We start from the raw sequence: 72,089 nt of genomic DNA, 5'->3' as shown, positions 1-72,089 counted from the left end.
AACGGTTAATACACGATACTATAAATAAGTATGGCAAAGGTCTAATGAAAGAAGAAAAAGACTATTTATTAAATTTTGAATACTCAACTAGTTATTTCTACGGCTTACGAAAGATCCATAAAAGTAAGATAATAGCGGATGAACTGAAGAAACAAAACTCAGAATACATAAAAGTGCCAATCCCTGATGACGTTCCTTTCAGACCAATAGTCGGGGGACCTAATAGTGTTACCCAGAGACTCAGCCATTTTCTTGATATTATACTAAAACTATTTTGTAAAGAGGTCCCCAGTTTCATTAGAGACGACTTAGACGTTTTTAACTATTTACCAGAACAGGTCGAAGAGAATTCAACACTCGTAACCTTTGATGTAATAAGCGTATACACAAATATCCCACATGACCTTGGATTGGAAGCGGTTCGTTTTTGGATAGAAAAAATACCAGGAAAAATAGAGACACGTTTTAAAATAGCTTTCATTCTTAAATCTCTTCAGATTATACTACAGAACAACGTTTTTTTTTATTTTGACGCTAGATTCTACGTCCAGAAAATGGGCACAGCAAAGGGTACGAATGTCGCTCCAACTTACGCAACATTAGTACTTGGATACTTAGAGGAAATACTTTACAACAATATAAAACATAGATACAGTTCTGAATTTTCCAGTTACTTACGCCTTAACTGGACGCGATTTCTGGATGATTGTTTCTTAATTCTGAACAAGAAAATTAACGCATTAGAATTCTTACAAGAACTTAATAAGTTGCATCCAAGTATACAGTTCACATGCAGCGAGAATGATGTTATCATGCCGTTTTTAGATATTCTTGTTAAAAAATCTGGAAATAGTATAACGACGGACTTGTACCGTAAATCTACTGACACACATAACTACTTAAACTTTAATTCCTGCCACCCTAAACATACTAAGGTTAATATACCGTTTAACTTAGCTTCAAGAATAGTCACTATTGTGAAAGATAAACAGTTACAAGAAACACGACTTTCAGAACTAAAGTTACAATTGTTGAAATAAAACTATCCGGAAGAAGTACGGAATATCAAAGGCGAAATCAAAAGGACCTATAACAACGAATGATCGCGAAAATCAAACATCGGATTATAATGTCATTCCATTTGTAACAACTTTTAACCCACGTAATAAGAACATGTTACCGGCAATACAAACATGCAAAGCAATGCTACAGAACAATGACAGGATGAAAAGTGTTTTGCAACAGAAAATAATAATAAATAGTAAAAGGCAACCTAAAAGCTTAAAACGCATTCTATCGAAATCGAAATTTGATATGGTGGAAAATATCGCGACTGTAACAAAGTGCAACAGAAGCAGATGTAAGACGTGCCCAGATTTGCCAGAAGGAGACTCAGTTAAATTTTCAAATAATAATGTTTACTGTTTAACAGAATATGAATTGTATTTCAAAAAATGTTATTTATTCTATCATCTGCGCGAATTGCAAACAATTTTACATCGGTCAAACAAAGAAATTGAAGTGTGCCTACGAATGACACTACATAGACAACAAACTAATAACGATAACTACGTATTCTGAAAGTAAATAAACATATCCATGAATATTCTGGTGGGAAGTTTAAAATATTCCCTCTTTACAAAAATCTGACTAACAGTGACAGTTTCAGAGATGAGAAGGAACTACATTTTATAAATATTTTGAAACCAGAACTTAATAGCGTTTGTCAATAATTGTTAACTCCCCTCTTCTAAATGGTACAATATCTGTTTCTGCCAAGTTTTGTGTGCATGTACACAGGGTTTGCCGCAACGTCTGTTTACGACGTTTCCCGTAATTTTTGTTTTGATCATGACCTGACGTCATTGTATTATTTCAAAATGTAAACTGCCTGATGATATGTGTACAATTGAAAGCGCTTGCAGCGAAGAATTAAAATAATTGAAAAAAAAACAAAACACAGAAATCTTTGTATGTACTTATATAATGATACAAAGTACAACCGAGGGACGGGATAACTTAAATGGACCCGAACGCCAGTGAGCACAGAACCTTCAACACGGTATAAGCTACTCCTCAAATTTGAGCCGACAGTTCAGAAAGCATAACGATCCCTGAATGATACAAAATATATAACAATATTGATTGAATGTACGAAGATACTTTTACGACCACCACACGCCACAAACAACACCATTGTGAGCATAAAAACAAGAATAGGTATCAAACAGGGAAAGCCACGTTCCAAACATCCAGCCTACCCAAACATCAACCAAGCACACGCACGCGCAAACGACGACCAACACACACAAGCAACCCATGAATTGAACTGTGACGGTAGCGTATAATTGACGAAGAATTTTACATGACTGTTGTATACATTCATCTGTCTGTCTTAGATAGCGGTTTCGGCAGAAAGTATACCCCATAAAGTGACAGCGGAATATCTGTTATCTTAGTTTTAGTCGCTAAATAAATGACCTTAGTAACTGTTGCGTTTAATAAAAATCTATAAATCCAAGCGTTATCATGATTATCTGCATGAAGTAAAACAAAATGTAAAGGTTGCTACTTTCAAACATGAACATATTACAAAATTTATAAACGTACATAGTACAATGACAGCAATCTTACACGTTTTTAGTCAAATCTATAACAAGAACATGCAGGAAACATTCATAAAACTGAAAGAAGTACAAAGTTGTTGATATATGTACATCCTCATTGTTATAAAATGAATTCATCAATTATTTGTAGTTACTCATTAAAATTTAAACAAAGAGGTTCCAAAGAAAAAAAAATATGTTCCATTTGAATCAGCCTTTGTAACTGCATTATTGCTACATGTATCGTACGGAAAAATAACACCAAACATGACGATCTACATACTAGTAATGCGAATATTGCTAAAGCTCAGAGGGTGAAGACCTTTCACTCAGACTTTTCTATAATTGTTTTTACTTATTTAAGGCTTTATTGAATATTTATTTATGAAGGAATTAGAGAGGAGACAACCCATATTCAACTAAAACATCAAAAAAGGTTTAATGCGTCCGTTAAGTTACATTTTGACAATTCTCAAAACAGAAACAGAAACAAAAATAAAACCTATGTAATAAAAGGTATATAAGCTTTTCATTAGGGAATATGCCTTCGTTCCCTAGGGGAATACTACTGTACAATTTTTCCGCTGCAGAACTATTGACTATTTCTCGATACACATCTAATAACATATAAATCTCGCATGGTAACCTACCAAATCAGTGCAAAAACTGGTTAAGATTCAAGAAAATTTTGATGGCTACATTAGATTGTACCCGAGTAGAATTTTAGTGAAAAGTTATATAGATAGATAAAGTCAGCGTGTGACAGATTAAATAAATCAACTGTGATGTTGTGGTGATGCCTATCTGTTAGACTGTAGGGTTCATTTCGTTAAATGGGAAAACCAATTTTATCTTCAAATATTTTAACATTGTTATCATTGTAAACGAACACAGCCAGAAACAAGTTTTTCACTCCGTCCTTAACGTCATTATACTTCAACTTTATAGGCAGGCCCAACATTGAACGTAATTACACGTTTAGCATAAATCTAAACTACTAAATTAATCATTTTCCTACACACATTAGTCTGCAAAGACGCTTCGCTGTGTTCAGGTCCTGGCTTCTGCCGATGTTATGTGTTGTTAATTGGTGCCATAAATCAATGGTTGAGGGAAGTAATTATTCCTAGTAAAGCTCTATATAGCCTCTTTTTTTCATTTTGAACAATACATAATTTAAGCATAAAAAGAACTTGAATATTACAGATTTTTACCTTCACTGCCTTTTGAAAATAATAAACTTAAACTAAATATTTTCAAACCTACGACAGTGCTCAGCTTTAACAGCCGGATCCATGATATCAGCACACCGCTCAGTTCCTAAGACAGTAAATAAATTATTCTGCGGTGCGTCTTTAAGATAAGGTGAGTGCATTGTTTTCCTCTTTCAAACCCATTATTAGTCTTATTTCAATCATTAATGAATCTGAGTAGGAACGAGTGGAAAGGAAACAATATAAATTGGTTTGATGGAAAAGATTAAAAAAAATGTTTAAATAATTATTTTTTCCTATATGTTTTGATAAGCTAAGACATATATAGCAAAAAAGATATTATTCTCATTTTTGTGCTTAGGACATTCTTCAGCACAATACAAGATTTCAAAGGCTATAGTTTATTTCTTAGTTATTTACATCAATGTTGAAAATCTTCATCAAATATTTAACTTACGAAATAAACAAAAATCGTTTATGTAGATCTACCTTCATAAACAAAGGTCATGCAATAACAGTCAAGTAGGAGTGTGTCCTATATAGGAGATACTAAATACTAACTCCTACATTTGAGATTGTATGTCCTACATAGGAGATGCTATATCCTACATAGGAGCTACTATCTCCTACGTAGGAGAAGCTATTTCCTACGTATGAGATACTAACTTCTACGTAGGAGATACAAAGTCCTACGTATGAGATACTAACTTCTACGTAGGAGATACAAAGTCCTACGTAGGAGATATTAAGTCCTACGTAGAAGGAGATAATAACTATTAGAACTGAGTCTCGAGAGCGATTAATCTGTGTTGTAAGAACTGAATTCGCAATTGAGAATTAAGAAATTAATATTCAAGAATTTTTTCAACGATGATCATCACATCTGACAAAATTGCAGGGGCTTATTGTAGTTAACATATCATTTTTTAAAAAAAATGTACACACGTAACTTAATACTGTTATTATTTTTATACAAAAATGGGGATTTGTTTTAACTATTTAAACTGAAAATTGAATTATAGTTCTAGTTGTTGAATGGTAGAATCAAGGAATTGCATATTACAATCCCAATATTTTGAATATACAGTGATTCAGTATACCTGAGCACACCGCACTCAAATGATTATATCTTTACTTTGAATCTACCGATTTGTATCATTCTTATGGCATTTTGTTTCTAATAACTTGTTCTATAATGTCCTGAAAACCGCATTTAAAAATAACCAACGGTTATGGAACTACACACGGAATATCATTTTTTATTGAATGCCCCTCGTAAAATCAGAAAATGTTAAAAAATATGCTTTAAGCAACTTGTGATAAAATAAACTTCCTGTGTACAATTGCAAAAATGTCAATGGGAAATTAGTTGGATCTGCAGTGATTGAAAGTGTTTCTTTTCTATATACTTCTCTGATGCTAATTGCATCAAGATCAATTCCAGGAATGTTATATTCTGAATACTGAGCAAATTGACTACTTAGTGACCTGGCTGTTTCACTGCTGTTAGTAATCAATCCTTTCTGCAGATTGTCGTCTTTCAAGTAATAATCTTCATGCAGAGTCAGTTCCTTTATTATTTGAGTTCTTATTTCTTCACTTCTGTTAGGCGTACCAAAGGCATAAACACTTCCACAGGAAGGTAGACAATTTCCATCAGTGTTCACATCAACTGGGTACAAATCGTTGACTTCAGTTGGTATATGCATATCACCTGGGATATCTGCAATGGCAACAAAGTCAACATCAAGTTTATTGTCAAATAACGAGACTTCATCTGGTCTTAGTTTCACTTCTATTTCTGGAATGGTTAAAACTGCTTGCTTTAGTGCTTCAAATGTTTGGCAAGTGTTTAGTTTTTCTAATGTGTCTTTTTAATCTATAGCACATGTTTTTCCTTTATAGACATCTTGTTCTCTTTCATTTATCCCGTTTGCATCTTGACTATCAAGCACACATTGATTCTCTTTTGCAGTCTTCACTCTTCTTCCAATTTCAAAACTTTTATGTAGCACTGACTTTTGTTTCCTTTCTGTTTGAATTTTTCACGTTACTCTTTTTCTTTTTGTAAGTGGTCTTTCTATTTGTCAGTGTGTCCGTGTTGATAAAAAGTCGTTTTTTCCCGACTTCTTCTCCAATTGGGACATTTTATTTACGCTTCCCAAGGATAGCCTGGTTAGTTATTTTATATTTCTTGTCTATGGTAGACCTTTCTTTAGCATGTGTGTTTGGAATATGGTTTTTCAATTTGTCCATGGAATTTTCACTGTCTTTCTTTTCTAGAAGAAATGCTGGGTCAAATTTATGCCCTTCATGTTCATGATATTCTTTACAAATGCAGCTCAATTTTCTGAATGTTATCTTATCATCATCTTTAAGTTCACAGACAACTTGATGAATGCTTAATGTTCCTGTTATTGCTTTAAAGGAACTGCTTTCAAAAATTTTGACATTTCTTCAATACTACTTTCATTAACTTGACATATTTTTTACACTTGAACCTTGGGATACAATATTGCAGAATTTCTCAGCAGATGTTATGTCCTGTCCATATTTCAAAGCAGTATCAGCTCGCCACTTTACAGCACCTCCTATAGCATCAGGCATACCTTTACCATGACCTGCTTCAAAAAAAGACCATTTAGTGTTATCAAATCCTAATTCTTTTCCCTTAGTACATGCAAGATAAAAATTCCCTATTTAGCCTGTAAGTATGTGCTGCATATCGTCTTAACTGTACATCAAGGTTGTCAACTAACTGATCTGCAGTTCCTTTGGTCACTTCCTTTGACGTTACATATATTGCTTTCTTAAAACATTCTTTGCCTTTCTTTATGTCTCTACGTTCACGTGTAGTTCTCCACTCATACCATGTGATCTCTTTTTCACTATCTACCTTGTCAAGATTAATTCTTCTGTCTTTGCACACATTGCATTAAGTTTTGCCAAATATGCATTTTTCGTTATTCACACTACAGACTAATTGATGTAAGCATGAAGTTGGACTTTCTCTTTTATCAGTTCTTGGGCTATTCAATGCATCAACCATGAGATCAGTATTGTTGCATATTTTGCACATGCACGTGTTCCTATCACTATGTCTTGGAAAGACAACGAAGAATGGTCTCAATTTGCAGAAGGCAGAGTAAGAAAGTTTCGTTTTCCCTTCAGAATGAAACTTCTTATGAAGTGTCTTAAGGTCATATAGTAATATTCTTCTTTGCCTTTTAGATTTTTGTGAGTCTTTGTCTGCTTTATTCCTGTAACAAGCCTAGAATTATCATCACGTGTGTAGAAAGAGTGAACCTTTTCTGCAATTCTCTTGGTGAGAGTGTTATAGCCTGTCACGCTTTTTCTCTCTTTCATCCTGCATCGATTACCAAGAAGTTTGTACATTTCACTTTTAACTCTGTACTTCTTCAACGTTTGTTCACATATGATTTTGGAGAAGTCTTTTTTGTCTCTTTTTCGTTTTTCTTCATACATTTTTTAAGAGTCTGTATAAGAACAGTGCATTTCAACACAAACTTCTTCAACTCTCTAAACAGTTTTCTACTTGATTTTCTGGGTGTATTTGTTACATACTTTTCACGTTCATAACGTTGCTTATACATGGATACCTTCTTCTTCAACGAATCTATTTCAACTTGCAATCTTTTGTTCTCTCTATACACTTTAGCTTCTTCCTTTCTTTTGAACTTTTGTGACTGTTTCTTTTGTCGGCTTACATGATTTTCTGGTTGGAATTCAGGCGAGGTTGGTGGTGTTTGCAGATTATCAAACATAGACTTTGCTTCGGAGAGCCTTTTTCTATCTTTTCGTTTTTTCATTCGCCATTGCTTTCTGGCGGACCTCTTTTCTCTCTCAGTCATCATTGAAACTGATTTGCGTTTTCCATTCAGCTTTTCCTTTCTGTATCTTTCTTTACAATGTTCGAGAAATTTCTGTCTCTTTTCGGGATCGGCATCTCTTCTTTCTCTCCATCGTTTCTGTCTTTCTGCATTTGACAGTCCCATTTTCTGAAATGATATCAAAATATTGGTAAATAGTCCTGACAATCTTTAGTATTACGCATGTATAAAAAAGATAAGCTATAACTTCGATACTTTTAGGAAAGTTTTTTGACATTTTCAAAGGATATCAGCATTCCAAACCAAAGTGTTCTGCTTTGAATTACAGACATGAACAGTTACCTTTCTCTGACTGACAACTTTTGATTTACAGAAAAATTACTAATTTGTATTCATATTCAAACTTATCCTGCAGTGATATGTTTTGACACTGGTTTCTTTGAAAAACTTACAAAGTATATTTATCTCAGTGAGTATGCCTCCTTTCTCTAAATAATTTCATTTATCACAGCACCTGAGGTATACAAAAATACTAGTTGTCATAATGTCTTTGCAGTAACAGAATGTTGAAAAGAGGAAATCTAAATTAGTTTAAAGTGATGTAGTTTTATTTTAAAGATTTTCAATTGCTTAAACTGAACTATTTTACAAGGAGATGCTACTCACTGTCCAAACGGTTTATTTAATTAAGAATAAAAGAACACTTGGACAAACATCCTTGCAATAACAGTGTCACGTATTTGCAGTAACGGATAAAGAGATTTTCCCCATTTTCGGCTTTCTACTTTCACTCTTACGGGACATCGCATAATGAAGGGAAGTATTAGCGGGTTTCGTTAGTTTAGGTGGTATTCTACGACGAATAGGTTTATTTATTGCAAACGTTGGAATGTATTTTGAAAATGTATTTTGTTAATACATTACACGTTACCTGAAGTACATTTCCAAAAGTAGACGATCATTTAAACAAATGTATTGAATGACATATAAAAATATAAATACAAAACGATTTCAACCATCTTATACTTTTATCCAGTTGAAGACCACAATACATTTAAAAACACCATAAAAAGCATGAACGTATTGAAATTTTGAATCACTGCATCGCGCAAAATGTTACCGGGAAGTTGTGTTTTGCTTTAGTTAAGACATCGTTCTGAGATACAAAAAAATGTATATTGCATAGAGCTTAGAACTAGCAAGTCTTAATCTAACTGTACTCAAAACAGAAACTTCAGTTTGCAGTGGTCAAGACTTCGAGAGTCGCTATTCAAATGCGATGAAATTGTTTGACATAACTATTATGACGAAACTGTACTACCATAGAAATTTTAAAATCAACAAAATAATCTCGTCCTACAAGTGTTTCGTACGATGCCGGAATTTAAGTACTACAATATACATATTAAGTTGTAATTAACAATTTCTTCTCTAAATAATTTTTATGTACCCGTCTTCGGCTGTATCAGTTTTCCGTCTGCCGTGACGTTTCAAGCACCTGTCTGTAACGCCTTCCGCGTTTGCAGCCATAATGGCACCTCTTGCAACATACTATGTAAACCAACGTGAAAACCAGGTGCAATGGAATTGAGTGTTTACAATACATTCTCTAGCCCTACTTTAACACAATTTCTTATCTTTCTCTAGTAAACCCTTAACATTTACCCTGCTGGCCGCAGTGATACTGTCTTTGCTGTTCCTTGAACACCCCTTTAAATAGTAACTGGTATAAAGAATGAAACTGTCCGCGACCATGGACTCTATCTGTTGACCATGTAATACAACCCGCTTACAGGGCATTACCTGTCAACCTGTTAGAGGGCGCTCATTTGGACCGCCCTCTTCCGAGGACGACGATATCGCACCAACAGGAGTTTCTTTGGGTGTCGGTAACATACGATCTTTCGAGAACATTTTGTAAAGAAATCACCATTTCGACGAGTGATGCCAGGAATTTGACATTGACAAAAACTGGTTTCAAAATTGTCTTTTTTGAATCAGAAAAATCACAGGATTTATTGTAATTTCTAGCCGGTCTATTCGTTCCGTGAATATAAATAAATATTGCTTTTGAAATTAGATAGGTGCCCTAACCATGTTGCCAGCGGTGGTTCTGTGCTTTGACATAATCGGTTTCTCCGCCTATAGCGTCGTCTAAGAAGGAAACAAACTTAAACCTAAAAAGCACCAATAGTTTACAAGAACTCACTGAGTTTTACTGAATACATTGCCTGCTTTGGCGATATCAAATGAAAGCAAAAAGGAATCAATAATTATCAAACAAACTTTCTTCGACACTTCTGTCTTTAAACCATTTTGAATATTATGCAAATGAGGATCCATATGCCTACAATTTAGGACTAATCTTGGTTTGTTTGCTTATCCAATTGTTAGCTACCATCCGTGGATTTATCACTTTAGGTTTTTAAAAAAACTTCCGATATAATGCCCTTATCTAACAATCTGACTCATCATTCACTTTGGGCAGTACCGTTTATTATTTGAAGGCGTGTTCACTGAAAATCAACTGATTGAATAGCGAACAGTGCACGGTTGTTTAAGCTGATATTGTTTCCGAGCAATCATCTGACTGTTGAGTGTTCCCATCTCCTTCGGTAGGTCGGCAATGTTTGGTTTTATTTTCTTTACAAAAAACTGGCTCTATCCTTTCGTCCATTTTGAATTGAAGAAAATATGTTTGGCCGTAAGGAAGTAAAGCCTAGAACTGATCAACCTGGCCTGACCGTGCAATAGCCCGCGTAACATCACGTTACGTTCCACGTAACTGCATTACACAGAATGTCCCCGCTATGTTGCGCTTGGCATATGTTGAATTTTTTTTTTTTTTTTTTTTGCATAACACTCAGAAGTAGAAAGTAAATATATTTGTATTGATACTGCCACATTGATAGTAACTGTAAGTGTGTAGTTATTGTAACACAAAACGAATATTCTTCCCGTACTCAAGAAAGGGAAATGAATGTAAGAATAGCTTAAATGGACATTTTTTTCTGAAGTAATTTGTCCTCTTAATAAATTAAAGGCAGTGTATACATAATGAAAATCAGACGATTCAAAAGCAATTGCATATTCGTCTTAGGTATTTTCGTATTTTATAAGAAGTAATTTAAAAGTAGCTCAAGTCGCATTTTAATTTCCGTAAATACCGGAAAATGCCGATATGACAAATGAAAAATACGTAATTTACCGATAGTCATGTCGAGTTCGATTCAAGAGGAGACGTAGGAGATATTGGTACTTGTGGATATTCTGATACTGACAGAATAAAATACCATATTTGCATATCTAAAATGTTATATCCCTTGGTGAGGCTTTAAAACAGCTTTAATATTTTCAATATTCAACAAACACACGATATTTGATACTAAAAAATACAGAGAAATTAAAGATATATCTAAAAACAGGGTACTACAGCGAAAGCTGACTATAATAGCTTGTTATTTTACAAACTTCTTAAGACTCTGATTCATGGCAAGTCTCAAGGTTATGACCTAACTTTTTTCAGATAGCTCGCATGTTTTGTGTTTAGCCCATTTACAGTTGGATTCAGAATCTACACTTTTCATTTTAAATTTGTCTGATATAATAGAATGACAGGCATTTCTTACATTCCACTGGGACCGAGTTGTTTTGCTAATTATGGTCTGTCTGTTTTGTTGGACCCTTTACGGCGTGTCTCCTATTGTTCTGTCTCCAGCAAAGGCATTCAATACATACTTTTATTGTAGGTTAGATATTCTACAAAATTATCAAGACTGTTTTAATGTTTTGAATATCTTATCCTTGTTATTGCGTTTTTAAAATTGTATCCATTATTCAGGTATGTAGGTATGTTTACACCGTGGGAGAAAAAACCAACTAGTCAGTTTCTTCCCCCATCTACAATAACTTAAAAAGTAATTACCAGTGGTTGAAGAAAAATAGTCATTTTTTGCTCCCCTGTTGTATACAAAAGCTGAAAAAAGGGTTGTGGGATCAATTTGTTTGTTTTATTTCCATTTTGCGAAAAACATCAGGGGGTAAAAACTAATCACCCGGATGAAAACAAGTGTCAGTTATTTGTCTGGTTGTATGTACAGAACATAATAGCTATTAAACATACAGGTTTGTTTTTTTTTATCCCTTTTGTGAAATAAAAACAATAGGTCGAAACGTGTAACAAAGGTGGAGAAAAACAACTTCTTTCGTATTTTCTTTCCTGTTTTTGTAAAATGAAACAATACGGAAATAGAACTAAAAGGGGGAAAATCAACTAGTCAGTCTTTTCTCCCTTGTTTGTGCATGGAATCTAGGAGAAACCGACTAGCGGAGGTGAGTGATCAACAAGTCAACTTTTTCCCTGAGGAAAGAATAAACCTGATGGATTTTACCGCGAAAACGTTGTTGAACGTTATACAGGCGTTTTAATGTGCGAGGAGTGTTGCACATTTCATAACCTCCCTTAAACTAAGTCAAACACAGTCTGCTATTATTTTGCTAATTTGTAATCTATGCTTCCGTAGAATTTCTTTCAGATTGTATTAAACCCTACGATGTATTCTGCTGAAATATCAAAGGGCCATTACTCTTGCAAATTGGTTAGATGAATTTCATTTTCATCTATACAAATCTTCATATATTATGTTAAATGACTATCAGGAGCAGGTTTGAAAAAATCCTTTGAATAGGAATGTCGAGTTTAACGTGCAAATGTACACTCTACAGGCATTGCACACACCAAATTATTCTGTTTATAGTATTGACTGCATTATAGCTCGCATGTCATTAGATAATTATCAAATCTATCATGAAATGTAGCAGCTAAGCATACAAAATTGTTACAGACAGATCGAAGGGGAGTATCCAATCCGATATTAACAAACTTGAGTGGATCAGTTTGTCTGTTTTAGGTTTAGCACCATTTCTCAACAGTTTTCCGGTTACAGTAGGGCGTTAACCTAGCCTGTGTTCTTGTATTCTGTACCAATACTAGCTTGTTCTCCGCAAGTAACTGTCAGCTTCTTCAAGTGAAACAGAGGTGAAGGATGAAATGATGTCGGACACAATGTCCTCCATCATATCATCAAAGACAACTTATGCCTCATCAAGGGATCAAACTCATGACCATAGGATGGGTGTGTGGGGTGTCTTTGATAAGTCAGAGCAGGTATACAACTAGCGATAACCCCATATACCCGAAATTGTATATGCATTCTATATAATACGTTTGAAACTCAATATCTCGAACTGGTTTTTCTCAGAATATCGGCTATCTTGAACATAATTTCAAATTTCATTCCAAAAATACGTGCACAAAGTATCATTTCAAGTCGAATTTCGGTTAATTTGAAGTAGAACGTTCGAGCCTTTTGAATTTGCGATACTGAGTTTCAACTGTATTTAGGCGAAAAAGATCCATTTGTATCGGTATTGTTGAAACAGTACTCCATTTTCTAATATATAGACAGAAACAGTCACTTCATGATAATATTTGAGGTCTGCCTGTTAAACTTCTATTCACATACATATAACAAGCATACATAAATTCATTTAGGTAATTATACAAAAGTTAGGCCCAGAAGTTATAGCACTCACAACAGGGGTAAAATAAATAAGTATAAACTAACTTATAACAACACTGTCAGAAGCCTTCCTCTGAGAATCACAATGCATCAAACGTACACTAAAACTTCGTACGGCATATACAAACCAGCTTTTAAGTGATATTAAACCTATTGCGATTAGTTAAGTGTTAAATGTCTATTAAGTAATAACCATTACATTAAGACATCTTTGCGAAGCATAAGCTGATTTTATATTTCAACTGGACTTGATTATAATGCGCTGAAGTTGTATTTATCAAATAATGCAGCGACACTGTAGAACACTTTTGGCTATCTTACATGTTGGGAAATTAAGACTCGATAAAAGTTTGATCAAAATATCTGTATAAGTGTACTTTAGTTTTTTAGATACCGTAATTTTGACGATATAAGAAATAAAAACAAATATTGGACTATTCGGAATGCTTTTCAGTGTACAAAACACTCCCTGAAGATCACTGGAGGATATTCGGGTTTATGCAACGAATATATATGTATACTTATATGTACGAAATAAATCTTACGTCTCTTCTGTAATTGTTAATAATTATACATAAATTATTTTAGTTCGATTGTGAAAGAATTTCTACAACTTATATTAATCACTCTCGACACATCATTCCTGATAGAATCCATCGCCACGAGGATATGAGAGAAGAGGCCGGTTACCCTTATAATGCTGAGCGCCGAGCAAGGGAGCTGCTGGTACCATTTTTCACGTCTTTGGTATGACGCGGCCGGGGATCTAACCCACGACCTCCCGCCCTCGAAGCGGACGCTCTACCACTAGGCAATTGAGGCGGTTAAAGTATTAATAATTGTTATTATACATACTTTTGTACACATCTATGGAACATTTATCAAGTTATAACACGTTGCACTGGATGAAATGCAGGAATATTCAATTATTTTTCCGACGGCATGCATTTTTGAGTTCTAAAACAATGGATAAGTGCTGAAAGGATGTCTAATGGCATTTTATTCCTAAAACAATACAACATAAGAAAAAAAGCGTCACTGCTTCAATATATATGGTTATTTCTTTCATATGATGTTCTTATGATCCTAACACAAACAATGTTCTGTTGTTATTCTAAAATAATTGCCGATACGACAAACGGAGGATGCGTAATGTACCGATAGTCATGATTACAAAATCACTACTAGAAATACTAAAGTCATGTAATGTGTCTTAAAATAATACAAAAATAAATATTTAAAGATACTTCTTTAAAAAGGGTATACTGAAAGCTGACTATGATAACTTGTTATTATACAAACTTCGTAAGACTTTTTATGTCAGACAATATAATTATTCTAACTAATTTGGGCTACTATGTAATATCTTCTATAACCAATCTCAACGTCGAGTAGTATCTCCAGGAAGAGGATATGGAAATCATCAAATCTATTTTATGAGCCGTATTATATTTATCTTTTATGATGTTCCACTTCTTGTGGCGTATTTTGATTCCAGAGAAACATAAAAAATATTTAGAATATAATATGACCATAGGTCATATCAAAATACTGCATAAAGAATATTGTTTATGAGATACAATCATAAATATACCCAATTTTCGTTAGGAAGTATTTTTTTCTAAAATATCTGTGCGCAAAGATACATTATAACATAGCTCGGTAGCTGCTGGAAGAAATGATATAAAGGTACACTTGGAATAAATACTCTTTATCGAAATAAATGTCAAGTGTTACGGCTAGTCTAGTCCGTGATTCACTAGGTGTAAGTTCAGAGTCTGCAATATTCCACAGGGTCTCGTAACATTGTACTGGTGTTGTTGTCTATTATATATTCAATATTACAAATATTTCTCAAAGAAATTAATAATTCAATAATTAACGTATTTTGCTATATAATGCTACATAATCTTTTAATTTAACAAAATAAAAATATGCATTAAACCGAATTCTTTTAGGAAACGTACGCTTATCTGCTGGCACTCCGATAATAATTGAGCCGCACAACGAGAAAATCAACATAGTGGCTTTGCGACCAGCATGGATTCAGAGCAGCCTGCGCATCCACGTAGTCTGGTCAGGACCCATGCTGTTCGCTATCTGTTTTTTTGCAATAGGCTTGAAAGCGAACAGCATGGTTCCTGACCAGACTGCGCGGATGCGCAGGCTGCTCTGGATCCATGCTGGTCTCAAACGCTCTATGTTGACTTTCTCATGGCGTGGCTCAATTTAATTCCGTAAATGCATTTGTTACAAATGTACGAAGTTTTGCAAGGCATAACTTCTCACCAGTTACCTGAATACTGTTTAAAAATAGTCGTGTCAAAGTATTATTACCGAATGTCTGTAATTAATTCTTATTTGAATTTTATTTGTTACATTGACAAAAAAATATTTCACGCCTATATTGAAGACTGAAACGCTTTTTTGACAATACTTTATCGTTTATTGTAATAATCTAAATTATTCGTAATGAAATTTAATTTAATTTATATTATATCCTTCATAATAATTTTTGATATTTAAGTTACCTCAGTATTGTTTTAAGCAGTTTTTTAAAAAATACTTTAATTTGAATATGTTGAAATAATATTTAATTAATTTCCTCTTTTCTTTCACTGTATTAATTTCCATGTTTCAATCACACTATTGTTTTTAACCCAGAAAGCCACAAAATGCAGAACATGAAACAAATATAGTCCGTAAATAAAAAAATACGTAAATGAAACGAAAATGGCAGCTTGCCATTATAAAATTACAACAGAGGATTTACTATGGAACGCCACAGCTGTCTTAAGTCGGGACATTTCATGGTACTATTACTTGTAAAAATCGTGTTTACTATGTTAAAAACAATGTTATCATGCCAAGGCATGGTGTCTACTTGTCAAAACCAGAGTCCTATGTGAATAACTATTTTATCATATTTTATCATATCCAAGCACCGTGTCATTCCCAATTACGATAAAGGCGGTTGGTCAATACTTTAGTAAATGCAAGTGAGAAATAAAGAGATTTTGATTACCTTTTCGAACAACTAAATAATATTCAGAAGAATTCTTAATTTTATAGATAGAACTTACTTTTCTTAAAATATGAAAATGACAAAAAATAAAGTCTTTAAAATGATATCTTAGTCATTCAAATTTTTACATTTTGTTGCGTTTTTTTTTTTTTTTTTTGGGGGGGGGGGGCGAGTTTTTCATGTTATTTGGTTTTCTTTATATGTGTTACCTTTACTGAAACACTTCAGTGCAAACATTGTCGTCCAGATGTCAACTTCAAATCAACCATACTCAAAAGATGTCGACAAATTATGCGAAGGAAATGGAAAAAAACTTGAGTTTCGTGTTACATCAAGTGACTCGGCGACAGACACTGCCTCTGATGGTTGGTCTTCTTGTTCAGACACAGCCGATGAATGTACTGATCTTTTTTAACTGTTGTCAGATATTGTATTTTGATACTTGTACCATGTTAACCAGATTCGGACAATTTTACAGCCTTTTCAGCTGTCATATATTCATAGTTAATGCAAGATCCATAAAATGTTACCTAAATCAAGTTCAGTTCTTGGGTGTCACAAAAGGCGAATTTGTTTGTATAAAATATAAATTGAGCACATCAATGAGGCCTGAGAGTGGGTACGTAAATTTAATGTTTTTGGCGTGTTGCAAGACCCAGAAATCGGATAGTAGGAAAACGCTTATTATCGTTATTCTATCTCGCAGAATCACTTTTAGGTCGGTGTTAATGAAAAGAAAACATATTTACCTTGCTTACATTCAACTATTCATGTTTGATATAAGGCTGTCGAGTATTTAAAAATTCATGTTTTCCTTTTTCTGAATAGCTTAAGAAAATTTAAATAAATAATTGCCATTATCTTCTGGAAAATTTTATTCAAGCCTGGCAGTATCTACCCATTCTGATCATTTCAAAACACGCATTTTTCTCGTCTGCAATTAGCAGATTGCACATGAGTACCCATTGAATAATGTTTGGGCCTCAAAACAAGCGTGCGCATGCAACATGCAACATTCCCCAGTGAGAACTGTCATAACATTTCGTGAACAAATGTAAATATTCCAATTTTGTAAGTTTTACTTACTGATTTGCAATTGTTGCAGTGGATGTGGCACATAAAACAAGCGTCTGTGTACTTGTCAACAAATTATCAAAAGGATCGCCGAAATAAGCGTTTACGCGACTGTCCGAATTTTTGGGTCGTTCGAAATTCTGGGTCGCCAACCAGTAATACTACACGACTCATGAAATGCTCATTGTTATTGCAACTGATTACTTTAGAATGATGAAACAATAAATAAATATATCAAATAAAATAAACAAGAAAAATAACCAATAAATAAAGAAAAATGATAAAAACACACTAATTGAAAAAGAAAACCGTCGTCGACCAGGTTCGAACATATATCTGTCCATAACAGTAACTGTTACAAAAAAAAAAACCGGACGCGTTACCACTACACCACCATGCCATTCAGAATAAAAAAACATAAAAATACGTACTTATTACTTCACATACCATTATTTTTTTATAATAAACCTGACTACCCTATTATCAGTTATACCAAAATTTCCCGCGTTTCACATTATCCTGGGAGAATTATAACATTTAATTTAAAGCTGTGACCAAAAAGACTGAAAATTCTTGCATTATGCAAATACTTACTAGCAGTGATATCTATTAGACTTCCCTTGCAATTGAGGTTTTAGACACACTATCACAATATTTGTTACTACAAAGACAAGTAGGATATATTCATTTGAGCCGCGTCATAAGAAACCAACATAGTGCGTTTGCGACCAGCATGGATCCAGACCAGCCTGCGTATCCGCGCAGTCTTGTCAGGAGACATGCTGTTCGCTAATGATTTCTCTAAGTGCAATAGGCATTGAAAACGAACAGCATGGATCCTGCAGGGCGTGGCTCATTAGTTTTCGATTTAAGCTAAAAAGCTTAGATATTTTTGTAAGCTTAATTATCGTAAAATGTTAACTTTTAAGAAGCCGATTATAAAACGAAATATCAAAGAATTTGACATATCAAGGCCATTGATGGAAATCTACCTAACATTATAAGATATGTAAAATATTTTAGACGCTTCTCTTATAAAGTAAGGCAAATTTCCACCATGTTTTGATTAAATGATTTTCAGCGGACACATGACCTTGGTATGTCAAATTGTTTTATCTGTACTACTTATCCTAAACCACTGGTTGGAGTGACACCAAAGTTCACAAAAATTGTTACTTCCAAGCCTAGTTGTATACATTGCAGGATTTTATGGTTCAGTGATTTTCCCCGGATGCTCCTAATTTATGGTGTTTGTGCTTTTCTCTAGTTTTTTTTATAAAAGGGCAATACATTACACTACCTCTACCACTACCACTACTATTACTACTACTACTACTATTAATAATAATAATGACGATAATTATGATAAAAAAAATAATTTAAAGAGGATAGTTAATTTGACTAGACCTGCCTAACATATTGTCCTTTAACAAAATGATTAAACAATTTGTTCTTTCGAATGAGACATAGACATTAAAGTTAAAAACATGAAATAAAACAACGTATTATGACAAAAACAAATTAATCCTTAGTGGTATAAACAATATATTGTATTGTAGTAGGGTAGAACATTAGGGTATACTTATACTTTCTTGCTAATGAGCTTGCTTAATTGCGACGTGGAAGAGTAGTTAACACACATTTTATTGCTCCTATTTTGTAACATGTACAATGATATATATATATATATACATATACAATTAATGATATAAAGGTAGCAAAAGGGTTGAACCACGAGTTCTAACAACATCAGTAAGCGGTTTTCTCCGACAGTATTTCACAATAGTTGTTTAGCAGCTAGAAGGTTACATACCAAAAAGAGGAAGAATATAATAAATCGACCAATTGTCAATATTGTTTAAAACAAACAAAAAGAATTTAAGAGAAGGAAAAAGAAAAGTTTGTTGATGAGAGTTTAGCATCCTACGGTCATCTGGAGTGGGTACAAGTAATATAGGTATAGTCGTATAGTCGGCAGACAATGGGGTTTGAAACAATATAATTATATATTAAGTTAATTTACACATATATATGCATTTTATCTACTTTCAAAGCGTTGAAAGTACTTTATGTATTTCTGAACATCGCTTAAGATTACTGAGTTTTCTTCATCAGAAAGTGTTTCAGGAGAGTATCTAGACTTAATGGATGAAACGTACGTGGTAGAGTGTCCGCCTTAGGTATGAAAGGTCCCTGGTTCCATTCCCTGTCACGGCTATTTTCAGTTACATTAGCACCCAATGTAAATATCTCACCAGTTGATAAATGAACACATTGAAACGAATGTCCCACAAAGGTTCAAATTTCTGAAATTCGAGTAAATGTATTTATATGGTGCATATATACTTCCTTGCTACTGGATTAGCTTTTGTAGCGAGTGTCAATCTTAGGTGTGAGAGGTCCCGGGTTCATTTCAAAGTCAGGGCTGAAACATTTTAAGTCCTTGACAGTGGTGTACTAAAGCGTTTTAAATCTAGGCAAATTAAGGTTATGTTCAAGGGGTGAACGAATAAATGTTATTAGTATTAGACTATCGCGAGCACGGAAACTAACATACGGAAAATAATTAAGTAAATAATATTGTACAATAGAAACTGAAACTAAATAAAGTATCTTTAATTTCCCTAAACATTTTCAATAAGTAAAATACTTCAAAATGACGGCGGAAAAAGAACAACTTCTGACTCACATTTTGCTTTGTGTTAGTTAAGCGTGCTTTTCTATTTAATGATTTGAATATTTTGAGAAGAACTACAATGCACAAATATTCAAAACCAACCGTAGATTCTGAGGGCAGTTTATAACTTTGTAAAAATTCCTGACACGTGTCCACTGATAATGATTGATATACATATTAACTCTTATCGTGCTAATTTTTTATAATGAACTTGTCCATCTTCCAATTTTGACAGTCCCATTAACTGTTAAAAGAGGTGCTTACAAAAAAAATACTTGCTAAATAGCAAACAGTGCAGAACACGATCAGCACGAATGTGCAGACTGATCATGATCTACACTAGTCACAAAGGCAAAACCAATCGTGTCCAGCATGGTGAGGGTTAAAGCGACATATAACATTTTATGAAACTATTCGACAGTTACTACAACGGTTTGTACCAGATGTTTAAGTCAATACTGCCTAATGTCGTGTCAAATCTATGACGAACTGTCAAATTTCCTCATGTTACAATTATTTAATGTGTACCTTTAGCTTATATGGCTTTAAACATGTCGATTATCTTGCTTAGATCTTACGAAGATATTGATGTTTGCTACATTAAGTTAAACCGCGGTATCTTAAATATTGACTTTTAACACGGTGTTTCTTCTAATCTGTTTTTTTATATAAAAAACAAACTAAGGGATATAACACGAGAAAGGTAATGATCAATAACACTCTTTATTTTGATGTTATTATCATTGATGAGCCTTAAAGGCAAATTTCCGCTGCCTGGCAAACAGACGTCGAAAAGCCTGTGTGAAATATTTTCATATATACTGATAATTTTCGAATGATTTTGTAAATCGAAACGTGTTTGGTAAGAAGAAATGTAGTACGCAAATGTTTAACACAAATTTGGCGAAAATATAAAACATTCATTTTTAGATACGTAAACATGGGAAATAAATTCTGAAAAATGCAGCTTCTGCAACATTTTGGGTATTTTCATCAGCTGTAGCGGGAAAATCCATTTTCCGTTTTGAAAACAATTGCAAAACGAGGAAATCCTTCAAACTTAACAGAATACTCATATGATTTAAAGGAATTTCTCTGAGTTACTTCGTGATACTGCTTGACGGAAATTCGAAGTTATACAGATAACACTGTAATATGCACCGGTATTTAATTACCACTGCATGTAAAACGATCTTCTTTAAAGGGAACCTCCTTATTGATTTCTAATCACTTGCCCCTCGCCAATGTGGTTTGGAATTCTACTTTGGGCGTAGAATTTGTCCAGCGAGGAAGCCATCCAGCAGGCTTACGGTAGGTCGATTGTTCTAGCCAGCAGTCTGCCCGTGTAGAAATAATACCCGAAGGGGCAGCTCCGGTCTTCTTAAACCACAAAAAGCTAGAAAGTCGCCATATGACGTTAAACCTAACAAAATCATTAGGATCGTCCTAAACATTTTATCCTCGTTGTGCAATTCAAAATGAAAACAAAAACGTCATTGCGTAATTTGATATTCTTGAAATTTTAATGCTTCAGCTTAAATAACCCTTGCATTGGTTAAAATCAGATTTTAAGAATACCTCTTACCAAAAGTTTCAAACAAAAGCCATAGTGTGGCTAAAATCTGATTAACAACCTTTAAAGGTGACTGTGCTAAATTGCAAAGATATGATTTCAGTAATTTTCAGTATGATATTGTGGGTTTCGTTTTGAGGAGGCTGCGTTTTTGGTGCGTGGCATTCCCTGTTTGATATTTGTCTTTGTTTTTAGCCAGATGGAGGATAAGCTGTTTTTGAATAGTATTCTGTTTAGTATTTCTTAGTAATACATAATTAGGCTTGAGTAATGCCTTTCATATTTACATTTTGACAGGGCACAGCACAAGTAGTGCAACACTGCATTATTGACAGACATAGCAATTTAGACAATTCGACGTATTTTATTCTAAACTTCGGTACATGACGATAGACACGACATTATTAATACAATGGATACTTAATTAGAGTAACTTTACATAGCTGATAAACTTTGATCGTTGAATATTTGTTTAACAATTTTGATATTAATCAAAGCTACTTGTTAACTACCGGTATAAAACAAAAAGGGAATATTTTGACAGACCTCCAAGACATTTCTCTGCCAAATCTAGTCTTCTATTGAGAGATATAATAGTAAAAGGTGCAGTAAAGCATCTGACTAGTCGGATTCGTTTGTTTACAGGACTTGTATAAATGAGAGTTCGAGAAGTATTTAAATATCTCTGTGTATAACGATTTTTTTCAGCAGTTGGTGACCTGCGTTATAAAACTTTTGTGGTAAAAGTCAGAAAAAATCGAGGACACTAAAGAAACTGTGTATGTTTATGAGTTGTCAAAATATTCATAGTTAAACCACTAACGCAAAGCATATATTGTAAACATTTTACACGTTACCTTAAGTACATTTCCAAAAGTAGGCGAACATTTAAACAAATGTATTTTGAATGACATAGAAATATAAATACAAAATGATTTCAACCATCTTATACTTTAACCAATTTAAGACCTTACTACATTTTAAAACATCATAAAAAGCATGAACGTACTGAATATGTAAACAAGAAAATTTGGTTTTGTGCAAAAATATTTCATAAAACACTGTTTAGTCAAATTTAAGAAGAAAGGTGAGGGTAGTTTTGAAAAAACGTAAGTGTCTATACCTTTGTGTTCTTTTTTTTAATTTGTAAACGTTAATATCACGGTAACTGCAGAGGAGGATAGGGCGTGCAACATACAATGGCGATAATTCTTAATACTTCTAACTTTTCTTTTAGGCCTGAATGATGCCGTGAACGTGAATCGGTGGGTTCCACTTCGAGACAGCAGTTTTCAAATCTTACATAATTCTTAAGCTACATTACGTTCCGTGTCTCAACCTATTGTAAGATGGAAACAGAAGAGTTGGTAACTAGATATGAATTATTAAATGGAAAGAAATGGTTACCTAATTCCTTTTATAACGAGGCCCTCGACAAACTCGGGTATACAAAGGCGATTGTGGAGAAAAGGGTCAAAATATATGAAAATGCAGCCGATTGTTTGGCCAGGGCAGGTAATAGAAACTGGCCGGAAAGCATAAATATTATTGTTGCTGGAAGTCGTGGTGAAGGGATGGCAGTTTCATGCAAAAGTGATATGGATACGATGTTTGTTCAGCCAGCAGTCAAATGTTTTGAAATTTACCCAACGACTGATTTCAAAGCAGTTGAAAACTGTGTTGCAGCCTTTGAACTTGATTTAGATGATGTTCCTGAAGGATATACTAAATTACGTTTAAAACATATTGAATGGTCCTGGGAATATAGAAAACTCACATCTAGAATTATGGTGTCATCGAAGGACAACAATTATTTGAAAAATGGCCAAAGACTGATTGAAGCGGTAGAGTATGGTGGCAAAAATGTTAAAGAAGAAAGCTGGATCAGCAGAAATAACCTATTCGGTGAAGTAACCGGACCTGCACAGCCACACCAATTTCCACTTCCATTCTCTAACAATCATGTGTCTTTTGACCATGTTCAAGCATTTCCCTGTGCTTACCCATCGGTATTAGACGACTGGTTTATACGAGAGAGACAAAATGCCTGGCCTAGTTCAGATGTCCTGAAAGCAGTAAAGGAAACAGATGTATTTGTTGTATCTGTTGGACTGTCCGGTAGTAAAGATGAGATATTGCAATGGAGAATTTCATTAACACTTGCAGAGAGAGCTCTGGTACGCTCATTCAATGACACGCAAATAAAAGTGTATGCTGCAATGAAAATGCTGGTGAAACATGAACTGAAACCAATATGCGCTAATATTACTTCTTACATAGTGAAAAATGTGATCTTTTGGGTGTTTGAAAAGAGACCAGGCACATATCAGAGAGACGAATTCGTTGAGATATTATTGCATCCACTGATATACATGAAAGATTGTGTAACTGTGGGAAGCCTTCCAAATTACATGATTCCGTCAAGGAATTTACTACAAGGAAAGTTATCACAAGAGGAAGCATATGCTTTGAAAGTTCATCTAGATATTTTTATTACAGAATGTTCAACTGTTCTACTTCGTTGCCCTTTGGTATACAAAATGGCTGAACATTCATTTCATCTGGCACAGAACGCCGATGAATTTTAAACAGTTATTACCAATAATAAGAGAGGCAAATCCCTTCGGTGCATTCAGTCTTTTGAAAACAATGGCGCATGAAGAAATCATAAGTCGGATAATCATAGGATTCGGGCTTGATTATGATAAAATGTGGATGGATTAAGAATTATAATGGACAAATAAGACAACTCATACAGTTCTGAAAAGTTTTAGACCCAGTCGAAAAAACACTTTGTCGTTTACTCAAAAGCCACCATATCACTATAACAGTTAAAGAGCACTGAATTGCACATATATAAACGAGTTCATGCACATGTGACATATTCTTTAACTAATCAAAAACAGAACACAAACTCCAGTTTGCAGTGGACTGCTATTTATTGGACAAAATGCAGACGCATAAAATATATACATGCATATATATGTACATAAATACGGTAACAAATAATGACAATTGTGTTAACATAATAACTTGCTTTAGAATAATTCTGAAAATCGTATCTGTTATGCTATCAGTATAGCTTCAAATATGTACATTTTAAGTTAAATTCTGGTTCTGTAGTAATAAATAAACCTTTAATATGACAAAATACGATCTAAACAGAAATGAATCAGGTACGCACGTACGACTGGAGGTGAAATTGTAATCTGTATCGACAAAGCTGCAACTTTTTGAAATGTCTTTGTTAATATGCTCATAATAATTAAACGTTACAACTGATGTGCGTCGACTGTCAAACCACAAGATGTAGGGTCTTATCCCTGTAGGAACTTCCATACATTTAGATAGTATTATTATAATTTCTTTAAATAAAATATCCAAATCTGAATAGCGAAAATACGTCTAGCCGTATGGCAGTAAAGCCTTAAACTGACTTAAACGCCTCTTACCGTGAAATAGCCCGCCAAACAGCAGGTGACGTTCTTCGTCACCGCATCGTACAAAATGTTACCGCAATGTTGTGTTTCGCTTTATAAATGTCGTTCTGAAATTTATTGCGTAACGCTCTTAACCTAACTGTACACGAACTTCTGTTTGCAGTGGTCAAGACTTTCAATAGAACGGATACATATGTTGGAGAGAGTCGCTATTCAAATTCGATCAAATTGTTTGACGGAACTATTATTATAATAAAGAAACTGTATTATCTTAGAAAACTTAAGCAACAAAATAATTTTGTTTTATAAAAGTGATTCGCACGTTGCTGGAATTAAGTAATAAAAGATGCAAGTTAAATTGTAATTTAAAATTTCTTCACTAAATAAAATTTTTATGTACCCGTCTTTGGCTGTATCAGTTTTCCTTCTCCCTTGACGTTACAATAACTTGTCTGTAACGCAAGAAGATAAAAATCACACATGATTTTCACTGTTTAGTTTATGCTTATTTGTAAGAAATTCATGTTACATAATATATTGTCAATATCTCCTAATTAATACTAGAACTAGGAACGTCAGCACTTCCTGTATTGACATGCAAATTTTAAAGTCGGGTGCGTGACGTCATTTGTGAGGTCGTTTTGATGTGTCGCTGTATTACAATAAGATTATGTCTAGCTGTGCAATTGTCAATGCTAAAATTTGTTCAATGATTTTTTCATTGTATATATCAGATAACTACATGTTAATAGAATGTCATTGTTAAATGTTGTATCAAATATGATACTTTTTATTTATTTTATGCTGACTGATGAAATACTATGTTTTATCAGTGAAATATAATCCATATCCCTCACTGCATATCACAAACTGTAAATGCCGATCTATTTGTACATTGTGTATACATTTTCAAATACATGTAGTTGCCTAAAACAGGATGAAAATTGTAGTCCTACTTTGTTCTTTATAGTATATTTCTCGATTCAAAGTATGTTACTTAATGAGAATTTAATAATTTAATGCAGCAAGAAATGAAATAGTATGGAGCTTTATGTTGTGTGCGTCTTTCTAACGTCACAAAACGTCTTAAGTCATATCTGTTCACGCGCGTCTATTTTCCGCACTTATATTATATTTGTTTGCAGAATACACATCTCAACGTAATTAAGCATAAAACGAAAAGAAATTTTGTTTGTTTTGAGTGAAGATGGAATCTACAAATGTATTTCATCTCGAAGTGATACAATTTTCACATTTTCACTCGCGCTACGCGCTAGTCAAAATATATAAAATGTTTCACTTCTCAGTGAAATATATTCCATATCACTCAAAACAAACAAATATGCTCTAGATATCAGGTTGAAACATACAATGAAGATTTACTTCAATATGCCTACTGAGTTAGCTTATACTTATGCAGACACGGACTTTTATCAAGTTTTCTTTTTCTTACTTGACTGTCTCAGTGTGAGAATTATAGAGTTTACGTTATATATTATTGATAAATTCCCTTTTGTGGTTGATATTTGTCGTCATTTCTCGCGTTATGTTTCAAGTACGTGTCATGTTACTAGTGAGACACTAAGTTCGTATACATTTTCATTTACTTTTATAAAGAATGGGCAAAAGCTCTTTCGATGCCGGAAAAAAAGGAAAAACAGTATTAGATATTTTTTTTAGTAAATATTACAAAGAGGCATACTAAAACACTAGATTTATCGAAGAGATACTTGAATGATAGATACACTCATGCTAATATATTATAGATACCATTGACCCATTGAATTACATTACCAAAAGAATTATTGTACGAAAATGTTTGATACTAATTACTATTTCTGAATATTTTGAATTTGCGACACTACAGGCAATATCGTTATGTTTTGTAATGTGAAAGATATACGTCTTCCGTGGCCTTGACGAATGTAAAATAATTTAAAAATGTAATAAGAGCTGGAGATCTTTACGTTTTATCTTTTCGGTCCATGGACTAATTTCATCTACATTTAGTCAATAATGGTGGTCTTCTGTGAACATAAAAATGTAAAAGGGTGTTTACAACATTTATTAGAAGTATAAGTATTAAGAAGGTTAGGATAAAATATTTATTATTCGTTATTGCACATACCGTTGAAAAATACCCGAATGACTACTTCACTAAGATATTTTATCTTTAGGTAGAAAATACTCTAATAAATTTATTATTTACAGGTTCATTGTGTGTGTAGTTTTACAGCCAATTTCCGTTTTTATCGGCAGTATGTATTGAAAAAGTAGTTAGTTAGGATCGTATTTCAAATGTAGTACATCATCTTTTGAGTACATATAAAGATATTTAAGTAAAAATCTAATTGTGTGTTTATATAAACTATATACCGTACTATATACAGTTGCTACTTGGCTCAGGTAGCCGGTCAGATAAATTTCAAAATTGACTTTTTGTCCTTACTTATCTTAATAAAGCAAATAGAAATACTGGAATCTCCATAGGTCGCTTAATACAACAAAAGTGCTCGGATCGTGGACGGTAGTGGAAATTCTTGCTACTGCTCACGCTCCTAGTCCTGGATTTATGCTGAACTCAACCTTTACACATGTTGCCAGTACCAGAAATGAAACATCTGCAAATAAATGTGTTTATTGCCTTTCAAGCAAAAATGATGGACCGACCATACGGTTTGTTCAAGAGCTACTTTACAAATTGCCTAGCACATTATATGTCGGTGAAAATGTTCATTAATACATATCAATTTCACTTACCATAGGTATATAAATCCTCATATCATAATTATATAATATATGATGGTATGCTTTTATCACAGTCTCAGTGTGTGTGCTGCTATTTTGTTCAGATGTGTTTGATACTTCCGAAAGATCTTCATACAAATTTTGTTTTAAAACTAATTTATAGAAAGTAACTTTTTGAAAGAAAGACCAAACTTTTACATGACTCAGCACATACAGTGAAAAGTCGTACATAAACTTCGTAAAACGACTTGTAAGTAGCATATGAAAAGAATGCTAGCATCATATAGGTAAAATATGATTATTGTTAACATATGATACGAAAGCAGCTTCAAGGATATAGTTTTACAGATCGCCTATTATTAGTTGAAAACAGATTTTTCATGGGAACATTTTTTTTTATTTTGAAAGGGTTGGTCCTACATATAGGGAAATAGGATGGATATCTCTGTCCGAAAGACGGGCATATCAAAAATTAATATTAATGTATAAAATAAAACATAATATGGTCCCAGAATATTTAAGTAATTTATTTCCTAATGTAGTCGGTGACAATAACCCCTATAACTTAAGAAATAATGAAGATTATGAAATCTTAAGAAGACGTACCGAAATATTTTCTAGTTCATTTATTCCATCTTCTATCTCATTGTGGAATGAACTACCCATTGAAACAAGACAACTAGAAAGCCTATCAGCTTTCAAAAAGTTATTATTGACCGCACGGTTTAAAGTGCCAGAAGTACCGGAGATATATTCCTTTGGAGATCGAAAATATTCAATTTATCACTCTCGACTAAGAAACAAATGCAGCAACTTGTGTTTTGATCTTTTTAATAATCATTTAGCTACCGGATTTAGTTGTAGTTGTGGATATTATATTGAAGATTGTGAGCACTATCTTTTTCAGTGTCCTAGCTTTATAAATCAAAGAATAGTTATGTTCCAGTCAACCAAGGACTATCATCCTTTAAGTACAGATACATTACTTTTTGGAAACCCTTCTTTATCAGTAAACGATAATATTACTATTTTCAGAAGTGTTCAAAAATTTATTAAAGATACAAAACGATTTGAGAATTGAAATACTACAGTGACTTTTGTGTCCAAATTTATCTAGATTTAGTTTTGCAACAAGACCAACAATAAAAATCTAGAAAGCAAAACTTAAAATATTAGTTTTAAGCGAAATATAAACATTATGTTGTACTTGATCTAACTTGACTTTCTCTTACTATTCTTTCTTCCCTCTTTCCCTCTTCTTTTAACTTCAATTATATAAAATTTTGCATAGCTTTTTCAATACACATTTTGTAGCCAAATCTCATGTAAGTGAATTTTGTTAAGGGGAGGGTATGTAATAATGTTGTGAGAACTTGTTACCCAACCCTTTTGCATATAATCTTGTTAAGTTTTGTATTTGAGCTGTAGATATTATGTATATTGATATGCAATAAAATATGTTTAAACCAAAGGGTTGGTCCTGCCGAAAAATTTGGTACCTATGAAAACAGTCCAGTGGGTGGGGGTGCATGGTAGACCCTGTTGCCTCCCTACCATAGTGGTGAAATTCCATTTTCAAGCTTCCCTGGTTCTTTAGCTTGCCAGATGTTAAACACCCATACACAGAACTCCCAATGTTTGTATTTGATGTTTTTTAGTTTGGACAAGCGGGGAGCTCGAACTTACGACCCCTGATATCATAGTCTCAGTGCTATCACCGGACCTTGCCATATGCCTACCTATTTATACTTTGACGCTCCTGTGACATTTATAAAAGTGCATTCGGATTAAAGCTATTTATAGAGGGACATTTAGTTTGGTCTAATTCGTATATAGTGTTTTACAACTGGTACCCGTTTTAACAATTGACTGGTTCCTTTCCAACATTCTATAAGGTTAAAATGTGCAATACTAGTATCTAGCTATAACTGCTATTAAATCAAATCAACCAAAAACGCCCAAATCGTATTACCTAAACCATTTCAATTTAAAATTATAGCAAGGATACACTATAAAAGGTTTAAACATTACCTATGTTTATTTATCACATACCTAAAATATCCTACCTATATCACGCATTTAATACAATTATTCTGACACACCCTTAAGTACTATTCAGTACCAGTATAAAAGATAAATTTTATGAAAACCCTTATAGCATACTAACATGTGTTTTACTGAGGGAATGTCACAACAAATTCTACAGCTTCAGATGGTCCTTTGAATATGTTCCGGTAGTTAAACAATTAATATTGCGATTCTCTCGCATGAGTCGTATGGTTAGAGGCTGGTAAATGTTTCTGCTCTACACTAATTTAGGGGGAACTTGTATGTACTTTAGTCCGTATTTTAAGTAAGAAGATTCTTGATTGAATAACAGACAATTCCTTTCCTATATCAGACTATAGAATTCCAAATTTTAAGATATTATTAAACTTAATATTTACTACCACCTGGCTACTTTCTGAAGCAGTGTCAACTAAAGCCGGAATATTCACAAAGAAACGCTGTTTTGAATGGACAGGGTTTCAGAACGAGGCCGGGAGTTAGATAAATGAAACCAGTCCATGTCATTTTTATTTCATTTAAACGGTTACGTCTAGACACATTATTTTCAGTTCTTAAGAGAATATATAATACATAATCACACCTAATACCTATTTCGAAGGATAATATATTAGACTCGGGTATCAACTGACCATTTGGTCAAACACTCCTCTATTTATTCGCTATAAAACCCATTATTAGCTTTCATACTTTATGTAGTTCCGTGGCCGAACTTCAAATCGATCCTTACCCACACTTGGTCAAAACATATTTAAGGCTTATCCCAAACTTGCAAGTTTCCCAAACTTCAGAAGATGCACAAAAGTTAGCGCGATACGTAGTCATTTGAGCGTGACTTAAGTCCAACTTGGCTGAAACTTATTCATCCTAGTTAAACGTACTTAAAGGCAGTTATCCGTACTGAAACGTACCTTGCCGTTTTGATTCGATGCTGAATGTAGTTATCTGAGACTGCCCGCACTTTAGCATAGTTCAACGTAGTTCACCGCAGACCCGTCCACATGATGGGCAAGTTGCCAAACGAAGTACAACGCGGGTTAACGTAGTCCAACGTAGTATTTATTTCGCGTCATGTATTTTTGTTCCTCGTTTCTCACCATTTTTCCGTAATAAGACCTACTGCAGATCCTTTCTTATCCGTGTCCATCCCAACAACAGACAAATCCCATCCGCACCTTACCTCAAAGCACGGACATATATATTTGTGTGACTAGCTTTAAGTAGACTTGGGGAATTTCAAAAGGGGTTTCAGCTATAGGACCAGTGCTTAAGAGTATTTCCTGAACGGTAGTGTAATACTATAGAAGATAGCAAATATAGCCTAAGCATCGCAAAACGGAGGCAGAGTCATCATGGTCATAGTGTTTAGTAATCTACCGAGAAAGTAGGAGAGTTCCAGTTTACAGACAAGGTTGTTGGCAAAGAACGGCCAAGGCATCGGGGATATAAATGTACCAATATGATAACTGAATGTTATATGTGGTAGCTTATTGGCGCTGAGCATCCAGGAGTCAGGGCAAACATATGGAGTTGCACCTTAAATTAAAAAGATATAGGATAAGTATCTATGCGATAGGACTCGTATGTTGTAGATTCAAAGAAAACTTCAACAAAAAGACCAGTCAAGTTTAGTGTCCGCAGCCTATAAGGAGTTTGAGCTAATTTACATTAGTGAAGGTAGTTAGTGTTTAACACATTGATTTGCCTGATCCCTGAAATTATCTAGCTGAAAATCATTAACGAATTATTGGTACACGAATCATTTCTATACACGAACAATTTTGTTTACGAGATATTTGATCTCACCAGGTCTATGTTTTAACAAAGGACATTCTACATCGTTTATAAGCTGGTCTAAGACATAGTCACCTTAGCCATTAGACCCATTTCATTGTTCAAGATACTAAAGTCGTAGACACTTTCCCAGGTAATATAATTCGTATCCTGACATTTATAACTGCCTCTAATGAATTTTAAAGCATGTCCATCCTTCTGCAATTTTGTGTGACGTAATGGTACATCGTATAAACAAACTAAAATTGACACATATTTTACTGCTGAAGTAAACCTTCAGATTTTTATGATTATACAAATTACAAGTCTTGCAAGTGCGTCATGTATAATGTGTTTCTGTCCTTGATAAACACGCGATGAGCTTATTAAAACGAATGCGGCAATATCTGATCTACCTCCTGTTAGTGATAATAAATATCTTCCACTCAAAGCGTTTTGAAGTAGTCATTTGTTTTAATATTGATCACAAATAGGTTTGCGTATTGAAAAAAAAATGTACAAGTGTAAATTGAGCATACAATTATCGATTGATACTAAATCGGTCCATGACTTTCATATTTTGTTTTAACTATAGATAAAATTGTACCTTGTTGCCCTGTACTTCAGACTTTCATGACAAATGGCTACATCTCAGTGGATAACGAGCCTTAAAATCGCGCATTTTCCGTATTAGTAGTACCCCTAATGTTTAATTTGTATGAGTTTGCTCTTTTAATCGTACATTTAAACTTGACAGGAATGATGAACTTTATTAATTTATAAATTGCCTTATCTATATATCAACCCACGAAGCGATTTGAGATAAGCTTGACCAGTACTTAACAATAAAACTGTAATGGATTACACATCAATGACATTTATTTGATCATGTTTGTTTGAATGTATTTACGTGTATTTATAGTCGCCATCGGTTACGCAAGTATGCGACTCCTTTAGAATATTGTTAAGCATTTATTTTCTTTGATCGGATTTAACGTCACATTAACACATTTATAGGTCATGAGGCGACCTCCCAGCTTTTCTTTGTGAACAGAGCCCAGGTGTTCCTCCGAGCATTATTTCACACGCGGGTATTTGGTACGATCACAGACATTCCCTTAAGCCAGGTTGATTGCTTCACCACATAAAGAATTCTACGTACAAAGTAAAACTTGAACCCAAATTGGCATGATGTATGCGATTAAGTGCTTTAGTGGGAAGATAGAGCAAGATAGAGAGTAACTACGTTTTTGTTCCAGAACTTTTTTTTCGCGGTCTAGATATAAATTATACAATGTTTGCTATTTTAGGACTAAACTTATAACGCTTGGATTTGTAGTCGGACAGGAATCACACATGTTTTCAATTTAAGCATGAATCTAGGGTGAAGTGCATACATGTTTAGCAGACCGGAAGTCATGACATATGGTCTGCTATCCGAATAGTATATGGTAAGTCCTGGATCTGACGTATGGAAACGTTAATCATACCATGAGTGAACGGTATCTTGTGTATGAAGTAACATTTTAAATTATATTCTGTAGTATGCTTGTTTCTGCGTAAAAGTAAAATGTCAAAATCTTACCTAAGGAAGCATATACTCGACTGTAATCATCCCATCTCCATCTTGTTCATTTCCGTAATACGTCTAATTACTGCTTTTCAAGATAATCCAGTTGATGCTCACAATTTACAAAATTTAGGAAAAATGTTCCTTTAAACAAAAGGTATGACGCAACAAAGTTATCTCGGAATTTTCAATTTTGTTTTGCATTAAAGCTTACACAATAAATATTGTCCATGTCTTTGTTTTTTAACATTTAGCTCATTATAACACCCCGATTCAAGTCAGTAGATTCATATACTTCATGATTGATACAGGCCATGATCCGTTCAAATACATTACAATTTTAACTGAAACATGATACAAATGTTCGCATTTGTTTCCCTGTCAATTTCACCAGGATCGAGTCCTGAGCTGCCTGAAATCTTAACAGCCTGACATAGAACCGACGCTCTGAACGGAAATAGCAGGTCGCTCAGATCTGCTAGTAACTATTATCACTACTACTGTCACTACTTCTGTCACTACTACTGTCACTACTACTGTCACTACTACTGTCACTACTTCTGTCACTACTACTGTCACTACTTCTGTCACTACTACTGTCACTACTACTGTCACTACTTCTGTCACTACTACTGTCACTACTTCTGTCACTACTACTGTCACTACTACTGTCACTACTTCTGTCACTACTACTGTCACTTCTACTGTCACTACTTCTGTCACTACTACTGTCACTACTACTGTCACTACTTCTGTCACTACTACTGTCCCTACTTCTGTCACTACTACTGTCACTACTTCTGTCACTACTACTGTCACTACTTCTGTCACTACTACTGTCACTACTTCTGTCACTACTACTGTCACTACTTCTGTCACTACTACTGTCACTACTTCTGTCACTACTACTGTCACTACTACTGTCACTACTACTGTCACTACTACTGTCACTCCTATTATCACTACTACTATCACTACATGCATTACTGTCTAAAAGCTTTAAAGGGTTAATTCTATTACACTACCTGAAAAGACGTAGGAGATATTGGTACTTGTGAATATTACAGGTTCTCCTACTGATAGAAGAAAAATACCATCTTTTCATATTCAACAGAGACACAATCTAAATTGATACTAAAGTTATGTTATGTGTCTTAAAATGATACAAAAACAAACATTTAAAGATACTTCTGTAAAAAGGGTATATCGAAAGCAGACTATGGCATGTCACACGTTGCTAAATTATATATGTATATTATTATTATTGTATGTTTGTTATTGTTATTCAATGTCGTCATCATTGTTATTCAATATCTACGATTCTATATTACATAACGTCGTTATTCTTATTATATGTTTCATATTTTTTTGTAAAGCGTCGCGTTGCTTTATTATGGTTTGTGACTTCTATTTATATGGGGATATCCCCATAAATAAATAGAAGCGAAAAAAATGACTATGCACGCATAAGTACAAATAACAATCAAACATATAATAAGAATAACACGTTTTATAGAATAGAATGTAATATTGAATAACAATGATACTTTTACCATAAGAATATCGAACATACAATAAAAATAACGACATATACAATAACAATGGTATTACTTAGAATATGAATGACACGACATTGAATAAAAATATCAAAGATACATTAAGAATAACGAAATATTGAATAACAATAATGACTTTTACCATAAGAATATCGAACATACAATAAGAATAACGACACATACAATAACAATGGTAAGACTTAGAATATGAATGACACGACATTGAATAACAATATCAAAGGTACACTAAGAATAACGAAATATAGAATAACAATAATGAATTTTAGAATATGAATGACAATAACAAACATACAATAATAATAATACACATATATAATTTAGCAACGTTTTAAATGCCAAAGCTGACTATAATAACGTGTTATTTTTCAAACTTCATAAGACTTTTTATGTCAGACAATATAATTATTCTAACTAATTTGGGCTACTATGTAATATTTTCTATACACAATCACAACGTCGAGTAGTATCTCCAGGAAGCAGATATGAAAATCATTAAATGTATTATAAGAGCCGAAACCAAAACAAATTTATCCTTAGTGGTATAAACAATATGTTGTTATGTATTAGAGTATAATATTAGAGTGTACTTATACTTCCTTGCTATTGAGCTAGCTTTAATAGCGATGTGGTAAAGTGTCCGCCTTACGCATGAAAGGTCCCTGGTTTCATTTCCTGTCATGGCTATTTTCAGTACATTAGAGCCCATCGTAAATAACTCACGAGATGATATAAATGAACACATTGACACGAATGTCCCAAAAAGGTTTAGACAGGCAAGCAGCACTTGGTTGGAAAGTTCTCCGAACACAGTTACCTGTTTTTTTCTTCCGAGCAAATTCCGGGATATAAAATTTAGAAGGCATCATGAATCCATAAAAGCATTAAAACATTTCATCGCATACATGAATATCTCACTGAAAACATCTCTCTGATTAAAATGTAAATGATTTCTTTTCAAAAACTCAAAAGGTCACATTTTATCTCTACGCTACGTACGAAGTTACACCAGCGCAAATTGGTTAAAGTTCATGTTTTACTAAAATTTTCATCGCAAAGTATACCTTAAAAAAGTACGTATCATTGAACGAACGTACTAAAAATCTTTCACTCAATGTAAAACAAATTCTCCAGTGCAATGGTACCTCGTCATGTCCAGCCAGTCCTTCCAGCACAACAAACATGTCTGTTTCTTTCGCTGTTATGACAGGTAAACCTAATTCTTAGTGATTTAGAGGTCAGGTCGATTCTCAGTACCTGCAACGGAAACGACTGAATACTTTATACCACGTATATCTTCTTCCAAGATATTTTATATGCAGCGGCAGTGCAGCACAAACCTGAAACAGGAAGTAAATTACAATACTAACCAATGCCTTTTACATAGCGAAATCCATCTTTCATAGGTTCCTGTATTGAAGTGTATGGATTAGTATTTGATGCGGAAGAAAATAGTAGTAAGTGGATCGTGTATTGATTTTACAACATTTTCTACATTAAATGTTATTGAAATATATTACTATTTAAAGAAAATTGTACTTGGATTTAATGTTATATTTTCTGGTGCTATTGGATCAAAGAGCGTATTCTGTTTATTAGACGTCAACCCTGAAATGCGGCGACAATGGAATGTGGTAAATATTTCTTTTTTTTTTTGTCTGACATAGTGGATTTGTTAGATATTGTTCTTGCAAAATATCAGACATATGCAAGATATATGAAATACTTTCATGAGAAAAAATATGTTATCGATGATATTTACTTAAAGCCCTGCTCCGCGGCTATTCAAATTCTGTTGTACGTATGCAACCCATGATTACAATAAGTAACAGTTAACGGCCACGCGCCAAACTTAGCACGCCAAACCATAAGTATTTTATATAGAATTTTACATAAAATAGACTCAATGTTGACAGGCGTCACTGTTCATAGTCAAACTTTTCATGTTTTTTTTTTTTTTTTTTTTTTTTTTTCAGTGACAATTTAAAGTTAAAAAGTAGGACTGGAGCAGGTCTTTAAATACAACCAGCTGAAATGTGTAAGCGATAATTATTCTTAGACTAACAAAAGGCTTATATGAAATATCTTCTATACCTCGTCATATGTGGAAGCTCAAAAAAGCGGATATAAAAAAACACAAAATGTTTTATAAGAACATATGGAAGTGAGCCGTATTAGATACTGAACAAAACTTCCAATTAGACGTTTGCAGAATGTAGATATGTTTATTTAAAAGGTAAGATAATGACTTTTAAACACCGTTTTGTTGACCTAAATGCCTACACATATATTGGTAAAATATTTTTTACTTCTGCAAATCGTTGTTTTGTCATTTCTACTTTTTAAAGTCGGTTTAATTTATTGTTTGTTGTGTGTGTCAAGGAGCCTTGCACTTTGAGTAAGCAAAAAGCGGAAAATATCTTAAATAAACTGAATATACCTCGGATGAAAATAAAAATATATTGTACGATTGAAAAGTCTCTTAGATTTCACGAAACATTTCAGTAAGTTAAGTACTCAAGATGAAGGAGGAAAAACCTCCGATCCACATTTTGTTTTGTGTTAGTTAAGCGTGTTTTTCTGTTTAATGATTTGAACATTATTAGTAGACCCATGATGCAAAAGTATTCACAAATGAACCATAGAAGGCAATTCATCGTGTTTGTAATAAAAATAGACCAATACAATATATAAACACTTCCCGTGCCCATGGACAATGATTGATAGACATATTCAGCCCTTACCATGTTTAATCTTTATAATGAGCCTGTCCGCCTTCCACTTTGGACTGTACAATTGACTTTTAAAAGGGGTGTTTACCAAACGTTACTGGCTAAATAGCAAACAGTGCAGATCATGATTAACACGGATGTGCATGTTGATCAAGATCTTACTGGTCACAAAGGTAAAACCAATCGTGTCCACCATGCTGATAGTTAAAACTAGATTTTTAGACAGTTACTACAAAGGCTGGAATCAGACGTTGCAATCAATACTGGTACAGTTTAATGTCGGGTCAAATGGTGAATTGTAAAGTGTCTACAAGATACATTTCTTTAATCTGTCCCTTAAGCAAAATATTTTAATTATCTTTCTTAAATCTTATATTTATATTGATGTTTGCTACAATTAGTAAAAACAGAGGTTTTATTAAATTTTAATATTGTCTTTTCGACACTGTTTCTCCTAATCTGTTTTATAAACAAACTGGGGTATATAACACGGAAAAATCTGATCAGAAACACTCATAATTTTATGTTCTTATAATTGATGAACTGTTGATGATTTTAGTCCGCCTGGCAAACAGACGCAAATAACTTTAGTATGACATATCTTCATATATATATACTGTTTTCGAAAGATTTCGTAAATCGAAACAAGTTTCGTAAGAAGAATGGTAGTACGCAAATGTTTAAAACAAATTTGGCGAAAATATTAAACATTCATCTTTTGCGGATGCGTAAACATGGGAACTAAATTCGGAAGAAATGACGACTTCTGTAACATCTTTGGTATTTTCATCAGCTATCCATTTTCCGTTCCGAAAACAATTGCGAAAAACGAGGAAATCCTTCGAGTACCATAACAAACTTAACAAAATATTTTTATGATATAAAGGTATTTCGACAAGACATTTTGTAATATTACTAGACGGAAATTAAGTCGAAATTATACAGAAAATATGTTTATATCTCTACACACCGGTATTTCATAACCATTGCATGTAAAGTGATCTTCTTTAAAGTGGACCACCTTGCTGACTTCTAATCACTTGTCCTTCACCAATTAAATTTCGAATTCTACAAAGGACATAGAATTCGGCCTGGGAGGAAGCCATTCAGCAGCCTAACGGTAGGTCGGTGGTTCTAGCCTCTAGTCCGCCCGTGGAGAAACAATACCAGTCTTTTGTCTTCAAAAGTTAGAAAGTCGCCATGTAATATCATGGTCACAGCAGAGGTGGATATGTGTAACACACAATGGAGATGAATCTGAATACTTCGAACCTTTCTTTCAGGACTGCTCAATGGTGTCGCCAATGTGAATCAGTGGGATCTACTCTTAGACAGCAGTTTTCCATCTTTATATAACTCCTGAGCTACATCACGTTCCGTGCCTCAAGCTATTGTTAGATGGAAACAGAAGAGCTGATAACTAGATATGAATTATTGAATGGAAAGAAATGGTTACCTAATTCCTTTTATAACGAGGTCCTTGACAAACTCGGCTATACAAAGGTGCTTGTGGAGAAAAGGGTCAAAATATATGACAATGCAGCCGATTGTTTGGCCAGGGTAACGAATAGAAACTGGCCGGAAAGCATAAATATTGTTGTTGCTGGAAGTCGTGGTGAAGGCATGGCAGTTTCATGGAAAAGTGATTTGGATACGATGTTTGTTCAGCCAGCAGTTAAATGTTTTGAAATTTATTCAACGACAGATTTCAAAGCAGTTGAAAACTGCGTTGTAGCATTTGAACTTGATTTAGATGATGTTCCCGAAGGATATACAAAATTACTTTTAAAACATATTGAATGGTCCTGTGAATATAGAAAACTCACATCTAGAATTATGAAATCATTGAAGGACAACAATTATTTGAAAAATGGCCAAAGACTGATTGCAGCGGTAGAGAATGGTGACAAAAATGTTAAAAAAGAAGGCTGGATCAGCAGAAATAACGTTTTCGGTGAAGTAACCGGACCTGCACAGCCACACCAATTTCCACTACCATTCTCAAACAATTGTTTGTCTTTTGACCATGTCCAAGCATTTCCTTGTGCGTACCCATCGGTATTAGACGACTGGTTTAAACGGCAGAGACAAAATGTCTGGCCTAGTTCAAATGTTCTGAAAGCAATAAAGGAAACAGATGTATTTGTTGTATCTGTTGGACTGTCCGGTAGTAAAGAGGAAAAATTGCAATGGAGAATTTCTTTAACACTTGCAGAGAGATCTCTGGTACGCTCATTTAATGACACGCAGATAAAGGTGTATGCTGCAATGAAAATGCTGGTGAAACATGAACTAAAACCGATCTGCGCTAATATCACTTCATACATAGTGAAAAATGTGATCTTTTGGGTGTTTGAAAACAGATCGGGCTCATTTCAGAGGAACGAATTCGTTGAGATATTATTGCAATCACTGATATACTTGAAAGATTGTGTAACCGTGGGATGCCTTCTAAATTATACAATTCCGTCAAGAAATTTGCTACGAGGAAAGTTATCGCAAGAGCAAGCATGTGCTTTGAAAGAGCATCTCAATATTTTGATTACAGAAGATTCAACTGTTCTACTACGTTGCCCTTTGGTATACAAAATGGCAGAATTATCGGGAGATGCTCTTAAAGACAGATTGTTATTTAGGGAACTGACGGACATGTTATATCTGGCAGTCATCTCTGTTCCACCGCATAAATTTGACGAACTTGAACATTCATTTCATTTGACACAGAAGGTCGAAGAAATTATTCAGGTGTATTTTAAACGCTTGTTACCTGTAATAAGAGAGACAAATCCCTACGGTGCATTCACTCTTCTGAAAACAATGGCGGATGAAGAAGTCCTAAGTCAGTTAATGAAAGGATTTCTGCTTAGCTATGATAAAATGTGGATGGATTAAGAACTTTAATAGATAAATAAGACAATTCATGCAGTTTTGAAATGTTTGCAGACCCAGACGAAAGAACACGTTGTTTTTTTACTCACAAACCACCATAACTATGTAGTAAAAGATTACTGAGTTATATATATATATATATATATATATATATATATATATATATGTCAATAGAGTTTATACAAATGTAACATAGTCTGAAACTAATAAAGAACAAAGACAAACTCCAGTTTTCAGTGAGCATGATTTGCTTTTTATTGACAAATAATGAAAATTGTGTTAACATAATAATTTGATTTAAAAATAACTCTGAAAAGTGTAACTATTAAGCATTCAATATAGCTTCAAAGTAATGGCATACATTGAGATAGTATTATCATAATCGTACTGTTTCAGCATTTTTAAAGACCATATCCAAATTTGAATGGCGAGAATACGTGTGGCCGTATGGAAATGGAGCCTAAAACTGATTTACACGCCGCAGACAGTGCAACAGCCCGCCTAACATTACGTGACGTCCCGCGTCACTGCATCGTACAAAATGTTACCGGGAAGTTGTGTTTTGCTTTTAAATTAGTTAAGACGTCGTTCTGAGACCAGGTACAATGGACAACGTGAAAACCAGGTGCAATGGACTTGAGTGTTTACAATATTCTCTAGCCCTACTTTAACACAATTTCTTATCTTTCTCTAGTAAACCCTTAACATTTATCCTGCTGGCCGCAGTGGTACTGTCTTTGCTGTTCCTTGAACACCCCTTTAAATAGTAATTGGTATAAAGAATGCAACTGTCCGCTACCATGGACTCTATCTGTTGACCATGTAATACAGCCCACTTACAGGGCTTTACCTGTCAACCTGTACCGCCCTCTTCCGAGGACGACGATATCGCACCAACAGGAGTTTCTTTGGGTGTCGGTAACATACCTACTTCCGGGGGCGTTGAAAGTATACCCACTTTGCGGGCGTCAGTAGTAAACCGGTTTCCGGAGACTCTGCACTTTTGTCCACATCCGGAGGCACCAACATGTTTAGCCTTAATGAAGCTGAAAACTCTTATTCGTATTCAAGTACGTTAAGTTGTCTTCTGCGTCAAATGTAGGAACAGAAGAACAGTTCACCTTCGAAAGTTTGTAACTCGACCAAAAAAAAATGGCCAAACCTGTGTGCCTCTTGAATAACTTTGTTATAGTGGGGACATACTCCGGATCTACTGTACATGCGTTTGCTTCCGGAAACAGTCTCCTACCATTTTCCGTTAGGACAAATATAAAACAACTGGTCTAACTGACTACCGATCTAGATGGAATTTCTACATATCCAAGGCAAGCAGATCTCGAATCATTGCTGAAAAATATTGCGCGAACATATATTTGAACGTCAACGTTTACGTTTATCGTTGAAAGATTGTGCATTTCTGCACCAGGATAGTAATTCATCAAATGCCTTTGAAGCAACCTTGACTTGGTCTTTGTTAACTAACCCTATTGATAATGAATTTCTGTAAATAACTGGTCATAATAGATACGATCTTTCGAGAACACTTTATAAAGAAATCATCATTTCGACGAGTGATGCCAGAAATTTGACATTAACAAAAATTGTCTTTTTTGAATCTGAAAACTCACAGGATTTATAGTAATTTCTAGCCGGTCTATTTGTTCCGTGAATATAAATAAATATTGCTTTTGAAATTAGATAGGTACCCTAACCATGTTGCCAGCGGTGATTCTGTTCTGTGCTTTGACATAATCGATTTCTCCGCCTATAGCGTCGTCTAACAAGGAAACAACCTTAAAATATAAAGAGCACCAATAGTTTACAAGAACCCACTGAGTTTTACTGAATACATTGCCTGCTGTGGCGATATCAAATGAAAGCAAAACGGAATGAATTTTATCAAACAAACTTTCTACGACACTTCTGTCTTGAAGCTTTATTTTGAATATTATGCAAATGAGGATCCATATGCCTACAATTTAGGACTAATCTTGGTTTGTTTGCTTATCCGATTGTTAGCTACCATCCGTGGATTTATCACTTTAGGTTTTTTAAAAACTTCCGATATAATGCCCTTATCTAACAATGGCTCATCATTCACTTTGGGGCAGTACCGTTTATTATTCGAAGGTGTGTTCACTGAAAGTCTACTGATTGAATAGCGAACAGTGCACGGTTGTTTAAGCTGATCTTGGTCTGTAATGGTTCCAAAGGCAGACCCTTTTTTGCTTTTGCGCTTACATTTAGGGAGAACATTTGAGTAAGAAATATGTTTTCGAGCAATCATCTGACTGTTGAGTGTTTCCATCTCCTTCAGTAGGTCGGCGTTGTTTTATTTTATTTTCTTTGCAAAAACTGGCTCCATCCTTTCGTCCATTTTGAAGTGAAGAAAATATATTTGGCTGTATGTAAGTACAGCCTAGAACTGATCAACCTGGTCTGACCGTGCAATAGCCCGCGTAACATCACGTGACGTTCCACGTAACTGCATTCCACAGAATGTCCCCGCTATGTCGCGGTTGGCATATGTTAAAAATTCTTTTTTTTTTGATAACACTCAGAAGTATAAAGTAAATATATTTATTCTTATACTGCAACATAGATAGTAACTGTAAGTGTGTAGTTATTGTAACATAAAACTAATATTCTTCCCGTACTCAAGAAAAGGAAATAAAAGTAAGAATAGCTTAAATATGTTTTTCTTACAATAGCGAGAGGACATTTCTTTCTGAAGTAATTTTTCCTCTAAATAAATTAAAGGTAGTGCATACATAATGGAAATCAGACGATTCAAATGCAATTGCACATTCGTCTTAGGCATTTTCATATTTTATAAGAGGTAAAGTAGCTCAAGTTGCATTTCAATTTCCGTAAATACCGGAAAATGCCGATATGACAAATGAAAAATACGTAATTTACCGATAGTCACTTCAAGAGGAGACGTAGGAGATATTCGTACTTTTGGATATTCTGCTATCGATAGAATAAAATACCATATTTACATATCTAAAATGTATATCCCTTGGTGAGGCTTTAACAGCTTTAATATTTTCAATATTCAACAAACACACGATTTTTGATACTAAACAATACAGAGAAATTAAAGATATTTCTATAACAGGGTACTGTAGCGAAAGCTGACTATAATAACTTGTTATTTTACAAACTTCTTAAGACTCTGATTCATGGCAAGTCTCAAGGTTATGACCTAACTTTTTTCAGATAGCTCGCATGTTTTGTGTTTAGCCCATTTACAGTTGGATTCAGAATCTACACTTTTCATTTTAACCCTTATCTTGCTGGCGGCAGATGATTCTGCCTTTGCGACCAGTGCAGACCAAGATCAGCCTGCATATCCGTGCAGTCTGATCATGGTCTGCACTGTTCGCTATTCAGTCAGTAAATTTTTAGTAAACACCCCTTCAAATGCACTGTCCGCAATTCAGTCAGTAAATTTTTAGTAAACACCCCTTCAAATGATAAATGGTACTGCCCAAATTGGAAGATGGACCAGTCCATTATAGAAGTTTAGCATGGTAAGGGTTAAGTTTGTCTGATATAATAGAATGACAGACATTTCTTACATCCCACAGGGACCGAGTTGTTTTGATAAATATGGTCTGTCCTGTTTTGTTGGACCCTTTATGTCGTGTCTCCTATTGTTCTGTCTCCAGCAAAGGCATTCAATACATACTTTTATTGTAGGTTAAATATTCTACAAATTTTAGCAAGAATTTTTTAATGTTTTGAATATCTTACCCTTGTTATTGCGTTTTTATAATTTTATCCATTATTCAGGTATGTAGATATGTTTACACCATGGTAGAAAGAACCAACTACAGTCGAAACTCGGTATCTCGAATTTCAAGGGACTGTGCTTTTTATTTCGAGATAACCGAAATTCGAGTTATGAGGAGGGACGTATATGGACGAAATGAGTACACGGTTCCAAATGATTTAATAAAAAATAAAAGCTGTTTCCTAAATGCCGTGTATACTCTGTCGGCACGCGTACAGGATTCCGTACAGTTTTTGTTTATCAAGGTTTTCAGTTTTTTGAAAAATAAAAATGATACCAACCTCATATGTTTTTGAATCAAGTTTTCTTTTTTATACTATGTTTCTCTCCCGGAGGATTAGCAGAATTTTGATCTGACATTTGAACGAATGATGCTTTCCCCAAAGAAGTTATTTTTTTTACAATCTCATCGCCATTACCTCTAATTAATCCTTATTAAAGATCCCAACTGTTTAAACTAATTAATTAATTAGTTTAAATTAAAAGCAATTTTCGTAACGTTTCAAAAACGAATGACTGCTGATTAAAGAAATCTAAGGTTTACATCAAACAATTATCATAATGGCACGTGCAAACAAGTATGATGTCATCTCACATTGATAATCGCCGCACCTTTGATATGTTAGGCAATAAACATGGACATGTGTTAAAAACCAACCACATTCATAATGACATGTGTGAAATTTTATCGCATATTTTTCTCACTTCGACTTACCGAGTTTACAATGCACTTGAATTTTATTGACGGGACTGAAAATCCCTTTCGACACATCCGGAGTCTCGGTAAGTCAGATTTTGACGTAACCGAAGCCGAATTACATATATAAAGAAGGAAATTTGACGGGACTTTAAAAAATCTTCGACTTAAGCGGAATTTCGAGGTAAGCGAGTTTGAGATACCGAGTTTCGACTGTAGTCAGTTTTTCCCCCGTCATATTAACTTTTCAACCCCTTTTTTGTTTACAATAACTTAAAAAAGTAATTACCAGGGGTTGAAGAAAAATGGTCATTTTTTACTCCCCTGTTGTATACAAAAGCTGAAGAAAGGGTTATGGGATCAACTTGTTTGTTTTATTCCCATTTTCTGAAAGAAATATATCAGGGTGTAAAATCTAATCATCGGGATGAAAACATTCGTCAGTTATTTTTTCTGGTCTATGTTTTCTCCTTTGTTTACTAGTATGTACAGAAACTAATAGCTATTAAACATACTGGTTTGTTTTTTCTCCTCTTTTTGTGAAAGGAAAACAAAAGGATAACACGAGTAACAAAGGTGGAAAGAAAACATTTTTTTCGTATCTTCTTTCTTTTTTTTTTTTTTTGTAAAATGAAACAATAAGGAAATAGAACTAACCGGGGAAGAAAAAAATCAACTGGTCAGTCTTTTCTTCCTTGTTTGTGCATGGAATCTAGGGGGAAGCCGACTATCGGAGGGTGGGAGATCAATAACCTAATGTTTTTCACCGGAGAAAAAAAACTGTTGAACGTTACCCAGTGTTTTGATGTGCGAGGAGTGTTGCACATTTCATAACCTCTCTTGAACTAAGTCAAACACAGTCTGCTACTATTTTGCTAGCTTGTAGTGTATGCTTCCGAAGAATTTCTTTCAGATTTTATTAAATCCTATGATGTATTCTGCAGAAACATCAAAGGGCCATTACTCTTGCAAATTGGTTAGATGAATTTCATTTCCCTCTATACAAATTTTCAAATGTTAAATGACTACCAGGAACAGGTTTGAAAAAAATCCTTTGAATAGGAATGTCGAGTTTAACGTACAAATAGGCACTGCTCACACAAAAATATTCTATTTATAGTGTTGACTGCATTATAGCTGGCATGTCATAAGATAATGGTCAAATCTATCATGAAATGTGGCAGCTAAGCATACAAGGTTGTTACAGACAGATAGAAGGGGAGTATCCAATCCGATATTACACAACCTTGGGTGGTTCAGTTTGTCTGATTTAGGTTTAGCACCATTTTTCAACAGTTTTCCGGTTATAGTAGGGCGTTAACCTATCCTGTGTACTTGTATTCTGTACCAATACTAGCTTGTTCTCCGCAAGTAACTGCCAACTTCTTCAAGTGAAACAGAGGTGAAGGATGAAAAGATGTCGGACACAATGTCCTCCATCATGTCATCAAAGACAACATATACCTCACCAAGGGATCAAACTCATGACCATAGGATGGGTGTGTTGGGTGTCTTTGATAAGTCAGAGCAGGTATACAACTAGCGATAACCCCATATACCCGAAAGTGGATATGCATTCTATATAATACCTTTGAAACTCAATATCTCGAACTGGTTTTTCTCAGAATACCGGCTATCTCGAACATAATCTCAAATCTCACTGCAAAAATACGTGAAATACGTGCATAAAGTATCCTTTCAAGTCGAATTTCTTGAAGTAAAACTTTCGAGTTTAAACTGTATTCAGGTGAAAAAAAGATCCCATTCGTATCGGTATTGTTGAAACAGTACCCCATTTTCTAATATATAGACAGAAACAGTCATTTTATGATAATATTTGAGGTCTGCCTGTTAAACATTCTATTCACATATATATAAAAAGCATACATAAATTCATTTAGGTAATTATACAAAAGTTAGGCTCAGAAGTTATAGCACTCACAACAGGTAAAATAGATTAGTATAAACTAACTTATAAGAACACTGTCTGAAGCCTTCCTCTGAGAATCACAATATATGCATCAAAAGTACACTAAAACTTCGCACGGCATATACAAACCAGCTTAGAAGCTGATTTTATATTTCAACTGGACTTGTTTATAAAGCGCTGAAGTTTCATTTATCATATAATGCAGCGACACTGGAGAACACTTTTGGCTATCTTACATGTTGGGAAACATCGTAAGACTCGATCAAAGTTTGATCAAAATATCTGTATAAGTGTACTTTAGATTTTTAGATACCGTAATTTTGACAATATGCAAATTAAAAGCAAAGATTGGACTATTCGGAATGCTTTTCAGTGTACAAAACACTCCCTGAAGATCCCTGGAGGATATTCGGGTTTGTGCGACGAATATATATGAACCTATCGGTACGAAATAAACCTTAATATCAAATGATGCGAACTGCGTAGAATTCGATAGATGTATCAGAATCTGTCCATATAACCTAGTATTTATATTTGTATGGCTAGCACCGTATAATTCTTAAAACACAAATAAAACGTCTCTACTGTAATTTTTTATAATTATACATAAATAATTTTAGGTCGATTGTGTTCTACAACTTATATTAAGCACTCTCAACACATCATTACTGATGGAATCCATCTCTACGAGGATATGAGAGAAGAGGCCAGTTTCCCAGTTTCCCTTATAATGCTGAGCGCCGAGCAAGGGAGCTACTGGTACCATTTTTCACGTCTTTGGTATGACGCGGCCGGGGATCAAACCCACGACCTCCCGTACCCAAAGTGGACGCTCTACCACTAGGCTATCGAGGTGGTTAAAGTATTAATAATTGTTATTATGCATACTTTTGTACAGAGCTATGGAACATTTATTAAGTTATAACATGTTACGCTGCATGAAATGCAGGAATATTCAATTATTTTTCCGACGGATTAGTTTATTATTTATATTGCCGACGGCATGCATTTCTGAATTCTAAAACAATGGTAAAGTGCTGAAAAGATGTTTAATGGTATTATATTTCTAAAACAATACAACATAAGAAAAAATTGTCACTGCTGGTAAAGTGCTGAAAAGATGTTTAATGGCATTCTATTTCTAAAACAATACATCATAAGAAAAAAAGTGTCACTGCTTCAATATCTATGGTTATTTCTTTCTCATGTAATGTTCTTATGATCCTAACTGTTATTCTAAAATAATTGCCGATACGACAAACGGAGGATGCGTAATGTATCGATAGTCATTACAATTTCATTACCAGAAAAGACGTAGGAGATATTGGTACTTGTGGATATTACAGGTTCTCCTACTGATATAACAAAATACCATCTTTTCATATCTAAAATACAGTCCCTTTGGTGAGGCGTTAAGATGACTTTAAATCAATATTCAACAAAGACACAATCTACTTTGATACTAAAGTAATGTTATGTGTCTTAAAATAATACAAAAACAAACATTTACAGATACTTCTGTAAAAGGGTATATCGAAAGCTGACTATAATAACGTGTTATTATACAAACTTCATAAGATGTAATATTTTCTATACACAATCACAACGTCGAGTAGCATCTCCAGATAGCGGATATGAAAATCATCAGATGTACTATAAGAGCCTCATTATATTTGTCTGTTATGATATCGCACTTTTTGTGGCGTATTTTGACTCTACAGAAATATCAAAAATATTTAGAATATGATATGAACATGTCAAAATACTGCATACAGAATATTGTCTATGAGACACAATCATAAATATACCCAATATGCATAAGGAAGTAATTATTTCTTTTCTGAAATATATGTGCGCAAAGATATATTATAGCATAGCTCGGCAGCTGCTGGAAGAAATGATATAAAGGTACACTCTGGAATAAATACTTTTTTATGGAAATAAATGTCAAGTGTTGCGGCTAGTCTAGTCCGTGATTCACTAGGTGTAAGGTCAGAGTCCGCAATATTCCACAGGGTCTCGTAACATTGCGCTGGTGCTGTTGTCCATTATATTTTCAATATTACAAATCTTTCACAAAGAAAAAAATAATTCAATAATTAACGTATTTATCTACATAATGCTACATAATCATTGAATTTAACAAAAATATGCATTAAATCGAATTCTTTTAGGAAACGTACGCTAATCTGCTGGCACTTCGCTAATAATTGAGCCGCGCAAGGAGAAAATCAACATAGTGGCTTTGCGACCAGCATGGATCCAGAGCAGCCTGCGTATCCGCGTAGTCTGGTCAGGATCCATGCTGTTCGCTAAATGCTTTTTTGCAATAGGCTTTGAAAGCGAACAGCATGGATGCTGACCAGACTGCGCGGATGCGCAGGCTGCTCTGGATCCATGCTGGTCGCAAACGCACTATGTTGACTTTCTCATGGCGTGGCTCAATTTAATTCCGTAAATGCATTTGGTACAAATGTACGAAGTTTTGCAAGGCATAACTTTTCACCAGTTACCTGAATAATGTTTAAAAGTAGTCGTGTCAAAGTATCATAATTACCGAATGTCTAAAATTAATTCTGATTTGAATTTTGTTTGTTTCTTTGACAAAACAATATTTCACACACATACTGAAGACTGAAACGCTTTTTTGATAATACTCTATCGTTTATTATAATAATCTAAATTTGTAATACAATCTAATTTAATTTATAATATATTCTTCATAATTAATCTGATATTTAAGTTAACTCAATATTTTCCTAAGCAGCTTTTTATTTTTGTTTTTATTTGAAATGATATTTAATTAGCTTCCTCTTTTCTTTCACTACATTAATTTCCATGTTTCAATCACACCAATGTTTTCAATCCAGAAAGCCTAAAAATGCAGAACATGAAACAAATATATAGTCCGTAAATAAAAAAAATACATAAATGAAACGAAAATTGCAGCTTGTCATTATAAATTTACAACAGGGGATTTACTATGGAACGCTACAGCTGTCTTAAGTCGGGACATTTCATGGTACTATTACTTGTCAATAGTGTTTACTATGTTAAAAACAATGCTGTCACGCCAAGGCATGGTGTCTACTTGTCATAATCAAAGTCCTATGTGAAAAACTATTTTATCATATCCAAGCTCCGTGTGATTCCCTATTATGATATAGGCGGTTGGTCAATACGTTAGTAAATGCAGGTGAGAAATAGAGAGATTTTGATTACTTTTTCATACAACTAAATAATATTCAGAAGAATTCTTAATTATACAGATAGAACGTACCGTTTCAAAGATAAAACGACATTAAATAAAGTCTTTTAAATGATACCTAAGTCATTCAAATGATCTCAAATGATTTAACAAGCGTGCTATTAATGAAAGTTTTCTTTGTATCAATAACTGGTTTTAAATTTAATTTAAAGCCGTAACCACAAAGAAGGAATTATTATCATCTATATGGTTGTCCTTTTAAAAATGAACGGTTGCCATGGAAACAGGGAAATCATATACAGTTGAAAAGAGATTTTTTCATGGGAACATTTTTTTATTTTGAAAGAGTTCGTCCTGTCGAACAATCTGGTACATATGAAAAAATGTCTAGTGTGTGTGTGTGTTGCGGGGGTGGTGGTGGGGGATGCATGGTAGACCTTATTGGCCCCCGCACTAACATGATTTTCAGCGGAGTCATGACCTTGATATGTCAAATTCTTTGATCTGTACTACTTATCCTATACAACTGGTTTGAGTTACACAAAAGCTCACAAGGGTCATTACTACCAAGCCTCGCTGTATATATTGTTTGATTATTATGGTTAAGCGTTTTTCCCTGGAAGCTCCTAATTTGTGGCGATTTCAGAATTTCTACATAATAATGGTGTATATGTTTTTCTCTAGCTTTTGTATGAAATGACAACGTATAGATACTACTACTACTACTACTACCACTACCACTGCCACTGCCACTGCCACTGACACTATCACTACCACTACCACTACCACTACCACTACTATTTCTGCTACTACTACTACTAATAATAATGATAATAATAATAATAATAATAGTAATAACTTAATTTAAAGAGGATAGCATATTTGACTTGGCCAGCCTAACATATCGTTCTTTAACAAAATGATTAAACAATTCGATCTTTCGTATGGTACATAGACAATAAAGCGGTAAACATGAAATAAAACAACGTATTAGGACCAAAACAAATTAATCCTTAGTGGTATAAACAATACGTTGTACTGTAGTAGGGTAGAATATTAGAGTGTACTTATACTTCCTTGCTATTGAGCTAGCTTTAGGTGTGAGAGGTCCCTGGTTCCATTCCCTGTCACGGCTGAAATATTTTCAGTTACATTAGCGCCCAACGTAAACAACTCACGAGTAGATATAAGTTAACACTTTGAAACGAATGTCCCACAAAGGTTCAAATTTTTGGATTTCGAGTAAAGTTATAGGGTGCAATAAACTTCCTTGCTATTGAGATAGCTTTTATAGCGAGTGTCCACCTTAGGTGTGAGGGGTCCCGGGTTCATTTCAAAGTCAGGGCTGAAACATATTCAGTCTTTTACAGTAGTGTACTAAAGTGTTTTAAATGTAGGCAAATTAAGGCTATGTTCAAGGGGTGAACGAATAAATGTTATTAGTATTAGACTACCACGAGCACGGAAACTAACATACGGAAAATAATTAAGTAAATAATATTGTACAATACTAACTGAAATTAAATAAAGTTTGTTTAATTTCCCTAAATATTTTCAATAAGTAAAATACTTCAAAATGACGGAGGAAAAAAAAAACTTCTGACTCACATTTTGCTTTGTATTAGATAAGCGTGTTTTTCTGTTTAATGATTTGAACATTTTCCCTGTTTGAGAGTGTACCACTCTTTCAGTATTAATAAGAGTGTACTGATATACTGTCATTTTAATGTTTATTTACCTTACAATATCTGCTGAAAATAACACCTGAATATCTCAACTAATTAAAAATGTTTTAGATTTTTGGTGAAGTTTGTCCATTGAAAATAAGTAAATTTGATCAGGCCACTTAATAATTGCTTGACGGAAATTAAGTCTAAATAATACAGATAACACTGTAATTGCGCCGGTATTTCATTACTAATGCATATAAAATGATCTTCTTTAAAAGGAACCTACTTGCTGACTTCTAATCACTTGCCCATCTAGACAATTTGAAGTATTTTATTTTAAACTTCGGTACATGACGATAGACACGACACTATTAATACAATGGATACTTAATTAGAGTAACTTTGCATAGCTGATACACTTTGATCGTTGAATATTTGTTTAACAATTTTGATATTAGTCAAAGCTACTTGTTAACTACCGGTATAAAACAAAAAGGGAATATTTTGACAGACCTCCAAGACATTTCTCCGCCAAATCTAGTCTTCTATTGAGAGATATAGTAGTAAAAGATGCAGTAAAGCATCTGACTAGTCGGATTCGTTTGTTTACATGACTTCCATAAATGATAGTTCAAGAAGTATTTAAATACCTCTGTGTATAATGATTTTTTCAGCAGTTGGTGACCTGCATTATAAAACTGTTGTGGTAAAAGTCAGAAAAAATCGTGGACACTAAAGAAACTGTGTATGTTTATGAGTTGTCAAAATATTCATAGTTACGCCACCAACGCAAAGCATATTTTGTGAACATTATACACGTTACCTTAAGTGCATTTCCAAAAGTAGGCGAACATTTAAACAACTGTACTTTGAATGACATAGAAATATAAATACAAAATGATTTCAACCATCTTATACATTTATCCAATTTAAGACTTTACTACATTTTAAAACATCACAAAAAGCATGAACATACTGTATATTTAAACCAGAAAATTTGGTTTTGTGCAAAAATATTTTATATGCGTAAAACCACTGTTTAGTCAAATTTAAGAAGAAATGTGATGGTAGTTTTGAAAAAACGTAAGTGTCTATACCTTTTTGTTCTCTTTTTTAATTTGAAAACGTTAATATCACGATAACTGCAGAGGAGGATAGGGCGTGCAACATACAATGGCGATAATTCTGAATACTTCTAACTTTTCTTTCAGGCCTGAATGATGCCGTGAACGTGAATCGGTGGGTTTCACTTCGAGAAGCATTTGGCAATTAAAATTTTGCCAATTGTGTGACACACTCATTTGTACATGATCAGACAATCGTAACAATATGTAATATAATGAAAAATGTTACACATTCCTTTTAACAGGCTGACAAACTCATACAAAGTCGTTTAAAACGGTCCAAAAATTTTAGAAATGAGGTGTTAGCCAGGACAATAGAACTCAAACAAAATATATTTTCAGGACACCGTAACATGAAGTTTCATGAAAAGGTATAATGGATACATCTTTCACAACTGAAGTGTTTATTTCCCAACAATATTAAGAATGAAATGTGTAAGCAGGTTTGAACTATTTAAGAGCCGAAAATACAAACCCACTTTACTTATGAAGCCTGGGAAATAAAATTCACATCTAGTTAATGCCTGAAACAAATCCATTGAAATCAAAACTCATTGACTAGACGTATGTCGGCAAAATTTAAAAAATGAAGTGTGAAATCCATGTGATAACGGACTGCAGCACTCAATTTACTTTATTCGCGTGTCCCAAATATCGTCTTTTACTATGTTAGTTACCGTGTTACCCTCATAATTTTAATCGAGCCGAACAAAAGTCCATAGTATGTTAATGATCTGAAACAAGGAGTACAAATGATTACTGGTGTATCTGATGAAATGTGTAGTAAAGAGGGTCTTTATGAGCCAAATGTTACATGTTAACACTCATATTCTTAATCGCTGAAAACGCCTTAATAAGTTATATAGATGTAACAAGGATGTTACACGGATGTTACATGGATGTTACTTATGTTACGCTTGTCTGAGAAGAGGCGTCTTTTTGTAGCCAAAATGTTACACATGTTACACCTCATTTCTTAAATTCGGCCGAAATACGTCTTTAGTATTGTTATATAAATGTAACAAGGATGTTACAAGGATGTTACATGGATGTTACTTATGTTACGCGTGTCCCGGAAGAGGCGTCATTTTGTAGTTAAAATGTTACACATGTTACACCTCATATTTTAAATTTGGCCGAAAAACGTCTTTAGTAGTGTTATATAAATGTAACAAGGATGTTACAAGGATGTTACATGGATGTTACTTATGATACGCGTGTCCCGGAAGAGGCGTCATTTTGTAGTTACAATGTTACACATGTTACACCTCATTTCTTAAATTCGGCCGAAATACGTCTTTAATATTGTTATATAGATGTAACAAGGATGTTACAAGAATGTTACATGGATGTTACTTATGTTACGCGTGTCCCAGAAGCGGCGTCATTTTGTAGTTAAAATGTTACACATGTTACACCTCATTTCTTAAATTCGACCGAAATACGTCTTTAGTAGTGTTATATAGATGTAACAAGGATGTTACATGGATGTTACATGGATGTTACTTATGTTACGCTTGTCTGAGAAGAGGCGTCATTTTGTAGTTAAAATGTTACACATGTTACACCTCATTCCTTAAATTCGGCCGAAATACGTCTTTGGTAGTGTTATATAGATGTTACAAGGATGTTACATGGATGTTACTTATGTAAAGTGTGTCTGAGAAGAGGCGTCTTTTTGTAGTCAAAATGTTACACATGTTACACCTCATTTCTTAAATTCGGCCGAAATACGTCTTTAGTAGTGTTATATAGATGTAACAAGGATGTTACAAGGATGTTACATGGATGTTACTTATGTTACGCTTGTCTGAGAAGAGGCGTCATTTTGTAGTTAAAATGTTACACATGTTACACCTCATTTCTTAAATTCGGCCGAAATACGTCTTTAGTAGTGTTATATAGATGTAACAAGGATGTTACAAGAATGTTACATGGATGTTACTTATGTTACGCGTGTCCCAGAAGTGGTGTGTTTTTCTAGTCAAAATGTTACACATGTTACACCTCATTTCTTAAATTCGGCCGAAATACGTCTTTAGTAGTGTTATATAGATGTAACAAGGATGTTACAAGGGTGTTACATGGATGTTACTTATGTTACGCTTGTCTGAGAAGAGGCGTCATTTTGTAGTTAAAATGTTACACATGTTACACCTCATTTCTTAAATTCGGCCGAAATACGTCTTTGGTAGTGTTATATAGATGTAACAAGGATGTTACATGGATGTTACGTATGTTACGCGTGTCCCGGAAGAGGCGTCATTTTGTAGTTAAAATGTTACACATGTTACACCTCATATTTTAAATTTGGCCGAAAAACGTCTTTAGTAGTGTTATATAAATGTAACAAGGATGTTACAAGGATGTTACATGGATGTTACTTATGTTACGCGTGTCCCGGAAGAGGCGTCATTTTGTAGTTAAAATGTTACACATGTTACACCTCATTTCTTAAATTCGGCCGAAATACGTCTTTAATATTGTTATATAGATGTAACAAGGATGTTACAAGAATGTTACATGGATGTTACTTATGTTACGCGTGTCCCAGAAGCGGCGTCATTTTGTAGTTAAAATGTTACACATGTTACACCTCATTTCTTAAATTCGACCGAAATACGTCTTTAGTAGTGTTATATAGATGTAACAAGGATGTTACATGGATGTTACATGGATGTTACTTATGTTACGCTTGTCTGAGAAGAGGCGTCATTTTGTAGTTAAAATGTTACACATGTTACACCTCATTCCTTAAATTCGGCCGAAATACGTCTTTGGTAGTGTTATATAGATGTTACAAGGATGTTACATGGATGTTACTTATGTTACGTGTGTCTTAGAAGAGGCGTCTTTTTGTAGTCAAAATGTTACACATGTTACACCTCATTTCTTAAATTCGGCCGAAATACGTCTTTAGTAGTGTTATATAGATGTAACAAGGATGTTACAAGGATGTTACATGGATGTTACTTATGTTACGCTTGTCTGAGAAGAGGCGTCATTTTGTAGTTAAAATGTTACACATGTTACACCTCATTTCTTAAATTCGGCCGAAATACGTCTTTAGTAGTGTTATATAGATGTAACAAGGATGTTACAAGAATGTTACATGGATGTTACTTATGTTACGTGTGTCCCAGAAGTGTTGTGTTTTTCTAGTCAAAATGTTACACATGTTACACCTCATTTCTTAAATTCGGCCGAAATACGTCTTTAGTAGTGTTATATAGATGTAACAAGGATGTTACAAGGGTGTTACATGGATGTTACTTATGTTACGCTTGTCTGAGAAGAGGCGTCATTTTGTAGTTAAAATGTTACACATGTTACACCTCATTTCTTAAATTCGGCCGAAATACGTCTTTGGTAGTGTTATATAGATGTAACAAGGATGTTACAAGGATGTTACATGGATGTTACTTATGTTACGCGTGTCCCGGAAGAGGCGTCATTTTGTAGTTAAAATGTTACACATGTTACACCTCATTTCATAAATTTGGCCAAAAAAGGCCTTTAGTAGTGTTACATAGATGTAACAAGGGTGTTGCAGGAGCGTTACATGAATGTTACTTAAGTTACGTTTGTTTGAGAATAGGTGTCTTTTTGTAGTCGATTTCTTAAATCAGTCAGAAGTGGGGCAGTAAAAGATATTACAGTCATGATCTTTGTTCATGTTACTTAGTGTTACGATATGTTACTTGATGTTATTCTTGTAACAAATGCAACGTATGTTACGAAATTGCGCCAATTTTGTGCCCTAGATGATCAGAAGAGTTGATAACTAGATATGAATTATTAAATGGAAAGAAATGGTTACCAAATTCCTTTTATAACGAGGCCCTCGACAAACTCGGGTATACAAAGGCGCTTGTGGAGAAAAGGGTCAAAATATATGATAATGCAGCCGATTGTTTGGCCAGGGCAGCGAATAGAAACTGGCCGGAAAGCATAAATATTATTGTTGCTGGAAGTCGTGGTGAAGGGATGACAGTTTCATGCAAAAGGGATATGGATACGATGTTTGTTCAGCCAACAGTGAAGTGTTTTGAAATTTACCCAACGACTGATTCCAAAGCAGTTGAAAACTGTGTTGCAGGCTTTGAACTTGATTTAGATGATGTTCCCGAAGGATATACAAAACTACTTTTAAAACATATTGAATGGTCCTTGGAATATAGAAAATTCACATCTAGAATTATGGTGTCATTGAAGGACAACAATTATTTGAAAAATGGCCAAAGACTGATTGCAGCGGTAGAGTATGGTGGCAAAAATGTTAAAAAAGAACGCTGGATCAGCAGAAATAACCTATTCGGTGAAGTAACCGGACCTGCACAGCCACTCCAATTTCCACTTCTATTCCCTAACAATTATTTGTCTTTTGACTATGTTCGAGCATTTCCCTGTGCTTACCCATCAGTAATAGACGACTGGTTTATACGAGAGAGACAAAATGCCTAGCCTAGTTCAGATGTCCTGAAAGCGGTAAAGGAAACAGATGTATTTGTTGTATCTGATGAACTGTCCTGTAGTAAAGAGGAGACATTGCAATGGAGAATTTCATTAACACTTGCAGAGAGATCTCTGGTACGCTGATTCAATGACACGCAGATAAAGGTGTATGCTGCAATGAAAATGCTGGTGAAACATGAACTGAAACCATTATGCGCTAATATCACTTCATACATAGTGAAAAATGTGATCTTTTGGGTGTTTGAAAAGAGATCGGGCACATTTCAGAGAGATGAATTCATTGAGATATTAATGCAGTCACTGATATACTTGAAAGATTGTGTAACTTCAGGATGCCTTCCAAATTACACGATTCCATCAAGGAATTTGCTACGAGGAAAGTTATCACAAGAAGAAGCTTGTGCTTTGAAAGAACATCTCGATATTTTGATTACAGAAGATTCAACTGTTATACTACGTTGCCCTTTGGTATACAAAATGAAAGAACTACCAGAGGATGCTCTTAAAAAGAGATTGTTATTTAGGGAACTGTCGGACAAGTTATTTCTTGCAGTCTTCTCTGTTCCACCGCATAAATTTGACGAAATGAACATTCATTTCATTTGGCAGAGAACGCCGATGAATGTTTTCATATCTATTTTAAACACTTATTACCAATAATAAGGGAGACAAATCCGTTCGGTACATTCACTCTTTTGAAAACAATGGCGGATGAAGAAATCATAAGTCGGATAATCATGGGATTCGGGCTTGGTTATGATAAAATATGGATGGATTAAGAACTATGATAGATAAATAAGACAACTCATATAGTTCTGAAAAGTTTTCAGACCCAGTCGAAAAAACACTTTGTCGTTTACTCAAGAAACACATGGACAGTTAAAGAGTACTGAGTTATATATATGTAAATGGAGTTCATACATATGTGACATATTCTTTAACTAATCAAGAACAAATTTAAACACAAACTCCAGTTTGCAGTAGGTAAGACTTGTTTTTTATTGGACGAAATGCAGGCGCATAAAAATATATACATGCACGGTAGCAAATAATGACAATTGTGTTTGCATAATAACCTGCTTTAAAACAATTCAGAAAAGCGTTACTGTTATGCTATCAATATAGCTTCAAATATGCATAATATAAGTTTAATTCTGGTGATGTAGTAAAACCTTCAATATAAAAAATACGATATATACAGAGATAAATCAAGTACGCAGTACATACACAATCTCGTAAAATTCGAAGTGAAATCTGCAACTGTTTGAAACGTCTTTGTTAATTTGCTCAATAATAATTAAAAGTTACAGCTGATGTGCGCCGACTGTAACACCACTAGATTTTGGGTCTTATCCCTGTACGTCATTCCAAAAACAATAGCGCAAAACATTGAGAAAGTAATCGTGATGTTTATACTTTAGTATGTACGAGCGTTTCTTTCAGGATATCCGCCATTTTGAAAAATGTTTTTCCAAATAGTACTTTCTAACAAAAGTTTTGCCAAAAAATAATGATAGATAATTAAAATATGGGTAATAATGTACCATTTAAGCAAAAGATTCTACTTTTTGCGTTAAAAAACTTTCACCCTCATTTTTGGCTGGTATTTGACTAAAATTGACGTAAGATTTACAATGGGGTAGGGGTAGGTAATGTCAAATATCTATTAAAGTAGATTAGGTTTGGTTTTAAAATTTTCCTTACTGATACATATAATGATGAGCTATAAATGAAAATGAAATAAAAGTTTTCAAAATAGCACACTATATTATCTGGAAAACATATATTAAAACAAAAAGAACAAAAAATATCAAAATTCACCAAGTTTTAACAGTTTTTTCTTAATAAATCTCTAAGATGAACGGTGACCCCAACTTTTTTTCTTTTCATTTTGAAGCATTTTTGTGGGTCATTAAAGCTGCAAAATATTAAAAAAAATCTTAACATCAGAATTTTTTTTGTAGATCTAAATACGTTTTTTTCCATTGACACTAAAGTGGGTGGGGTAATTATGTCAATATGTGAAAATGAAAGAGGATTGTAAGTGACATTTATGCTTATATAATACTGGCGTCAACTTGTATTCATATTAACCAGTAAAACCTAAAATCCATATAACATTTACCATGATATTATATGTTTCATAAAGTACCACCATTTTTCTAATTTTACAAAATTTCAGAAATGCTTAAGCAGTGGGTGAAGAAAATGCCCTATAAAAATAAAACGAGTTCGGCGACCTGTATTTTTTCTTCTCTTGGTTTGTCAAATGTTTTTTAAGCTTACAAAGTACGAAATAATTCTTTACGTTAGAACAAATTCGCTCCTACATCCTTAACTAAAAGAACATTTCCAAACTTGAATAGCGAAAATACGTGTGGCCGTATGGGAGTAAAGCCTGAAACTGATTTACACGCCTCTGACCGTGCAATAGCCCGCCTAACATCACGTAACGTTCCTCGTCACTGCATCGTGCAAAATGTTACCGCGATGTGGCCTTTCGCTTTAGTTAAAAATATTCGTTCTGAGATACTGTAAAATGATTTAATTTCTTGGGCATGAAATTTCGTTGTTTTTGGTCAAAACGGCAATTTCGTTGGGGTATGAATTCGTGGGTTTCAACTTTTGAACATAAAATGAATTGGAATTTTAGTTGTTCATTTGGATTAAACTTCGTGGACTGACTCAACAAGAAATCCACGAAAATTAATCCCCACGAATATTAATGATTTTACAGTATATTGCGTAACTCTCAGAACTAGCACGTCTTTATCTAACTATACACAAAACACCAACTTCAATTTGCAGTGGGCAAGACTTGCAATAGAACGGATATAAATGTTAAAAGGAGTCGCTATTCAAATTCGATCAAATTGTTTGACATAACTATTATAATGAAACTGTACTATCTTAGGTATCTTAAAACCAAGAAATTAATCTTCTCTTATACAGGTGTTTTGTACGGTGCCGCAATTAAAGTCATTAAATGTCATGTAGCCATTTGATGTCATATAATGCTGATGTAAGTATGCTTGCTTATTTAGTTCATGTATCAAATGTAACAAACACATTGCAATATTTATAGAACGAGCTGGTATATAGTCCAAACCTTTCGAAACACTATAGTCTTTGAACGAGTTCACATTACTGGTGTATTTGTCAACAATAATATCGGCACCAGACGATGGAACATGTGTCGCCATGCGTCCATTGACGTCATCGCTGTTTTCTATGGGTACGTCTGCCTCGTCAAATATTCGTTTGAACGTTTACTTTGTATCAACAACCGAAAAATAGTAAACATATTTTGATATGCAACCTACGGTGTACACATACGTACTTGAACATATTTAGAATGTTTGACTCATTAAAATATACATCTTAGTGCTAACATTCTGAAATGGATTGGTTCTTTCGCAAATACCCCGTTATTGTCTCTACCTCTTAAAACGGAACCTAGAACAGAATTTACAGAAGTATGTTGTAGGAAACTCTCGTCTTTGTTCACCGAAAGGAGACAAAAAGACACAGAAAACAACTCCGGCACAATGTCTTTCAACTTGATTTTGAATACATGCAAATGAGGATCTACTTAAAAATTGTGCTTGTTTATAAGAAGACCATTTGAGTAACATATATGTTTTTGAGCAATCATCTGACTGATATTAGTTCCAATCTCCTTCAGTATTTCGGCGTTATTTTGTTTTATTTTCTCTGCAAAAACTGACTCTATCCTTTCCGTTCATTTTGAAGTGAAGAAAATATGTGTGACCGTATGAAAGTTAAGCCTAGAACTGATCCATATGGCTCTGACGGTATTTTTCAAAGGTAAAGTATCTCCAGGCGCACTTGCATTTCCGTAAAAACCGGAAAATGCCGATGTGACAAATGAATAATACGTAATATAAGGATAAGCAATGGTCACATTTACGTTCACGCACGTAGTTGGTCGTAGTTCATTTTAAACGTAGTTTGTCGTAGTAATACTACGGTCAACTAGGTTGAAGTACGCTCGAACTAGGTTTAAAAGATGAAATATGGAAAGTCTAAGTACGTTGAAGTACGTGTAAGTACGAACAACTACGTTCAACTACGAGTAAATCGGGTAGGGTTAACTAGGGTATCACTACGTTTTACCACGAGTTACTACGTTACACTACGTATATACTACGATCGAAGTACGAACAACTACGACAAATTACGATCAACTACGTTGAGCTACGGAAAAGCGTTGTGGTTGCGCCTGCGCAGGACGGCTACAGTCATTTTGCTCAAGGAAGTTGACGAGACAGCATCATTTAAGCTTCAGTATGCCGCCTAGGAAAAAACGATGTTATAAAACAGAATGGCCGAAAAACTGAATTTAAAAGTAAAATGCATAAAAATGCGCAATTTATACCACAGATTTGCTAACTAATGCAGAGAAAATATAATTTAAATGCAATATTTAAAATGGATTTTCCCCGGTCTTCATGGTAAATGAACAGTTGATTGCTAGCGCGATTCATGTACATGTATTTGCCGATCCAAATCTGTTGTTCATTTCGCATGAATACCGAAACAATTCTATTTAATTTTTTAAGTATTTATAATTAGCGATATTATCATACTAGAATTGAAATTAATTTATATAACAGTAAAGTTTTTGTGTAATCGGCTCTCGTTTCATATCATGTTTGTACTAGTACTACGATCAAAAACGATACACACTACTGTTAAGTACGATCAAGTACGTTTAACTAAGATCAACTACGTTCAAACTACGGTCACAGTAGGGTCAAAACATCGTAGTTAATCGTAGTCAGATTTTGAACATGTCGAAAAATTATTTGCTTACTACGGACAAATCATAAGTTCGAACTACGATCATTACTACGTTTGACTACGATTATCTACGTGTAACTACGCTTAGTACGATCAACTACGATCAACTACGATCATTCCTTACTACGATTAACTACGTGTAGTGTGACCACGCCAATAGTCATTACAAGTACCTGAAAAGACGTAGGAGATATTGGTACTTGCGGATATTACAGGTTCTGCTACTAATAGAATAAAATACCATCTTTACATATCTGAAATACATATCCCTTTGAGAGGTTTTAAAATAGCATTCATATTTTCAATATTCAACAAAGACACGATCTACATCGATACTAAAGTAATGTTATGTGTCTTTAAAATTATTTAAAGATACTTCTGTAAAAAGGGTATAACGAAAGCTGACTTTAATAAACTTCGTAAGATTCCGGATCAAGGCAAATTTCAAAATTTATTAAAAGATGTTATGACCTGTATATTGTCAGACATCTCGCATGTTTGTGTTAACCTATTTGCAGTTGGATGCTACACTTTTCATTTCAAGGCCGTCTGATATAACAGGATGATAGGCATTTCATACGGCCCACAGGCACTGAAATATTTTGATGATTTCGGTCTATTTGTTGGACCCTTTATGGCGTTTTTCTTTACCATCAGATTAACTTTTCCTCCCCTTGTTTGTTTGCAATAATTTTCAAAAAGATAAATACCAGGGTTTGAAGAAAAATGGTCATTTTTTTCACCGATGTTGTAAACAAAAGCTAAACGAAAAAATAACCAAGGGATGGGGAACTCAACTTGTTTGTTTTATTCCCTTTGTGTGAAAGCAATATATCAGGGGGTAAAAACTAATCATGGGGATGAAAATCAATCGTCAGTTATTTTTCTGGTCAGTGATTTCCCTTTTGTGTATGGACAGAAACTAACGGAAAAGAGCTTTTAAACATTCTGTTTTTGTCCCTTTTTGTGAAAGGAAAACAATAAAATTCAAGACTAACAAAGGTGGAGAAAAACAACTTTTTTTACTTTTCTTCCTATTTTGTAAAATGAAACAATAAGGGAAAAGAACTTACAGAGGAGAGAAAAACATCAACTGGTCAGTCTTTTCTCCCGAGGAAAGAATAAACCTGATGGTTTTTCACCGGAGAAAAAAATAATTGTTTGATTTTTTCCCGGAAAAAAAAATAATTGTTTGATTTTTTCCCGGGGAAAAACTAACTCGAGGACAAAATTCAACGTTACACAGAATTTATTACAAAAATTATATTTTTTATTTTGATATAAGGATTTCCCAAAATTCTCGTCTTATGTAGAATTACCCTACACAGGTGTTTTGATGTGCGAGGAGTGTTGCACATTTCATAACCTCTCTTGAACCAAGTCAAAGACAGTCTTCTATTATTTTGCTTCCGAAGAAGTTCCTTTAGATTTAATCGAACTCTGTGATGTATTCTACTGAAACATCAAAGGGCCATTACTTTTGTAAATTGGTTAGATGAACTTCATTTTCATCTATACACATCTTTATATGTTAGTTGATCAGGAGCAGGTTTGAAAGAAATCATTTGAATAGGATTGTTGTCGAGTTTAACGTGTACATTCTATAGGCACTGCACATACACACAAAATCTTTTTATAGTATTGACTGCATTATAGCTCTCATGTCATAAGACAATTTGTCAAAATCCATCATAATATGTAGCAGCTAACCATACAAGGTTGTTACAGACAGATAGAAAGATTTTATCCTATCCGACATTTCACAGTCTTGGATGGGTCAGTTTGTCTGTTTTAGGTTTAACACGATTTTTCAACAGTTACAGAAAGACGTTAACCTATCCTGTGTTCTTGTCTTCTGTACCTGTACTAACTTGTTCTCTGCAAGTAACTGTCAACTTCTCCAAGTGAATCAGAGGTGAAGGATGAAATAATGTCAGACATAATTTCCTCCATCATATCGTCATAGACATGGGATCAAACTCACGTCCATTGGATCCTACTGAAAATTTGGGCGTGTCTTTGATAGGTCACAACAGCTTGTAAGTTTTTGTCTATTGATGATCATGTTATAGACACCAAAACAAGTTCAGTTTTATACGAAAGATTCAATTACATTGAAGTCATATTGAAATGACCAATTCAAATGTAATTTCCCGATTTCCAAAAGAACAAATCAATGTAGTATTTGGAAATTATATCCTGAAGACTTTCTACTAGGAAAACCTGTTTTGTTCTGGTATTTTACGCAATTTGAGTTTATCCTGCATTCATCTGTGCCAACTGTTTTTTTATCACAAATGCAATTTGAACTCTGTCTCCTCTCATAGCGGCCAGCTGTAACAATGGGTATTTACCACTGGAAACAGTTTGAAAGATTACTAAAAAAATTGAGAAACTGAATTTTCTGAACTGAAACTTGCATATGTAGGACTTCAGTTAACGCATGGGGTATCAAAATTCAGACTGTTGTAATTTAATCAAATACTGACAATTACATTTTATAAAACAATAATAGCCATGTAGACACATTGTAGATATATAAATATTTATTGCATATCATACAATGGTAGGAGCAGTTACAAATACTTATGCGAAAATGCTAGAGGTAATGGCAAGCCTTATTTAACGCCGCATATAATCAAGAGACAGTATGAGTAACAGCGATCGTGTGCCACCAACAAGGTGTCCACTAAAAGATATTTATCTGGGCTTATTGTACCGCCTGGTACAAACCTTTAAATCCTGAGTGACAAGTATACTGTTTTTATATCTTTGGTATGTCTCGGCTAGAGATCGAACCGTCGACCTCCCACAGTCAAAGTGAACAATCATTGAGCTGTTGGGGCTTATGCTTCAAAACCTTATCATCTGTGGTGTTTCAGAATACTGTAGAATCTGGTAAATAAGCGCATATTCGAATATAAGCGCGTATCAAAAGTAAGCGCATACGGCCTTACCGTTATTCCATATGGGATAATAAGCGCATGTCATGCCGTTATCATAATTTTGTCTCGAAAGTAGGCGTATATCCGATTACTGGTAAACAAACAACAGATGCAGAAGAAAAGACGTAATTAAAGGTATTATACCGTGATAATTGTTTATCATAAATACAGGTGACAAGTTTTCTTACCTGTTGAATAGCCGATAGGTGTTAAAAGATTATAATGTCCGTTGTCTGATAAACGATGATTGTGTACGATAATGATCATGCTTTTCGAATAGAAAATGTTTTCAGTAAATTGAAGTAAAAGTTTGAATAACAGAAAAGTTGTTTGCGTTGACATAACAGTTTGTCATTCTTTTGTAAATTTTTGAAAAGTGTATGGATAAAATATTACAATCTTAGTGTTAAACAATTATTGAATGGTCCGAGAGATTGACCATATTTTGCAAATTATGAAGTTCATAATGCTTTCATTATGTATAAATACTGAAGGTCTATGTAATAAAAGAAAGTAGTTCACTGCGCACGTCCATGACCATGTTTTATTTTCGTTTTCTCAAACAAGGTAAGCACTTTCAATATTCCTAATGTATCAAAGAATAGGCGCACATGACTTGTCTATAAGCGCATATCAAAAGAAAGCGCATAGTTTTGGCTTACGTATAAGCGCATATCGAAAATAGGCGCATAAAAGTGTCACTAAAATTATTATAAGCGTATACGCTTATTTACCAGATTTTACAGTATTTATATTTTTAATATCGTGATGAGTACCCAAGCATTGTAGCCGGCTAGACTTTGTCGAAGCTGTCATTTCGTTCTAATACTTGAAGACTCAAACATTTATCACTTCAGAATCACAATTTCGTTTTAATCATACACATATTCTATTCAAATACAGACAACAAGCGTACATACATACGTACATCTAGGTAAATATACAAAAGGTATAGACCAGAAATTATAACAACATTGTCGGGAGCCTTCCTCTGAGAATAACAATAATTGCATCAAACGTACACTACAACTTAAATCATACGACATCTATAAAGCAGCTTTTCAGTAATAACCTTGTACAATTAGTTAAGTGTTAAGTGTCTATTAAGTAATTATCATTACTCGCAGGCATCTTGCAAAACATAGGCTGATTTTATATTTCAGCCTGGACCTATTTATTACGCGCTGAAGTTGTATTAATCATATAATGTAATGGCATATAAGAACACTTTAATCTTACACATCTTACGACTCAATAAACGTTTGATCAAAATATATGTATGGATTTGCTGCAGTGTTTAGATACTATAATTTGACAATATAAGACGTATATGCAAAGAGTTAACAATGCGGACTGCTTTTAAGCGTAAAAAACACTCCTTGAGGATTACTACACATGCCAACTCAAATCTTTAACAACAGCTGATCAATTTGTATGAACAGCAAGCAATATAATTGTAGAGCATTCAAATCTTTATACTTCTTGTAAGTGATGATAAATGTATTGTCATTTAAGTCGTTGAATTTTTTTTCTAGTTTTTGCCATATCCAATATTATTTTTAGAGATGAAATCTTTTGACATGCTTTCAAGAGATATGACATGGGATTTATTGGTTTATTGTATAGTCCAAAATTTAAGGATTTTTACCAGCATTAAGAATCATTTTAGCCTGATATAAGTAAATATTGCATGAATGAATCAAACACGAAACGTTTGCAGTCGTTCAGAAACAGCTGGTTAATCATTGTCCAGATAGTCTAAGAATTCAACTTCCTTTTAGATCAGCTATCAGCACTGGGATGTCGCTTATAAAACATCTGATACAAACGAAAATAATGTCACATCCAGGTATTTATCTATTACTAAAAGGTATCATACGACGAATCTTTCGTATCACTACGACTATAGTGACAAAGTGTTGGGTTGCGAGAAAAACACGGCATATCAATTTAACAAATATTTATTGAATTTAATTCTTATTTACCTCTTCTCGAATGACAAGGTTTCATTCTTTTTTATATTTGTAAAATTAATCTCATCGTGCTATCTGTAAAATGAGATACATTGTAGAAAACCTTTGCCTTTACCTTTTATCCTTCCAACCTGAAAACCCGCCCTCTACTCACCTAAACCAACTCCATCCCCGTAAACATCTTCCATCTCCTAGCCCTCATTAAACATCTTATCCCGAGCCCCTAAAAGCCCTCCCCAAACACACATCCCGCTGTACACCTCCCTTTTCCCAAAATACTTAACAAACTTATGCTACGCCTTCGATGGTTTAGTTTTGTTTAAATCATCATTGGTAAACGACGTAGGGTTTTATAAAGTACGGAATCATATTCAATTTAGTGATATTGCAATTTCTCCTAATCATTTATAACTTAATTTCCATAATATACCCAAGTTCGAAACAACATGATAAACAGAATTTAGAAATTCATACATTAATTGTGTAGTTTTTGTGTTTGTGTATTTACTGGATGGGTAGGGGGTGGGTGGGGGTTAAAATACTAATTGCAATATCAATTAAAAAGCAAAATTATGTTAATGTTTTTTTAAGTGGTATTTCATGCGCCTGAATCCATTCTATTGCATGCTTGTCTGAGGGGAAATATCACTGTCTCACGGAACCAGTATTGTTTGTAACCATAAACGCTCTCTTCTGTGAATCGCTGAGCAAATAACATAGTGGTTTAGCTAGATTTCAAAGAAACCTTTAGAAGATAGACACGACACAAACTAGTTTGTGAACCAATTACAATATCGTTATTTAGGCTAACACATATACAGGTAATAATTAAGTCCTTAAACAGCCAAATTAACAAATACGAGACAGTGGAATAAAATGCATATATGTACTTTACAGTAATAATGAAAATAATAAATGCTAGAATTAAGTTTCAGTGTCAAGCATTAAGTTTCAGTTATTATGTAAGCATTAGTTGAGTAGTCTTGACATTGAAATTATTGACACGGTGCTCAGGAAATTCTGATAATGAAAAAAATAACGGCATGGATGGTATGGATATCTGAGCTAATATTCATTAGCAGAGAATTTCCTGTAGCGATTTAAAGACTGGCAAATTAAGCTTTTTTGTCAGCATATTTCGACCGGGATAGCATAGAGATCAGGGCTTGCTAATTAAAACCTAGATGTAAGACATGTACTGCTGAAAGTTTGTAATAGCACAAATATAGCCATGTTAACATTGCAACATTTTTATTTCAGCTGACAATGTGAGGTTCCAGACTTTTTTATGAGGTCTTGAGTCAAGTAGCCGACTGCCGACATAGAATATATGAAAACTGTGAATGACCTGCTAAGTAAAAGGTTCATTGAATATTTCTTATTATTATGATATCTAAACTACGTGAAATAAATTGCATTATCGGTTTAAATCAGTTCCTAATAAATATCGTACTGGTTGTCTGTTTCTTTTTAAAATAATACACATTGTAAGAACTTTTAAATAAACCATAAATTAAAAGTTCAAGTTTTCTGAAGTTTCGCTAATTTGAACAAGGTGCTGACCTCTGTCAGTGTCTTAATATGTCCAGACTCAAACTGAATTATTTTATAATTGAGATAACTTAAGACCTACATGATGCCGCATAAATATTTCAATTAAATACATATTGAACAGACGAATTATAAACTTTTACATTTCTTTCGTTCGGACAGGGTTGTATTTCGGATATGTTCAGTTCGGATAACACAACATTTGAAAGTGATGCTAATATTGCAACTCTGTTTGAGAATGCATCGCTGGAGAACTTTTCTGAATATAATACAACAAACGATGTGGATTCACCTCCGTCGTATTATTTCTATTACGACTTGTCTACGTTTTTTGATCAAAATCGATTAAAGTTTGCCAAATTTTTATGGGAGTGGCTTAGCATATGTTGGTCAGCAACTTGCTTTTTTTGGTAATTCTGTTATCATACTTGTCTTTACACGCAAAACCAGTAGATATTTCTCCGTGTCATTTTAGTTTCCCTGGCCTTAAGCGACATGTTTACCAGCGTATTTTACTTAGAAGGGTTTTTACTTTTGCGTGGACTTATAGAAAAGACATACAATGAATATGACTGTAGGTTAAGGCTATTTTTACCCAGAGCTGGAATCGCGGCATCCAATTTAACGTTGGCTATCATATCCATTGAAAGAGCTTAAGTGTTAAAATGCCCCATAAAGTCAGACATTATATTTACCATGAAAGTTGCGCGACGTCTTCTTGCATTAATCTGGGTCATCTCTATTGCCAGCTCTGCACTAAATTCGTACATATATACCTACGTTTCTTCGTTTGGCTATCCAATGTGTTTAATAGATCATTTGACTAAACCTGAAGCATACTGGACGGATGTTTTCGTAAAGAAAGTGTTTGTTGTTCGGCCTTGGGTTGTCAATGTTATTTGCATGATCTGTATTGTAAAGGCACTGTTAAAAACTGTCATTGTCAAAGATAAATCGAATAAAACGCAAATAAAATCAGTCACTAAAACTTTACTGATAGTCAACATCGTTTACTTTTTATTTGTTACCCCAAGCGTGTGTTACGAGACGTATATGGCCATACTTAAAAATATTTATCCTCCCTCATGGACCTGCAAGGACTATTATAATCATTTTAATGCGAACAAAATATTGATGTTTTCCACGTATACAAACAATGTGCTGAACTTCTTCATTTATTTTCTGAGCGGCTCAAGATTTCGAAAAGAAACTAAAGATTTTTTTATTTCATGTAAATTTTCAAAACTAGTGCCGTCGGTACAGAACCGGGAACGTTCAAACAATTGATCGGCGTATGTCTAAACAAGCTTGCTGACTTAACCTATTCTAATAACATTTTGTTTCCCTGGAGTTTTTTTGTAACATGCTTGATAGGATTTATATGTGTTTAATACTCGTCTTTGATCCCGTGTTTAAATATGACTCACGTGCAGTAATTTATGAATGAATGCATATTTTAATACGGTACCAGTAATAGAAAATAGAAAATAGTGCTTACAAGAAAAGCATTTGTTTAACTTTATTTCTTTAATCACACGGTATACAAGAAAAGGTATTTAATACTGGTTGCAGCTGTTGATGGAAATCTCCGGTCAATTGCTACCTGCTGATTTGTGAAAACTTGGTAGAGAGTAGAATCTCATTGCTGCCAGAACAGTTAATTACACTCGAGATAGATATTTATATCCGCTCTTTCGACCAGTTCAAAAGATTCTTATAGTTTCGTAGGCACAACTCACATCACTACTTAATTATTACATATTTAAGGAAAATACTGCCTTAAAAGCAAGAGGCAGTATGTGTTTAAAATAATGGCTGTAATCACCGATCCAGTTCTTTTAAAATAATATTAATCATATTTTAATTTAGTCAACCCGTTTAGCTCATTAGGGAATACGCAGTTCTATAGATTGCATGGTCGTAAGTAAAATCCTGGACAAGGCATATGCTTTTCCTGACGATTTAGAAATCATTTCTCCTTAACCTTTGATTCATTCGGAGCAGTTGGCAGTTACTTGAAGAGAACAGGCTAGTACTGATGTAGAACCATTAAATAAAAATCAAATTAATAATAAATTAGAACACTTTTGACAAATGGCACTAGACATAAAACCAAAACAAACTTAACGATGTTCATCATATTAGAATAATTTTTAACAATTTTCATTTGCTACAGAAGTACAAAATGTGCATATTGGTTCACGGTACAGGACTTACACGAACAAATTTCCTCTTTAAAATAACAATTACAATTTAGAGCCTTTTCTAAGTTTTTAGTCATCCTATATTTTTGCCCCCTGATTTCTTTATTTCATATTTTTGATTGCTTGTTTTGGTTTTGTTTGTTTTTAAATTAACGTTGTTTTTTTTTGTAACTGTTTTAGAATTTTTTTTAGATATTTTCCACTTATTTTCCACTTATTTCACTGATGTAATAACAACTTACAAGATATTCTCAATAATTAAAAAGACGTGTTACGAAATAGTTTTGTTATGCTGTACTAAACAATAGCTCATAGCTTAATTAATTTATTATATTTCTGTCTATAACATACAATGGAATTTATTGTTGTCATTGATTGTTGCTTCTGTTTCTTAAATTATTGTGTGTGTGTGTGTGCGTGCGTGCGTGCGTGCGTGCATGTGCGTGTGTGTTTTTTTGTTGTTGTTGTTGTTTTAATTTGATGTGATTCATTTTTATAAACGCGTAGTCACACCAGTGAAACATTAGCTATACGTCTTTTGTTAAGAAAAACGATATAGATCTTTAACAAATTTATTTATTCCTTCATATATTTCTAACGTAATGAGACCATTATACTGTCAATAAATTTGCACGATTACACAAACAAAATCGTAAACAGGAATTACAAAACTCAAAATTTACCTGTGAAATAGGCTTTGCTGTTCAAGTTTGAAAGTTTTCAACTTTCAGACGCCTAGCTCAAAGGTCATGGTACATGTAACACATGGCCGTCAAATGTTAACATGGCATGAACAGGGTCTGTTTTGTGTCTGGTCAAGAACTCTGTCATTCATCTAGTGACTACAATATTACTTGACAACGTGTCATGCGCAACACCCAGAACCCTAGCTTAAAGGTCAATGTTACACTTGGAGATCAAAGGGTATGAACACTTTTTCCCTGTCCGGTCTTTAACTTGGTCATGCAAAACAGGCTTTAAATATTAGCTGGCACAAATATTCCCCTGGATGAGACGACGTGTCAAGTGCATAACCCGGGCCCTTAGCTGAAAGGACGAGGTCACACTTGGAAGTTCAAGGCCAAACGGGCTTTTTTTCCTGTCCATTCTATAACTCAACAATACTTAAACGCATTTTAATATTAATTGACACACACGTTCACCACTATGCGACTGCGCGAGAAACAGGTCCCTAGGTCTAACCTCAAGGTTACACTTAGAGGCCAAAGTTCGGATACAAGAATAACTTTGTACGGAGCATTTCTTCTACATGCATTGAGGGATTTGATGTTA

The 72,089-nt window shown here is 34.1% G+C and overlaps 3 protein-coding genes across 6 annotated transcripts; 2 read left to right on the top strand and 1 right to left on the bottom strand.

Annotated features, from left to right (window-relative positions):
- Positions 1 to 22,951: 22,951 nt before the first annotated feature.
- LOC128550983 (uncharacterized) lies at positions 22,952 to 24,190 on the top strand. The gene has a single exon (XM_053531208.1). It carries the CDS (start codon positions 22,952 to 22,954, stop codon positions 24,188 to 24,190), a length of 1,239 nt encoding a protein of 412 aa, XP_053387183.1.
- A 9,488-nt stretch (positions 24,191 to 33,678) lies between these two features.
- Positions 33,679 to 35,958, bottom strand: LOC123541903 (serine-aspartate repeat-containing protein C-like). Its single transcript, XM_045327525.2, has 2 exons — positions 35,920 to 35,958; positions 33,679 to 34,197 (listed from the first exon to the last, which is right to left on the bottom strand). Exons 1-2 carry the CDS (start codon positions 35,956 to 35,958, stop codon positions 33,679 to 33,681), a joined length of 558 nt encoding a protein of 185 aa, XP_045183460.2.
- A 269-nt stretch (positions 35,959 to 36,227) lies between these two features.
- Positions 36,228 to 68,404, top strand: LOC123542724 (uncharacterized). 4 transcript variants are annotated; one of them, XR_008368646.1, is made up of 3 exons: positions 36,228 to 36,408; positions 36,751 to 37,010; positions 68,302 to 68,404. XR_008368646.1 is itself a non-coding variant. In XM_053531595.1 (3 exons), exon 3 carries the CDS (start codon positions 38,905 to 38,907, stop codon positions 40,396 to 40,398), a length of 1,494 nt encoding a protein of 497 aa, XP_053387570.1. In that variant the 5' UTR covers positions 36,228 to 36,408; positions 36,751 to 37,010; positions 38,790 to 38,904; the 3' UTR covers positions 40,399 to 40,513. The 4 variants fall into 4 exon arrangements, 2 of the variants coding, with proteins under 2 accessions (XP_053387570.1, XP_045184622.2); XR_008368647.1 differs by lacking the exon at positions 68,302 to 68,404 and adding an exon at positions 44,194 to 44,479; XM_053531595.1 differs by lacking the exon at positions 68,302 to 68,404 and adding an exon at positions 38,790 to 40,513.
- The last annotated feature ends 3,685 nt before the right edge of the window (positions 68,405 to 72,089 follow it).

This window comes from Mercenaria mercenaria, chromosome 19 (assembly GCF_021730395.1).
Source record: "Mercenaria mercenaria strain notata chromosome 19, MADL_Memer_1, whole genome shotgun sequence".
In the NCBI taxonomy this organism is placed as follows: domain Eukaryota; kingdom Metazoa; phylum Mollusca; class Bivalvia; order Venerida; family Veneridae; genus Mercenaria; species Mercenaria mercenaria.
This window is presented reverse-complemented; position numbering and strand designations above follow the sequence as displayed.

What these genes read in the sequence shown, in the direction of transcription:
- LOC128550983 (XM_053531208.1), top strand. Translation starts at nt 22,952, where the DNA reads ATGGAAACAGAAGAGTTGGTAACTAGATATGAATTATTAAATGGAAAG.
- LOC123541903 (XM_045327525.2), bottom strand. Translation starts at nt 35,958, where the DNA reads ATGTTTGTTGTGCTGGAAGGACTGGCTGGACATGACGAG. An exon ending in GACTGGCTGGACATGACGAG is followed by an intron (nt 34,198 to 35,919) that starts GTACCATTGCAC and finishes AACCCTTTAAAG; the next exon opens with CTTTTAGACAGTAATGCATG.
- LOC123542724 (XM_045328687.2), top strand. Translation starts at nt 38,905, where the DNA reads ATGGAAACAGAAGAGCTGATAACTAGATATGAATTATTGAATGGAAAG.